Source organism: Leopardus geoffroyi, chromosome X (genome assembly GCF_018350155.1).
Source record: "Leopardus geoffroyi isolate Oge1 chromosome X, O.geoffroyi_Oge1_pat1.0, whole genome shotgun sequence".
NCBI lineage: Eukaryota > Metazoa > Chordata > Mammalia > Carnivora > Felidae > Leopardus > Leopardus geoffroyi.
Window position 1 is genome coordinate 82,529,834 of NC_059343.1, and position 72,089 is coordinate 82,601,922.

Genomic DNA, 72,089 nt, shown 5'->3' on the forward strand with positions numbered 1-72,089 from the left:
TTTGAGACTTAATGGGCTTATATTAACCCACAGACTGTCAGAAGTTTAGTGCAGTCCTCATTATGGTCATTACCAGTTTTGGATCCAGTCCCAATTACAAAAGGATTGTTAAAGCACTACAAAATCTGTAGATTGATAAGACTGTTTTTGAATATATGTCAATGTATTATAAATATTTTACAATAAAATGTGTTTTATAATCAGAAAATAAATAAGTAAAAATGTTTTCTATTTTGCCTAAAGCACCATTGAAAGGCATATGAGAAATAGTAATAAGACATTTACATCATATATTACAGGCAGAGGGTTAATATATTTAATACGTGTCTATTACATTTTACACCAGAGAGATTATCAAAGGAATTAACAAGAGATTTAGAGAAAAAAAAATCAATTTAAAGAGATGTTCTATAATATTAATGATTTAAACATTGCGAATAAAAATGAAATTACTTTTGTGCCTATTGGGATAACAAAGGTGAAAAATGTAAATAACAGCAGAACCATTTAGGATGTAGTAAAACAGGCATTTTAGTACCATGTGGTAGGCATGTAAATTGTTGCATTTTTTTTAGATCATTTGTCACTATCTACTACAGTAAAATGTATCAATATCATTTGGTTCAGAAAGTCCACTTTTAGGATTGTATCTTACAAAAATTCTCTTTTAAATATACAAACATGTATGCCTAAAAGTTAATTATAACAATATTTATAACACCGAAAAATTAGAAGAGTAAAACACCAAAAACAATAGTGGAAAACTGAAAATGACCACATCTCTACCAAAGGAAGAAAGGATAGTTATATTTGAGTAAAGTACTTTCAAACAATAAAATATTCCACAGATCTAAAGAGAAGTAAAGAAGCTTTCTTTGTATTGACAATAATATGTCCAAGATACATAAAATGAGAAAATATCTTGCAACAAAATTGTAATTGGTTTGTAAAAAATATATGTAAGTATATATATATGCATCCTCAAATTAATGAAAATACACATAAAATATTAATAATATTTTTTAACTGAGAAGTAGACGAGAATGACTTTCCCCTTTTTGCTTTTGTTTCTAAATTTTTGTTTCTAAATTGTTTCTAAATTTTCTATGGTGAAATGTACTACTTGTGTAATAAAATGTTAAAGAATGAGAATATATTTCCATCAGAAATTGTTAGGGTCTATTAATGGAAGCCTAGGATATATGATGTCCAACACATTCAATATGTTGTAATTTCTTTTTTGGCGTCATGCAGTATAGATAAGAGTGTAATTTCAGAGGAATTATATGTGTGACATTTTAAAAGGGTGAAGCCATGACGCCTGGATGGCTCGGTTGGATAAGCCTCCAACTTTGGGTCAGGTCATATCTCACAGTGAGTTCCAGACCCGCATGCATGGAGGCATCAAGCCCCACAAGCATGGAGGCGTTGCATTGAGTCCAAAGCTTCCAGGCATTGAGCCCCACACCGGGCTCCATGCTGACAGTGGAGCCTGCTTAAGGATTCTCTCTCTCTGCCCCTCACCCACGCACATGCACACACTCTTTCTTCTGTCTCTCTCTCAATATAAATAAATAAACTTAAAAAAATAAAAGGGTGATGTCACACATTGGTGACGGCGGAAAGTGTACCAAAGCCATTTTTAATAATTGAAATTACTTCAAAAAATAAAAGAAAAAAATAGATAAGAAAGTGTAAATCCATAAAACACCTTGAATAACCAAAGCAATCTTGAGAAAGAACAAAGCTGGATGCATCACTCTGTCTGATTTCAAACTACATTACAAAGCAAGAGTGATTAAAACAGTGTAGTATGGGCATAGAAATGTATACATTGATCAGTGGAACAGAATAGAGGGCTCAGAAATAAACCCACATATATATGTTCAATTAATTTATGAAAAAGAGCTAAGAATATACAATAGGGAACAATTTCTTCAATAAAAGATTGGGAAAACTGCATAGCCACCTACAAAAGAATGAAATTGAACTACTTTCTTACACCATACACAAAAATTAACTCAAAATGCATTAAAAGCTTGAATATAACATCTGAAACCATAAAACTATTAAAAGAAAATATAGGTGATAAGCTCCTTGACATACGTCTTGACAATGATTTTTTAAAATTTGACACCCAAAGCAAAAGCAACAAAAACAAAAATAAAAAGTGGGACTACATAAAACTAAACATCTTCACAAAGCAAAAGAAACCATCAACAAAATAAAATGGCAACCTACTAAATGGGAGAAAATATTTGCAAATCATATATTTGATAAGGGGCCAATATTGAACATACATGAAAAACTCATACAACTCATTAGCAAAAAGCCAAACCATCAGAAAGTGGACAGAAAATCTGAATAGATACTTCTCTAAGGAAACCCACGGTTCATGGGTTTGAGCCCTGCATCAGGCTCGCACTGATGGTGCAGAGCCTGCTTGGGATTCTCTCTCTCTCTCTCTCTCTCTTCCCCTTGCCTGCTTGTGCTCTCTCTCACTCTCTCAAAATAAATAAATAAACTTAAAAAATGTGAACCTAATCACAGATATTATACCTTACACAGAATTAAAGTGTGTTATATACCTAAACGTAAAACCATAAAAATTCTATAAGAAAACATAGGAGAAAAATCCACATGACCTTCAGTTTGGTGATGACCTTTTAGATATAACACCAAAAAGCACAATCCATGAAAGAAAAAGATGATAAATTGGACTTTGTTAAAATTAAAATCTTTCATTCTGTGAAAGACACAGATGAACTTATAGAAGGTTTTGGTTTCTAACACTATTCTCCAAATAAAATGACACAAAGCTCTTTGAAGAAAAGCTTAATTCTAGGACTGGGGTAGGTATATACAAGATAAGTCTGGAGCATATTATAGTACCAGAATGTAGGAGAAACTGAAAACAAAACTAAACAAAATGCCACACACAACTATGGGAGTATGCCAAAAGGCACAGAAGCCAACTGAAAGAACTTCTTATAGCCAAAGCTTGAACAAATTAAGGGGCAAATAAGTGATGCAATATTGGACTATAACAAAGTATAAAATAAATATCCATAAGCCCATACTCATACAAATAAATGATAAATAGAAAACAAACAAACAAACAAACAAAGAAGAATGGGCAACTTTCTTCTGAAGAAGAATTCCAAATAATTTACGTAGATACTCCCTTCTCAAGGTATGGGGAATGGGCATAATTTCCCACTCCTTAAGTGGGACCTGTGTACAGTGACTTCCTCCCAAATAGTATATTACAGAATAGGGGAAAAATAGTAAGTTTATAGCATGAATCTGACAAACACTCCTCTACCAGGTGATCACAGTTTATATTCACAGTGATATCACATTGGTAGCATGAACTCTTGCTATGATGTGATGAGAATAGCATCTTACTTTTGTGGCCCTTTTCCCAAAAATCCATAACTCCAGTTTAATCATAAGAAAAAAAGAAAACCCAATTCAGAGATGTTCTACAAAACTCCTGTCCAGTATTCCTCAAGACCTTCAAAACTATCAAAAACAAGGAAAGTCTGATAAACTGTCACAGTCTAGAGAAGCCTAGAAGGAAGCATATTAATTGAATTTAATGTGGAATCATGGATGGAATCCTGAAACAGCAAAACATTTGGTAAAATTGGGTAAAATCTGAATAAAGTGTGAATTTTAGGTAATAATAATATGTTAAAAAAGGGGGGATATGTAAATCCCCTAAACTATGTAAATCAGGTGCAGGAGAAATGCCAGAGATCTTATTAAATGTGAATGATGGGGAAATATCATGTAAGACACTTTCCAATGAGAAGCTGACTGAATAAAGAGAGTTTGGAAAATTGCCTCAGATCCCACGGAGACTTAGTGACCACAGACGTTGTAAGTGGAAAATAAGAGAAAAGCTGGTGTGTTCTTTGGAAGAAAGGGTCAAGGATAGGGTGAGGGCCAGGGATGGCTGTTGCATACATAGTTTGGCATCAAAAACATTCTTTTGACATTCAGCATTGACATTTTGAAGCAGCCTTGGCATAACAGCTGAATTAAATCAGCCTTGTCAAAATTTCCTGCTTTCCTCTGAGAGAAAGGACCTCTGAAAGGGAAACTAGCATGAAGGATGACAATGAGCATGCTTTCAGAGACTTCGGATTGAACAGAGACCCGTAATAAAAAACTCAACCAGGTAATTAGGGTAATATTTGCCCAAATTCTGCCTCTAGTGACTAGGAAAGTACAACCATTTCCTCAAACAGCTTGTGGAACTGGTCATATGCTTGTCATCAATTATTTATTTTTTAAAGAAGACCAAAAATAAGAATGATATAAATACATGGAAGCTACAGCAGAATGCTTTCCCAAATCCCAAAAATAATTTGGATATAAGCATACAGCCAGAGAATTTAAGAATAATAATCTACTGGCAGTGTTGATTGTTATCCAACTCTGGGACTAAAGATGGAGGTAATCACTACATGTATTTCTGAAGGATCTGTGTTTCATTCTTACAACCAAAGAGAAACAGCAGTAATTCTATGGTGGCAGGGCTGAAATGCATTTGCATTCACTCAGAAAAATCTAAGCTATGTCCAGGGGACACATTAGGAACAGTAATAAAAAATAGATATCAGAAGTCCTACAGAAAATGTAAAAGACATTTTTGGAAGAAAACTAACAAATGGATGGCATAAGTTTGACTCATGAGGTAGAACTTTGGAAATATTCAAGAAGAGGGAAAGTTGAGGTAAAATCACCCAAACATATCTAAGATATGCTGGATCTCTGGCCTTTAAGGATGGATATCTGCAAGGGAAGATAATCATACTGAGGCACCAGACTATATAACACATTTGTGGATAAATGCAGGACTATAGTAAGAAAGCCTAATAGGTAATCAGAAGAAGCCTGGTACAGAGACAGTAGGCATGACTTTGTTGCAAAGGACTATGTGTTCAGCATGATTAATTCCAGTACTCATGAGGCCACTGATTACAAATAGATGGCCAAGCAACTGATGGGATAGAGATGTATCAGCAAATACCTTCTTGGACAGGAGATTCAGAGACTGGAAGGTTCTCCTCAAAAATATTCTCATATTATATAAGACCCCACATTCCAGAATTTAAGCACAGCTCCAGGAAATTAGAATAAAGTGATCTAAGAGAACTCTGTATCCATCTGGCCCAATGTGGGCAATATGATCAGATTGGCAATCCATGGATACTCAAGATGAAAATAAGATCTGCTTAAAAATAAAATAAAGGGAAAGGGTAACATCTCTTTGGGAGACCATGAAAGAAAACCTTCTCCCTATAACTTTGAATTAAAATGAATTTCTGAAAGACAAACAATTAAAAACTATGCTCTCTCTCTCTCTCTCTCTCTCTATATATATATATATATATATATATGGCCAGTCATTTAAAATTTTAAGGTCAGATTTCCTAACTTGAGAGCAAAAATTATAGTAGTTTGATTAGGTAAATGTTGGAATAATGAAGGAACAAAAACTTGTACCCTTATGATAATTATTATCTCTTAATTTTATTGTATTATTCATTTGACATTCAAAATTTGTTCTTTCTAACATTAACATAGTATTAGCCACATTTATTGTTTAAAAGAAGGCAAGAATACTGTCAACTAGAAAATTAATATAATTTTTTTTAATGTTTATTTATTTTTGAGAGAGAGACAGAGATAGACAGAGCATGAGCAGGGGAGAGGCAGAGAGAGGGAGACACAAAATCTGAAACAGGCTCCAGACTGTGAGCTGTCAGCACAGAGCCCGATGTGGGGCTTGAACTCACGAACCATGAGATCATGACCTGAGCTGAAGTCGGATATTTAACTGACTGAGCCACCCAGGTGCCCTGAAAATGAATCTAAAGGTTATTTATATTTGCATTTTACAGTAGCAACAGAAACAGTTAGCTGATCTGGAATATTACTTCTGAGTGTTGTTACTACACTGAAGAGTGGTGGCAAGCATTAAGAAATGGAAATTTCTGTTTTTCCCTGTTAGCCTTTTGTATCCTGAACCCTTTCACTTCACTTGTGAAAAGATAATGATTCAGCTTCCAAGAGATATTGTAGTGATTTACAAGTACCCGTGGAACCTCAGCATCAACTCACTAACCAATGGTAAGGATCCATTTATAACATGAATCAGTTAGATGATAGGCACTGGATTGAGGAATAAGAGCCCCACCTCCTAACTAACTCTTAGAATTTGAGTATTGATTGCTTGGATATGCAGGTACATGTACTTATGGACTTTACCATTTGCCAGATCAGAGTTTGTAAAGTATGGCCTGTGAGCCAAATTCAGCCCACCCTCTGTTTTTATAAATAAAGTTTTATTGGAACACACCCACAATACTTTGGCACTGCAACGGGAGAGCTGAGTAGTTGAGACAGAAATTACATAGCCCAAAAAGGCTAAAATCTTTACTCTATGGCCTTTTACTAAAAAAAATTTGCTACTCCCTGGGCTAGATGGTCAAAGCAGATATATAACAACCACTATAAATCTTTCAGAAGATCCACTCCTTGGTCTGTCTGCCAAATACTTTTTTTAAAGTTTATTTTATTTATTATTTATTTTTGAGAGAGAAAGAGCGAGCACACTCTTGTGGGGAAGGGGCAGAGAGAGAGTGGGAGAGAGAGAGAATCACAAATAGGCTCTGCATGCTGTCAGAGCAGAGCCCAACTCGGGGCTGGAACCCATGAACAATGAGATCATGACCTGAGCTGAAATTGAGAATTGGAGGCTTACCCAACTGAGCCACCCAGGTGCCCCCAGCTTGAGAAATTCTATATCAGGTCTGTTCTTTTTGCCCATCCTCTATTTTTCTGGAATTGTTTACACAAACCTTTGTCCTCAGTGAATTAGAGTCTTCCTATGGACAATAGGTTTAAGAGATTCATACAACCCTTATTTCTTTCTAAAGAATATTTTATTTATTTATTTATTTATTTATTTATTTATTTATTATTTAATTATTTGTTGGCATATGAAAATTTATTATTGTCATGTTTTCACCATCAAAACTTATGATCTTGGTCTTTATTTCTTGTCTTTGCATAAGGCCAAAAGACATTGGCTACTTTGATAACCTTAAAGCAAACTCCAGGAATGTCATTGACAGCATGACCTTTGAGACAAAATCCAGCAACCAGAACTTCATCATTTTCCTCAATAAAATTTGAACAACCGTCATTGTGTACAAAGGCTGTGATTTTTTTTGCCATTCTTGATTAGCTGGACCCTGACACACTTCCTAATGGCAGAATTTGTCTGTTTTCTTTCAACCCCTACTTTTTCCAGCACAATTCCTTTTGCATGAGAAGCACTTCCAAAAGGGTTGGCCTTCAAGGCTGTGCCCAAATGTGCTTTCTTGTATTGTTTATCATGCTACTTCTGATCTCCTTGGTAGCTACCGAGCTTTCTGGCACTTGCTCATTCTGTTGGCACCACAGGCCTGAGCAAAAGAGCTCTAAAAAATATTTTGACAGTAAACAAACAAAAATATATATTATCAAACGTGGATGAGAAGCAATTGAATGTGGCCATTCTGTCATTGTGTCAAGCACAATCTAATTCACAGATATGGATGACTGAGGCCTGAGCACTCTTTAATAGAATACAAATATCTAGGCAAGAGTGAAGAATAACTGCATCTTGATGAGGGTGAGGAAAAGAGGCAGGATATTTGTGGCAGAAGCTTGAAGTGGATGATGGGGATGTCCCTTAGGACTTTATAGGGATGTTGGAGCGATGGTGCTTCAGATTATACTAATACATTTGGAGAAAAACATAAGCTTGTGAAGGCTCTTAAGACTGAAAATTTATGCAAGGCTTTGCTGGACCCTGGCTCACTCCATGAAAGGGCCTCTCATACACAGTGGCCTCTCATAAGGGGAGACACCAGCTGTGAGTTATGTTTTTAACTTCTAGGAAACAGGCTACACAGAGGGTCTATGTTTATATTATGAGTCACGGCAGGGACAGGTGGTGGGACTGAAGTTTGACGTTTGCAAATGATGTCTCTGACTGCCAGGATTGTTCAGAAGAGTTGCTTGTTTGTAGGAGTGAGTTTGGAAAAGAAATGAAGAAATGAAAAGACTTCTTTCTCTCAGTTACCATTTTATAATTAGACTCTTTCCTTGAATTTGTTAAGGAAAAATGATACCAATATACAAGGGCTATTGTAGCAACTTAAATTCATCAACAAAATGTGAGCAGAACTTCAAATGAAAAGAACTGAACACTAGATTCTACCAGCATTGGGAATAATATAAGAATGAATGAATAAATAAACGAATGAATGATGAGGGAAACTCTGGATAAGGAAAAACAAAAATTAAACCCTCCTTTTTTTCTTAAATGGAGAGTCAGAATTCAAATATTGGCTGCCTAGAATTTCCATTATCTTGACCTTAAAGTTCTCCCTTTTATTTCTGGTTTATATCTTTAAAATGTTATATGATGTCTGAGAGATGTTTTAGCTTGTCACCATAATATCTATCAACATTTTGTGGGTCCACTTCTTAGAAAGATTGACATCAAGAACATATTATACAGAACTGCCAAGGAAGTCAATCCAAATCCATTTGCTGTATGTATTTGAATTTCACCTTAACTGCTTTGACAAAGATTTGAATTAGAGAACAAAAGAGGAACTTTGAAAGAATGGCAACAGCAACAAAAGAGAAATACACAACATTGATCTAGGTATAAATGCACATGCACACATACACACATTCACACAAACATAGACATAAATAGCAAAACTTATTCTGGACAACCACTCCCCATACTCTACCACTGATGTGACTTTCACCTCCCAGTTCATTATTAACCTAGGGGCATTTGAAGATGAACAAAAAGGACATATTCCACAATTCTGATGAGAAAATTCAACTTTCAATTTGAGTTAGAAGATAACAGCAAAGAGAAAGCTATTTCTTTCAAATTTTGTGCATCTCTCGTAGGTAGATTTATGAAGACTCAAGGAAGTATCTTACCCAACTTACCTCTGTGTCTACTAAAGTTTGCTTTTAAAATTTGATCTAAGTTATGAGTGTGAATGGATAGTGAAGAACATTAAGCTTCAAATAATATTTACAACTTATTTGGCTTTGCAGTTGTTCTATATTGTTGCCTGAGATATATATTTGCATTTTTGACTGATGGGACCATCCTAGTCCAAAGAACTCCTTTCTGCAGTGTCCAGCCCCAGCAACCCAATTCAAATTCTCAAGCAGACCAAATGTTCTCTTGAATTCCATGGCTTCACTCACATTGCTCCCTTTACATGTCGTGTTATACACCCACAAGTACTGATTCAATGTTTTTTATTTCTTGTTGGTGTTTATAATAGACATGTCATGCTTGTTATTTGGGCTAAAAGGCTAGGGCTGAACACTCTAGGAACTTGAATTAGCCCCATGCCAATGTTTTGGAGAGGAAAGAGTACAGATTGAGGAAATACAGAGACCAGAGGTGAATTCTAGGCTCTGCTGCTTACATACTGTAAATATTTATTTACATACATAAATACTGTAAATATTTATTTACATATGTAAATATTGCCTCATAGGTTTACTTTAAGTATTAAAAGAGCTAGCACATGGAAAGCTTATAACACACTAGCAGGTACAGCTCACATGAGTTTTCTTAGTTCTGTAAAGAGCAGGATTCATGTCCGACTGTCATTTGTGTTTTACAAATGCTTGTTGACATTTCATAAATAATAGCCACTTGAGTGCTTAATGTGTAGTGTTCTATTATTCTTGCAAATTAATTTCTGTTAAAATAATTTCTTGACCTTAACAGATCTTCCCAGCTGAAAACCCAGAGTGCTTGCCCAGCTTGAGTCTCAAGGATCTCCACAGCTCTCCAGGATGGTTGGGTGGGCTCCCCAATTTCATCCTCGTGATCAGTCCAGGCCAAAAGAGGGGAAGTGACTCACCAAATGTCCTGTTATCAGGATACTTCCAGTCTTGGAATCAGGCAGCTCTTCAGGCCCTCTCTCTGGCATCCTGCCTAATGTATTTATCTCTGTAGCTTCATGCTCTCATAGTCTTTCTGGGGCTAAAAGGATAGCAGAAGCACCCATATTATGGACTTTGCAATGTCTTCTTTGAGATACAGAAAGAGAAGAGGGGGAAAAAGTTCAAAGGATAGTCAATATTGCTCTCCTCTTTGAACTCAACACACAAGTCATTCTATTAGATTGAAAGATATGAAATTGTTTTGGTAGTTCAAAAATGACTGAATTTCAGCAATTTCATGTTGTTTTGTCCAATATAACAACTAGTGAGCTGTGTTTCCTACACAAAGTAAATGTCTGTTGGTTTTACTTTCTATTGTAGCCATTCCAAATGTTTTCCATCACATAGTTGTTCAATTGTGTTTATGGCAATGCCACGTCTGCTATAGAATGGAGGGAATGGAATAGGAAGTAAACTTGTGCTGAATGCCAAGGATGGGCCAGAAACTCTGTTAGGCATTTTACCCGCTTTTAGTCTATGTTCAAAAACGTTGTACGGTGGACATCAGGATCTCTTTAATATTCACCTTTTCACTAAGTATGCTCTGTGAAGCTCAGAGAAGTTAATTAAATTTTCCAAGTTTGTAGTCAATAAGAAGCAGAGGAGTTCTAACCCAGTTGTATCTGACTTAAAGGCCCAAGCTCTCTCCACTTTGCCATATGGCCTTCCTTCTATGGTGAACTTTTAGGATGGCAGGACCAAAGTTGGTTTAAACTTGTTTAGTACAGTCCATGTGGGGCCATAGATATTGAGTTGGTTAGTAATATCTGTCTTCTTCAAATAGGCATGTGTAATACAGAGTTTGCTATATGAGTTTGGAATTTAGGAGAAATAAATTATGAGATGAAGCTAGGGAATTACACATAATAATTCCCTATAAATGTTTCTCAAATGAATGAATGATTAGATGAATTACAGATTTTGAGAGTCACCAGTAAGTCACATTGAATGTATATCCTTCTATATTTTTCTATCCATATCCATTATTCAAAGTATTTGAGATTATACTATATAAACTATTTCATCATTTCTTTAGAAACAACTTTTATTGATTTTTAACAGGTATAAATTTCTAGGATTTAAAACTCATCTGGTAAAGAAATTTCTGTTTTTATATAACTAATCTTAGTCTGCATTTGAGCCCCATTCTGCCTACTGCAAAAAACCTAATCTTGCTAATTGAAGGTAAACTCAGCTATATTAGGGTTTTCTTAATTGATTCAGTGTGGGGTAAATCATTTGGGGCTGAAATTTAAGTCCCAGACGTAAGGGGCTTACATTACATCACTGAATCATGAATGGGGGTGGTTAAATAAAAATAATTTGTCTGACAACAATTAGGTGTGGAAGAACAAGTAACCACCCTTAAATGAGGAGGGTAAAAAAATATATCCAGTATCCATCCTTATCCACCTGACAAAAGGGGACCCTGGGGAGGATAATACCTGCCTGCTGATTTGTATATGGGAGTTACTATTGTAGACAAATTTTTACAGCAACTTCATTCTTACCTTCTTTAAGGGGTGATACTTATATTTTCTTTGTGAGGGAAAAGGATTTGCTAGGGGTAGTAAATGTGGCAAGATGAAATATTATCTGGTATATTTCCTGCCCTCTCACATATATTTTTACCTTGTGATATTTCCCTCTTCCTGTTTGGACACCTGAGAAACTATAGCCTCACAGGAATTCTTGGTGTCGCCCTAATGTGGGTATGGTATAATAGAAATGGCTTTCTTTCATATGAAGGTCAGAGAATGTCCAAGGTAGCTCCACTGAGTTTCCCATATCTTTCAGAGGTGTGGAACATAGTCCAGTTTTTCTGTGTTCCCAGCAGGCTCAAAAGTTAGCTGAGCAAGAGTGCCTATGGTGCTGAGCCAGTCTCATGGTCAAGTTGAGAGGCTGCAGCATGGCAACATGAACCATATCTTTGTGGTTTAGATGGGAATTAATTAAAATATCTTAGGGATGTCACCAAGAGTAGTAAAGATCAAAACACTACATAAGCTCTGATAATTTAGATGTCATATAATGAGAAGTGGAGACATATTGATGGGTTGGATTTATCATACATTAACAAAGAAAAATGAGAAGAACTGAATTTACACTAAATTGGAGACAATATACTTCCTACTCACAACAGACTTGGAGCTCAAAATGGAGATTAGATTTAGTTACAATATAGAAAATACACAAAGTGACACTTCTTACATACTGTGTACTTTATTGTGTCTTGAAAATTCACACCTGCCATATTTTTCCCTCCTTGTAAAAATTATATTTATTTATTGGAGGAATTTTACAAAACATAGCAGAATTTCAGCTCTTGATCAGAACCAGAAATGAAACTTAAATATCTCAGACAAAAGAAGGAAACAAAGGTGAGGATCATTACTCCAGACATCTGTCTGGAAGTTTTTTTCAGTAAAGGAAACATTCTTAGAATCCCCATTTTCAGAACTCTTTAAGACATGTGACAGAAATAAATAATTGTAAAAAATTTAAATAATGCAGACATGAATAAGGTGAATCTGTTTATATTACCTCTTTTTTTCCAAAGATATCTTTTGATCTAAAAATCCTTTAATAATTTCTTTGTATTTATTATACTAGCACCTATGTATATATACACACACAAAAGTTGTTCATATCTGGGACACTTGGGTGGCTCAGTTGTTTAATTCCCCTTCAAAATAAATAAATTTAAAAAAAGTGTTCATATCCTTACCCTATTTTTCCGTTGGTGTGTAAGTGCATTTTATATATTAAGATTATTGACCACTTTTATATTATACTTTACAAATATTTTCTCTCAAGATTTTTTATGGCTTTTAATTGTATTCATGATAATTTTTGTCATATAGAATGTGTTTACATTTTGCTTATGCACAAAGTTCATAAATAAATTTGGACCAAATAAGAGTGCATCATTGCTAATTGTATAAACCTCAAAGTCAGCTAAGCAGGAGATCAGAAATCTACAAAATTGAAACCCTAGTAAATGTAGGACTTAGTGTAAGGGGCAGGGCTCTCAGTGTCAGTTCTAGTTTTGTATCTCTGCTCTCACATTTATATGTTTGGTGATTTGGGATAAGCAACTTATCTAAGCCTCCAGAGGTTTCACCATTATTAAAGGATATTTAAAAAGTTATCACTATGATATTCCTCTATTCTAGCTTTTTAGGCTAAGGGGCATAGTTTCACATTGTATGTTGATGTCACGTTTTTCCTCCTTTTTTCCCTTCTCTTTCTCCCTCCTCTTCCTCTTCCCCATCTCCTTCTACTCTTCCTTCTCCTCCTCCTCCTCCTCCTCCTCCTCCTCCTCCTCCTCTTTTCCCCCCTCTTCATCTACCTTGGACAACATGACTAACACGTTTAAAGCAACCACTCCCTGAACCCTGAAAACACATCTAGCAGAAAGGCATATAGGGAGAATGAGAGTTAGAATCATCTTATTGCCATTTCTTATGTGCTCATCCTTAAAAAAGTTACTTTCTATAAACCTAAGGTTAATCATCTGAAAAATGTAAAATATTGCTGCTTTCTTTAAAGAATTTTTTTCCAAAGAGAAAATGAGTCAATCTAAAGAAGTTTTCTGGCATGTGCTAAGGCTTCTGGGATGTTATCTAACCTCATATGGCTTCCTTTAATTATAGTGATGACTGTGATATAAACTAAATAGTATAGTGATTAAGCAATGCCCTTCTTACTTAGATGAGTACCAAATTATCAGTAAAAACTTGAATGAAGGTAAATTGTATCTGAACATTCTATCATTGTGTCAAGTAGTACTTGACACAGGGAGGGATGACTGAGGCCTGAGGACTCAACAGAATACAGAATACAGAATACAGATTTCTATGAAAGATGAAAGCATGACTTCCTCTGGTTGGGGGTGAGAAGAGGTAGGATCTTTGTGGGAGAAGCTTGAAGTGGATTATGGGGCAAAGGACATTGTAAAAGTCTGGGAGAGATGGTGCTTCAAATTGCTGTCTGTGGTAGATCATGTTTCTTAAGATGGTGGCAACAATATCTGTCATTCCACGTGCTCCTTTGGAATGTGACCTTGCGTTTAACCAGTCAAGAATATAAGTTTATTTTCCTTTTCCTTGAATCTTTCCAGAGTCCCTGTATTTATTTTTGACCAATAAAATTCAGCAGAAGTAATGCTGTAGAGTTTCCAAGTCTGTGCGCCAAAAAGTCTTCAGCTTTCACCTTTATCTCTTGGAATTCTCCTTTTTCTGTAACTCAGCTGCCATGCTGTGAGGAGTAATTACAAGCAGTAACGTGGAAGGGTCCACGTGGAGAATTGAGTCTCCTTGCTGCTAGCTCCAACTGAGCTCCAAGTCAGTGGCATGCATCTGAGTCTTTAGTATGTGATACTATTTTTGACCTTTTGACCATCCCAGCACTCCAGCTGAGGCCACCTTAAACAAAAGAACCACCTAACCAAACCATAGAATCATGACAAAGAATAATAATAAAATGTTGATGTTTTAAGCGTCTGTGTTTGGAGTGACTTGTTATGGAGCAGCAGATAATCAAACACTGCCTACATTTGGATTGGTAGAATATGGGAAAGACTATATATATATATATATATATATATATATATATATATATATATATTATTTGTGAAAGCTCTCAAGATCTGATGAACCATGACTCCCTGACCCACCTCGTGAAAGGTCCTCTCCTATATGGGGAACTCTCAGAAAAGAGAGACACAAGTTTAAGATTATATTTAAAAATTCCAAAAGATGGAGAGTTGCTTACAGATGATACTACATAGTTAATGAGTTTTAAAGGCTAATGTCTGCATATGATGCAATATGACTGTATTCTTTTTTTGAAGAGTGGTAAGAATGGTCCCATGGTTTTGAAATATAAAGAAAGGAATGAAATGTCCTCTTTCTCTCTGATTATTTCATATCTTGGACTGACTTCTTTCACTTTGGAAGTAAGAATTTGATCAACATCCAGGGGGTGCTGCAGTATTCCATAATTACCAACGGACTTTTAGTATCAAATACAATTAAAATGACTATACATGAGCTACTGCTACAATTCAATTTGTTACAGAGCAGAAGCAAGGGAGAAGAGAAGGAAAGAAACCTTAGAATAAGAAAAAATATACCATATTTGAAGAGAAAGAAAGGGTTCTGAATATTGGCTGTTTGGACACCTTGTTGTCATGATTACCTCTCTAGAATGGTATGTACAGTTGTTCCAGACAGTCACAATAACATTCATTAGCATTTAGTACATCCATTTCCCTATTAGCAAAGGTGGGAACCCAGTTCAGTTATTATAATAACATAAAATTGAGCTTAAATTGTTCAGTAAAGTCCAAATTTAGAGATAAAAGAATCCCCAACAAAAGGGCAGCAATGAAACTGCAGAAAGGCATTCAGAAAATTGTAGGCAGGAGCAGAGATACAAACAACACATCTATGTGTGTGTGTATGTGTGTGTGTGTGTGCGTATTTATAGAGCACTGCTCTCTCAGAACAATCCTTCTTCCAAGACAATCTTTATATCAGAGACTTGCTGGCATAATTAAATTAATTGACCATGTAAAGAGGTTATCATAGTGAGAGTTCCCTTAGCTTGTTCCCTAATGGATAGGCTTCATGTATTTTTGGGTGGCCTCTGAATTCTATCAGGTACCTAGGGAATTTATAAGATAAAATTAATGGAAAGCATGTATCAGGTGACTACTCTCTAGAGGCCTAATCTTCTTACATATAATTCTTGTCAAATTGATTCTTTGCACATAAGAGAGCTTCTTCTTTCTCTTCTGAGACTCAGAGTGCTTGCAGAAATGGAGATCTCATTGATCTCCACAACATTTCTGAATGCTTGGGAGTGCTTTGTGCTTCCATCAGGTATCACTTAGGAACTGGGACACAGACAGAGTTCCTGACCCTTGTTCTTGTCTCCTTCTTGCAGATTCATCATTATGCATGATGTTTCTACTATATCTTAACATTCTGAAGCTCAAGGAATACTAGACCCTCCCAAGCCATAGGTATTCATCATGTCAGTCTAAAAAGTCCAAAATGGGTTAGGAAAAGCACAATGATTGAACCCTATCAGCCAACTGGTTCCATTATACAGAAATGATTTTGGATCACATTCATGATATAAGCATATGGTTAGTTTTCTTTTTGTTTTACATTTCTGAATGTTCCCTATGACATAGTTATGCTACTGAGTTAATGGCAGAGTTATTTCTGCTAAAAAAGAGAAGAGATGGAGTGGGAAAAAACGTGTTAAATTTTCAGTCAGAATGATTGAGCGCACTACTTTCCATATGCTTTCCTTTGAAACTTGGATAACAATCCCTTTGTACGGATCAGGAAGTTAGGTCTTGGAGATGCTAAGTAAACATTCCAAGTTTACACACTGTAAATGAGTGGCAGAACAGGAATTTTAACCCATGTTTGCCTATTTCCAAACCCTATGCTCTCTCCATGCTAATACCATGTAGCCTTTTATTTAGATGGTAAGCTTTCAGAGTTCAGGTATTGTCTAATTTGAATTAGCTTGATAAAGTGTCCATGCCTGGTCATACATGTAAATATGTATTGGGCTATAGTTGGATAGCAGGGCTTGGAAATCTGAAGAAAAGCTTGTGATGGAGATATGGTTTGATCTGGCAGTGCCTTGCACTTACTGAGGGTAGAGTAAGTATTTGTTGAATGAATAAAAGAACGAGAGAAAGAAAGAAATTTATATTTGTTAGTCATCAGTTAGAAAATAAAACTTGGGGTGCCTGGGTGGCTCAGTCAGTTGAGCGTCCGACTTTGGCTCAGGTCATGATCTCACGTGAGTTCGAGCCCCGCGCCGGGCTCTGTGCTGACAGCTCAGAGCCTGGAGCCTGCTTCTGCTTCTGTGTCTCCCTCTCTCTCTCTGCCCCTAACCCACTTGCATTCTGTCACTCTCTCTCTCAAAAATAAATAAACATTAAAAATTTAGAAAATAAAACTTAAAGAATATCTCCTTTTTCAAATTATGTGATTGAATACAGAATTGGATTAGTTCTGTATTAGCTATTTCATGAAATGCTTTTTTTTAGTAAATAAAGTGTATTTCTTTTATGTTGTGAAAAATGATATTTTTAGTAGATATAGTACATTGTACACTCACAGAGCTAATGCAATGTAAAAATTGCAACACCCTTAGTATTGTCTAGAACACAGTAGGCTTTGAATAAATACTATTCCTGTCTCTCCCATTAAAGATATGATTTTAATATAAATTAAATAGGAAATTTTTATAGAGAATATTTGAAGATGTTGACAGCAACAAATAATATGTAAATACATTCTTAATTATCTGTGAGCTTCAGCATTATTTCTGAATTGTAGGATGGATCACCTGATAAATATGGGAAAAGGTAAAAATAAACATTATTCCGTTTCCTTTAATTTCATGTGCTCTCCTTTCTCTTATATTACCTTCTAGTGGGCCATCAGAGAAAGTTTCCTACTGAATCCAGGAAATAAATAACAGTAAGTCTCTGATGGTTAGAAGACTGGAGATTGAAGATCAGGGATTCAGATGGTACACCCATTACCAGTTATTGTACCATGGACATGTTTCTTCCTCCAGGATGACCTCATTTCTAAAATGAAAAATGCTGTATATTAGATTGGGCAATAAGAAATTGATATTACTTTGGTCAGAAATGGTCCAGTATTGACTATTTCATACAATTCATTTTTATATAACAGTGGTTAGGAGTATGGGCTGAAGACGTCAGTTTGACACTAGGTTCCACATTATAGCAGTTGAATCTTCTGTATTTCACGTTTATTTCCTTTCAGATGGGGATAAGAACAGTATTTACACCACTATGTGTAATAGAGAATTAAGTGTTATAATGTAAGTAAAGTGTTAGGTACATTGCAAATGCTCAATAAATACTACCTTCATTTATTGTTGTGTTGTTACTCTTGACTTTCCAGAGAGCAAATAATGGGGGAAATGTTACTTTTTAGATATTAAAGTGTTCTACGAAATAACAATATTAAAACAGGATAAGACTGGTGGAAAAATCTGATATACAATTTAATACAATAGAATAAAAACTCAGTCTTAAAAAGGTTTTATGGCATTTCTAACCATTAGATAACATGTATTATTCAGGAAGTGGTGTTTGGAGAGTCAGTAAATTCTTCATTAAAATGTAACTTTTGATCATCTTACCATCACAAAATATGAAGTAAAGAAACTCCACCATGGGGCCTCTGGGTGGCTCAGTCAGTTAAGTGACTCTTGACTTGGCTCAGGTCATGATCTCATGGCTGGTGAGTTTGAGTCTCACTTTGGGCTCTGTGTTGACAGTGCAAAGCCTGCTTGGAATTCTCTCTCTCTCTCTCTCTGCTCCTACCCCATTTTCTTTTTCTTTCAAAATAAATAAACTTTAAAAAAACAAAAATAAAAACAAAAAACATACCATGGTATTTGTACAAAAAAACTAATATATAGCTTAGTGGTAAATAATTTTATTTATTTATTTATTTATTTATTTATTTATTTAAATTATAAAAAAAAATTTTTTTTTTACAAAGTTTACTGTAAGCATGGAGCCTGACACAGGGCTCAAACTTCTGACCTGTGAGATTATGACCTGAGCCTAAATCAATAGTTGGACATCCAACCGACTGAGCCACCCAGGTGCCCCAAGGAATTTTTTAAAGCTCAGAAGTTTAACCAAATCACACTGTATATATTTTAAGTATTTAGGACTCAAAGTCATTAGTAGTTTCCAGTTAAACAAAAATGAAATATCACTTATCTCATAAACAATCAAAAATTAGAATGGTGTGTAATGCCAAGTGTTGCTGGAGGTTATGAAGACTGGTCACACTGCTGGTAGGAGTATATACTAGTGAATTCATTCTGGGGATCTATATAGAAGTGCTTAGTTATACCAATGGTACAGCAATTCCATTCCTGGATGTATACCTCAGAGTCATTTTTTATATAGCTAAATAAGGGAATATGTATGAGGATTATTTGTGGTGGTGGGAAATTGAAGGAAAGTTGGAGGTCTATCACAGGGAGAGTGGAAAATACATGTCTGTTTTTCAGAAACATTGCTGATTTCTGTTTCTGATACCTAGCCTTTTCTCATTGATAAATCAGCTCTATCATCAACAAGTCACTGAACCTCTTTTAGCTTCTGTTTCCTCAACCAAAAATAAGGAAACTGGATTGATCAAGGTGTTTTATCCTTCTTACTTTCTTTGATGTGTTATTTCAATGGGCATTCCATATACCTTCACATTTTTGTGCATCTGCCCTTTCAATATTAGAATAATAGACAATAATTTTAAATAGTAGTTTAAACATTAGCAATTTGACTCTCTTTCAGAGGACTCTGTGCTATAAGATCTCTATGTAATAAGAATAGCCAGTTCATAATTCACTTAATCAGAATGACATGAATGAAGATAGCTTAACACGGAGTGTATCTATGGAAAAACATAAAACATGAAAGAGTAGAAAATGGCATTTTGTTGGGAATTGAAATTTTACTTGAAAAAAAAGTGAGCACTGTTGTAAAACTCATATTATCATGGGAATCCTTTTTTTTTCCTTATTTCCCTCTTATTTTATATCTTGACCATTTAAAAACTTGATTTTTAATTCCAAATCACAAAGAGTAATATATGGTAAAGCATGAAAAAAATGTTGATGGCAGGGGCGCCTGGATAGCTCAGTTGGTTAAGTGTCCCACTCTTGATTTCGGCTCAAGTCATGATCTCACAGTTCATGAGAACAAGCCCCTCTTGGGATCCTCTCTCTTCCTCTCTCTTTGTCCTTCCCCCGCTGGTTCTCTCTCTCTCAAAATAAGTAAACTTAAAAAATGTTGATGGTAATTGTAAAAAATGTCAATCATTCTAGGAGTGTCTGAAGTAAAATGTGAAAGTCTAGCCCTCAAAACTAAACAGTATTATGTAATGCCTTTGTCTACCTCTTGCAAATTCTCATGTAATATAATGGAACAAACCTTTTTCAGGCCTCTATTCAGGCCTCTTTCTACAGCATTTGGCTGAGTAGTACTGTTCTCTGTTGTGCCAAACTATATCTGTTGAAAAAGAAAGAAAAGCTTACATGCAAGTAGGAAAAGTAATGACTCTCTGTTTACAGGGTCTAAAGCAGAATGTCTGGAATTGCTTGTTTTCTGCCTCCGTCATATGACCCTTAAGTAAACCTTGTACTTTTCAGAAGTTTCTCTTGGGGACCAACCCAGGCCAATCCAGCATCAAAATCAACAATCTCTGCTCAAGTCATTTATTTGAACCTTTCTATCTCTTAGACATCAAAAATGGGAAAGTACCAACTTTTAGGTTTCAAAAGAGGTGCTAAGCATTAAGAGCAGGCATCTGCAACATCTTGCAAAGTCTAAGCATCTTTCTCTTTATCACGGTATCTTTGGTAATGAGTGCTCAGATAATAAAACAGAGCTGTATCCTTCTTTCAGAAGATCCTTGTGATCAGTGAACAGAACAGTCTCCTTCTGCTGATGAGATAAAGTAGGAGAACATTTGACCCACACATTAGTTCAGTGATAACCTGGATTAACTTTGGCCAAATATGGTTCTGGCCTTGGGGTACAATTTCTCTCATAATAACTATTATACAAGCATTTTAAAAACATTTTTTATATATCCTACATCAAATCGCAACTGTAATCCAAGGTGACTACACTTGCCATTATTTACCCCCATGCTGTTTCATGATGTGCTTGTGTTTAATATCACCATTTACTACTGACCACTCTGAGATGTATTTAATTATTGTGACCTTAAAGATGCTGCTCAGTGCAATCTAAGGCCTGTACTTTCTAACAGGACATCAGTGCAGCCATGCTCCTCACTTCCCTGAGGCTTTTTTTTCACTTAATTCCAGTTTATGGACTTTAAATTGGTACAACTTTTCTGGGTGGCAGGTGGGGAATTAAATTAAGCATGTGTATACACATGTGAGGCAGCAATTATATGTCTTGAAATGTGCCCTAAGGAAATGGTTAAGAATGTGCACAAGAGCATGGAAGCAATAAAATTCGTCAGCCTAAATACTTAATTTTAGTCTTCACTACAGACATAAATTTATTGAAAGATAAAAATAAAACAAAGGATGCCTGTAAATGAAAGGGTATATGGAAACATAGGTAAGTGTTTTAGAAATACACAAACACACAGAAATACTCATGTGTACACACATCAAAGTAGTCATCAAGATCTATTCATAAAAACCTAAAAAGTACCCGTATGAGTTTTGGGGGCACAAGGACAAACTCATAAATGAGCTATTCTAAAGATTAAAAAAATTTTAACATTTATTTATTGTTGAGAAACAGAGAGAGACAGAGTGTGAGCAGGGAAGGGGCAGAGAGAGAGGGAGACAGAGAATCTGAAGCAAGATCCAGGCTCTGGGATGTCAGCACAGAGCCTGATGTGGGGCTCAAACTCAGAAACTGTGGGATCATGACCTGGGTGGAAGTCAGACGCTTACCAACTGAGCCACCCAGGCACCCCCGTATATAAGCTGTTCTAAACACAAATCTGAAATGCCTTCTTTAACAAGGGAACTGACTATGTCATTTATCTCACCATTATTTTTTATAAGAAAAACGCACTAGTTGTGCGGTAGGATTATGAAAGATATGTTCTTTTGATATTCTGTATTAATTTTTCTTTCATGGATAGGTGTTATGAGATAAAACATAAATTAAAGAATGAACTTTCTCATTAATATAAGTATACAAGCTTCTGCAATTTTAATAGTATGTGGAAACTCATTTGGTAAGACCTAAATCAAAGTAAATTATAACAAAATTATAAAAGGGTGAGGATATTCTTTGGTATATAGTAAGTCAGCACTAACAATCCATGTCACTTTTGAACATAAATAAAAATACAGACATGAAGACTTTAGAGGTATAACATATTACAATTGTAAACAAACAAACAAACAAAAACCCTCAGACCTCATCCTCAACCTCCTTGAGCTTGCAGTCTAAAGGGTAAGATAGTGAAGCTAGCAGTATGATCAAGTATTGTAGTTACTATCATAGGGGAAGTCAGTGTGCTGTGAGAGCAGATCAGATAGCACAATTACCTGACTGGGCTAGTGTGTGTTGGGGAAATTTCCCACAGGAAGTGATGTTTAATCTAGGACCTGAGGAATAACAAGGCATTAACTGAGTAAAGAGAGGGCAGGGCTAATATGAGACCCTATCCAGATATAACAGTCAGGAAATACTCTATGACCTGCTTCATCCCTAGGGAAATCCTGTGTGGAAATCCACTCCCAGCATTTGGGCATGTCCGGAAAAGTGCATGAAACTTAACAGCACAATTGAAGAAAGTGCCTGAATTCTGCAGTTCATGCCCATGAGAGAAACCATGAATGAGACTTCCCAAGATTTGTCAAATCTTTAACTATTTTTACCCCATCTTGGCAATGAGCTCAGTCAGGAAGACACAAATCTCAGAAGGCAGCCACAGTTGTGGTGAGCATAGCATAATGCATAACGTTGCTAAATCACTATGTTGTACACCTGAAAGTAATGCAACATTGTGTGTCAGCTATACTCAAATTTAAAAATAAGTGAACGCACAAGTGAGACGGTGGCTGAAATGATCAAAACATCAGGATAATTCTACTCGACTACTTCCCCCTTCCCTTTAGAAGGAGGGATTGGACTACCAGGATTCTTGGACTCTGGTTTATGCTAGTGGGCTATGTATGATGTCTGAGCCTGGTCATGTGTGTACAGATGAACACTAACACTGAGCAGATCTAGTGAAGTGTAGACTATTATACTTCTGGAGCTCAGGAAAGATGAGGTCAGGAAGCAAAGATTTAGGGTGGCACTGGGCGGCACACAAGACACTCAAACACCGCATGATAAATGGATGAATGAATGAATGAATGAATGAATGAAAGATTTTGGAGAAAACAGAAAATGAAACTGTGTGTTTATCTCTTCAGGTATTTTCCATCCATATTTATCTTTTGACATAGATTGGGATCATGCTATATATCTGCTTTCTAATCTGATTTAATTTTTTTTAAGTTTATTCATTTTTTTGAGAGACAGAAGCAGAGTGCAAGTGGAGGAGGAGCAGACAGAGACAGAGACCCAGAATCTGAAGCAGGCTCCAGGCTCTGAGCTGTCAGCACAGAGATTGATGCAGGGCATGAACCCATGAACTGTGAGATCATGACCTAAGTTGAAGTCAGATGTTCAACCAACTGAGCCACCCAGGCACCCCTAATCTGATTTTTTAAATATTGTTCATTTTTATTATTACTAGAAATTCATTGGGGTGCCTGGGTGGCTCAGTCGGTTAAGCGACTCACTCTTGATTTCGGCTCAGGTCATGATCTCATGGTTCATGAGTGCAGAGCCTGCTTGGTATTCTCCCTCTCCCTCTCTCTCTGCCCCTCCCTTGCTTTGTCTCTCTCAAAATAAAATAAAAAAAATATTTTTTTTATTTTCAATAAAATTTAGAAAAATACCCATTGTCATTAATGTGGATATCAATTTGAATATCATAGAGCAGGAATTTGGGGAATGAGGAAGCTGTGTTCCATCAACCAGAGTGAGCTTTCTGGAAGTATCCTAGAGCAAGATATTTCTGAGGAACTCAGGAACTGCCTATAACTTGAGAGAGGGGGAATAGGCAAGCCCAGCCCATCTTAGAAGGAGATGTGAGTGTGGAACATTCTCCAGAATAGATCACATATTAGGCTGCAAAAAAAGCCTCAACAAATTAAAAAAGATAGAAGCCATGCCATGCATCTTTTCTTTTTTTAAAAAAATTTTTTTAACGTTTATTTATTTTTGAGACAGAAAGAGACAGAGCATGAACGGGGGAGGGGCAGAGAGAGAGGGAGACACAGAATAGGAAGCAGACTCCAGGCTCTGAGTCATCAGCCCAGAGCCCGACGCAGGGCTCGAACTCACGGACTGCGAGATCGTGACCTGAGCTGAAGTCGGACGCTTAACCGACTGAGCCACCTGGGCGCCCCATCATGCATCTTTTCTAACCACAATGCTAAGAAACTAGAGAGATCAGCCACTAAAAAAAAAAAATATGGAAAGGCCACAAATACATGGAGGTTAAATAACATGTTACTAGACAATGAATGGGTCAAATAAGAAATTAAAGAAATCAAAAAGTACTTGAAAACAAAGAAAAATGAAAACAAGTGGTACAAAACCTTTGGGGTGTAGCAAAAGTGGTTTTAAGAGGGAACTTTAGAGCAATACAGGCCTACCTCAAGAAGCGAGAAAAAAACTCAAATAAGAAGCTAATCTTACACCTAAAGGAGCCAGAAAAAAAAAAGAACAAACAAAAGTCAAAACCAGAAGAAGAAAATAATAAAGATAAAGGTGGAAATAAATTATGTAGAAATTAAAAAAGCAATAGAACAGATCAAAGAAACCAGGAGCTGGTTCTTTGAGAAGATCAGCAAAATTGATAACGTCTCTAGCAAAACTCATCAAAACAAACAAATAAACAAACAAAAAGGTGAAAGAGGAGAAATAACAACCAACATCACAGAAATACAACCAAATTGTAAGAGAATATTATGAAAAGCTATATGCCAACAAATTAGAAAACCTAGAAGAAATGGACAAATTCCTAAAAACATATAACCTACCAACACTGAAGCAGGAAGAAATAAAAAATTTGAACAGAGCAATTACCAGCAAAGAGAGTGAATCAGTAATCCAAAAAAATCCCAACAAGCAAAAGTCCAAGACCAGTTGGCTTCAAGAATAGTTAATACCTAATCTTCTCAAACTATTCCAAAAATTGGAAGAGGAAGGAAAACTTCCAAATTCATTCTATGAGGCCAGTATCACCCTAATACCAAACCAGATAAAGATACCGCTAAAAAAGAGAACCACAGGCCAATATCTATGATGAACATAGATAAAAAAATCCACAACAAAATATCAGCAAACCAAATCCAACAATACATGAAAAAAATCATTCACCACGATCAAGTGGGATTTTTTCCTCGGATGCAAAGGTGGCTCAATATTCACAAATCAATCAACATGATACATTACACCAATTAGAGTAAGGGTAAAAACAATATGATCATTTCAATAGATGCAGAAAATGCATTTAACAAAGTACAATATCCATTCATGACAAAAACTCTTAACAAAGTAGGTCTGGAGGGAACATACCTCACCATAATAGAGGTTATATATGAAAAACCACAACATTATCGTCAATGGGGAAAAACTGAGATCTTTGTAAGGTCAGGAATGAGACAAGGATCTCCACTCTCACTACTTCTATTCAACATAGTACTGGAAGTCTTAGCCATAACAATCAAACAACACAAAGAAATAAAAAGCATTCAAATTGGTATGGGAGAAGTAAAATTTTCGCTATTTGCAGATGACATGATACTGTATATAAAAAACCTGAAAGACTATACCAAAAAAACTGCTGGAGCTGATAAATGAATTCAGTAAAGTCACAAGATACAAAATCAATATACAGAAATCCACTGCATTTCTATACACTAATAACGAAGCAGCAGAAAGAGAAATTAAAACAATCTCATTTACAATTGTACTAAAAATAATAAGATACCCAGAAATGAACTTAACCAAAGAGGAGAAAGACCTGTACTCTGAAAACTATAAAGAAATTGAAGATGACACAAAGAAATGGAAAGACATTCCGTGGTCATAGATTGAAAGAACAAATATTGTTAAAATGTCTACACTACTCAAGTAATCTACAGATTTAATGCAATCCCTATCAAAAAAACAACATTTTTTTTCAGAGTTGGAACAAAAAAATTCTAAAATTTATATGGAACCACAAAAGACTCCGAATAGCCAAAGCAATTTTGAAAAAGAAAAACAAAGCTAGAGGTATCACAATTCCAGACTTCAAGTTATATTACAAGGCTGTAGTCATCAAACAATATAGTACTGGCACAAACACAAACACATAGATCAATGGAACAGAATATAAAACCCAGCAATATACTCACAATTATATGGTCAAGTAATCTTTGATGAAGCAAGAAAGAAATGATTTGGGAAAAAGATAGTCTCTTAAACAAATTGTGTTGGTAAAACTAGTCAGCTACATGCAAAAGAATGAAACTGGAAGACTTTCTTACACCATACATAAAAATAAACTCCAAATGGATTAAATACTTAAATGTAAGACCTAAAACCATAAAAATCTTAGAAGAGAGCACAGGCAGTAATGTCTCTGACATCAGCCATAGCATCATTTTTCTAGATATGTCTCCTGAGGCAAGGGAAATAAAAGCAAAAATAAATGGTTGGGACTACATCAAAATTAAAAGTTTTTGTGCAGCAAAGGAAGCAATCAACAAAACTAAAAGGCAACCTATTGAATGGGAAAATATATTGCAAGTGACATATTCAATAACAGGCTAGTGTTTAAAAGATATGAAGAACTTTTACAATTCAACACCCAAAAAACAAATAATCCAATTAAAAAATGAGTGGAAGACACAAAGAGACATTTTTTTCCGAAGAAGAAATCCAGATGGCCAATAGACACATGAAAAGATACTCAACATCACTTATCATCAGAGAAATGCAAATCAAAACTACAGTGAGATATCACCTCACACCTGTCAGAATGACTAAAATAAACAACAGAAGAAACAACAGGTGTTGGCGAGGATGAGGAGAAAAAGGAACCCTCTTGCACTATTAGTTGGAATGCAAACTGGTGCACCCACTGGGAAAATAGTATGGAGTTTCCTCAAAATGTTAAAAATAGAAGTACCCCGTGATCCAGTTATCACATTCCTGTGTGTTTACCCCCAAAATTCAAAAATATTAATTCAAGGGGATACATGCACACTGATGCTTATTGAAGTATTATTTACAATAGCCAAATTATGGAAGCAGCCCAAGTATCTATCTATCTATCTATCTATCTATCTATCTATCGTCTATCTATTGGAATATTATTCAGCCATAAAAAAGAATGAAATCTTGCCATTTGCAACAAAATGGATGGAGCTAGAGAGTATAATCATAAGCAAATAAGTAAGTCAGAGAAAGATAAATACCATATGATTTTACTCATATGTGGCATTTAAGAAACAAAACAAACGAGCAAAGAAAAAAAAAAGAGAGGCAAATCAAGAAACAGACTTTTAATTATGGAGAACAAACTGATGGTTACCAGAGAGGAAGTTGGTAAGGAGATGGGTGAAGTAGGTGATGGGGATTAAGCAGTACACTTGTTGTGATGAGCACTGGGAGATGTATGGAATTGTTGAATCACTATATTGTACACGTGAAACTAACATAATACTGTATGTTAACTAACTGGAATTAAAACAAAATAAAGAAGGCAATGTGTATGTGTGTGTGTGTGTGTGTGTGTGTGCATGTATTTGTGTGTAAATATTTGGGGCTATGTATTTTAACATACTTTACACGTATATTGTTTTATTTTGAAATAATAGGATCTTTTTAAAAGTTTATTTACTTATTTTGAGGGGGGAAAGGGCAGAGAGAGAGGAAGAGAGAATCCCAAGCAGGCTCCGCATGCTGTCAGCACAGAGCCCGAAGTAGGGCTTGAACAGATGAACTGTGAGATCATGACCTCAGCCCAAGTCAAGAATCAGATGCTTAACTGACTAAGCCACCCAGGTGTCACTTGAAATAATAAGCTCTTACTGTACAGTTTATAATTAGATTTTTTCCAATTGTAAAGTATATTGTTACTGTATAGTTTATAATTATATTTTTTCCAGTTGTAAAGTATATTGTGAGCACTTTTCAATATCAATACAGATTTTTTTTCATGATCATTTTGTGATTCAGTTTAAAACCAGTTGTTTTTTTTTGTGTGTGTTGGAAGTATCAGTACAATTATTTTTCACATTATGAGATCAATATGTGGTTATTGAAATAAAATGAAACAATTATGGAAATACATTATTTGAAGGCAAAATTTAACCTCTATGTCTCTTATCTCACTCCACAAAGCCACTATTGCTTGTAGGCTATGTGTTCTTCCAGGTGTTTTTCCTTGCTAATTACTTACTAACTTAAATATATCAACAGATTATATAGATACACATATAGTTTAATATTCTTTTGCAGAATATATTCATAATTTTCTGAAATTATATCTATAATATTCTGAAATATTGTCTTATTTTCATTTCTATAATTAATTATAGCTGATTTTTTTTCATATTTTATTGTCAGTAGTATTCCTCTGTGAGATTTCTGCCTCTTAAGTATTTATAAATCTCCGTTATTATTTATAAAAGTTTTGATTTATAAGGCAGTACAGCATGTGTTTGAAAATGCACTGGTGGGCATTCTTCACTGTCCTGATCATCTCTAGGTAAATTCAAGTTCCCTAAATAATTAGATTCAAGGTCTAGGAGGCTTCTGGTTAATTAGGAAAGATCTTGGGCCTAAGTAACCTGGAAACTTGGGACAAGTTACTTAACCTATGAATGTTATAGTCTTCATCTGTTTAATGGCAATAATTCTGGCTACCTTGAATGGTGGTTATTAAGAATAAAAAAGATGAAATATAATGTTTACCCCATAGAGTAGAAATTATATAAATGTTACGTTCACTGTCCTTATTTCACCTTCCCAAATTGCAACACCAATACTTCTGCCTGAACCCTCAGGAACCAGCTAATTCATGTGACTCTTTACTTAGTTGTCTTAGCAAAATGTGCACATTTTAGCCCTACAATTGTCAATACAAAGGATTGATGCATTAGTTACCATATATGTGTGATACAGATGACACACTAAGAAAATAAACCCTTTTGTGTTGTTTCACTTTCCACATTACTTTTAGAGAAGTTTTTCATTGAGTCCTGGAAAGACAAGATGCTACATGAGAACAAAGCATAATAGCTGGTCTGTTTGAGAGATATTTGCATTGAAGATCAGGTGATTGAGTTGTGGTTATTATGTTCATGTCACTTATCTTCTTTCAATTTCATTTTCATAACAAAATAATCCTATCTGTAAATTGTTAATAACCTGGATTTTGAATACACACAGTCCACCACCATAACTTTGCCAATAACTGATTGATCTTGTACAAGAACTTAATTTTCTAAGCCTCTGTTTTTCTCTACACAGGGCATAATAGTGCTACCTATTCTACATGGTGGTAGGGAAGAATTAAATAGGTAACACATGGAACCGTCTTAGCATAGTGACTAGCACATAGTTGAGTGCTCAGTTAATTTTAGCCATTATTGCTATAAGTATTCCTCTCAACCAGGGCCAGGACAAAGGTGAGGGAAATGAGGGAAGTGAGGCACCTAGGGCACACCATTTAAGGGGACAGATTCTCTCAGGATGGTACAAATGCCCATCCCACACCTGGAGAATATGGAGTATCTCTATGAGAGGGAGGGCTTGTTTTAGGCAGGCTGTGCCATAGTCCATGGCAGGATTTCAGGTGGATGCTTTGTTTTTGCCTATTAGGGAATCCAGAGAACTCTGAGCATCTGCAGTGTGCATGGCACTGTGATTTCTCCATTGTATGTTTTACCTAATTTATTCATCACTCATAACTCTGATGTGAGTAATTCTTATCTCCGTTCCACAGATCAGGAGACTAGGGCAGTAAAAAATGAAGTACTTTGTTTTGGGCCACACATTTACTAAGTGGGTAAACAGAGATGACAATAAGTGTCCTTTTGACTGCCAGCTCCACATTTCTTTGAGTATATCACAGAGCCTCAGCTGTAAATCTCACATTTATAAACCAGGGGTTATTTTCTTACTATGTTAATATGTAACAAAATTAAAATGCATATGCATTTTCTGATACATAGGTCCAAGTCCTTTCTCTTTCATTCACTAACTGTCTTATTTTGGGCAAGTCATTGAACTTCTCTGTGCTCTATTTTATCACTTGTAAAAGTAAATGAGTTAGATGTCATTGTCAAGAACTCTCTATTTTATGTCCTATAATTTATTATTTCATTGTGCCTATTATTCACCTTTGTTTCCCTGCCTTCTTTTTCTTTTTATATGGCAGCAGTGTGCAAAGATGCCCTTAAATACTTTGGGGGTGAAACTCTTTCTAAAACGAACCTTTAAAAGTAAGAAAAATATTACAAAATGAAACTACAAATCTTGTGTTTTATATAACAATATCATATGGATATAGAGTAATACAAGGTATATTTATTTGGAAGTGTTCAGGATATAGAAATTATTTTTTGGCTTTGAGTTGGGGTTATACTAGATAAAAAGTTAAGAAATAAATCAAGCAGGGGCGCCTGGGTGGCTCAGTCGGTTGAGTGTCCGACATCAGCCCAGGTCATGATCTCGCGGTCTGTGAGTTGGAGCCCCACGTCGGGCTCTGTGCTGACAGCTCAGAGTCCAGAGCCTGTTTCAGATTCTGTGTCTCCCTCTCTCTCTGACCCTCCCCCATTCATGCTCTGTCTTTTTTTGTCTCAAAAATAAATAAACATTAAAAAAATTAAAAAAATAAATAAACATTAACAAATTAAAAAAAAGAAATAAATCAAACAAAACCTGAGTGTGTTGGCTGTGACTATAAAATAGTAACTCTGATTTTTTTGAGGATTATAAACTGCTTGTGCAGTCAGTTGCCAAAGTCTTGATCAATGATAATCTCATTGCAGAGGTGTATGGCTTTATAGGAATGGAGGTCTATTGTGAAGAACAAACCTGGTCTGCAGTTTAAATTTTGGTGCTGGTGAGAAGTGACAGTGGTGTATCTCATTACTGTGTTATCACTTGAATACAGAAAGGGGGCCTCTAGTTTAGAAGAGGACACCATGGATAAGATAGAGGGGAGCTAGATGATATCTCTTAAAGCAAAGGACATACTTCAGTTTGATTGGGACTTGAGTGAACTATGAATGCTTAACTGGGTTCCATTTTGCAGTAAAATGATAATCAAAAACTTCAATTAATGGAGATTTAAAGTATTTTCACATTCTTCTCCTAAAGCTGGAATGGCACTCATGGTAATGAGTCTAAGGCCTGTGTCTTTGACAGCAATTAGCTCTAACCTACAATATATTGGTTCCCTACATTTGGGAAATTTGAGTATAAGATACATCTCATTTTTAACCTTCACAATCCTGGATGACTGAAAAGCAGTGGAATTCAAATAAATAAGGTCAAAAGAGTTTGAAGGAATTTACCCAAAGTTTTCACAGAGATACTGGGTTAGGTCTGTTAGGAACCAGAAAGATCTCCCAACTTAATTGGACTCTCCAGAAGCCAAGCCAAAAAATTTTTTCCCCCTCTGAGTGTCTTGCCTTTTAAGGTATTCTCTGATGTTAACATTTAGAAAGTAAAGTAAGAAGACAGGAAAGCACATGGAACATAAGAAGTGCATGTATAATGTTATTTGGTTTCACCTTCCTCCACTCCCCTCTAGAATTTCCTGTGCCCTTGGGAAGGGAACTCTGACTTGAAATAGAAAACACAGTTCTCTTTTAGGAGAGGACATTGGGCATAAAGAACAACAGGAATTCTAAATTGCATAGGTCACCGTTCCAGGGGTGAGGTAAGCCCAAATCTCTCCCAGAAATCTGCCACTGTGTTGTGTCAGAAAGAGAGGCATAGAAACCTTCTCTTTAATGATAATTGACTATGCTCTAGACCATGATTAGATCTCAATAAATATTTTGTCCAATCTAGTTGCATTGAACTGACTCTTAAGTAAGGTTTTGTAGGTCTTAGCTATATTCAATGGAAACCCTTCTAATAAAGGTGACCACAAAGTTCCACAAAACCATGGATCAAAAACCCAGTTTGGCAAGATGGGGCAAGTAGATAGACAACAAGCAGAGGAAGAAGCTAAATATGAAATTTATCCGGATAATCCACAAAGGCACTCCTGTATCTGTGAGGAAATTTTGTATAGAAATGTATCACAGCTAAGATAAAAGGATGTTTCTCTGAATAAATATTTCCTGATTGAACAAATTAACGAGAGGTGCAGATTTGGGAGTTGCCATCAGGAAAACAAAGAATGCACTATTTCAATTTTTTTATATCCATAAAAAATTTTCAAATGTTTTGTACCATAGTGTACATACTGTTTCATAATCTGTTATTAAAAAGTACAACAATTATTGTTTCTTCTTACAGAAATCAATGCTTTTCAGTTGCCACAAAGATAATCGCCGCCTGCTGGTCAGGGTCAGAATTACATCTTTCAACATCTGGGAGGAGGCTCTGCAACGATTTGGGGAGGGGAGGGGCCTCTGGTCTGACCCACCAAACAGGGCTTGCTGGAGGCTTGAATGGCACAGGTAGGCCTTCCTGCAGCGTCAGATACTGTTTAGTTCTCTGAGCTCTTGACAGGAAGTTCTATCCCTGTCTCACGGAAGAGACAGCCACCAGTGTGAGTGTCTCTGAGGGAGTGTGTAACCTAGTGTGTTTATCTGTGTGTGTGTGTGTGTGTGTGTGTGTGGTGTATACGTATGTGTATATTTTGTATCACATTTGCTTTGTACTATGTACTTATACACATAGGTGTATTACCAACAATAAATGGGATCACATTGTACATAGTGTATAATCTGCTTTTTATGCTTAAAGGTGAATGCCGTTCTAAGTGAATAGTTCTATAACATTATTTGTATGAGCTAAATCATAACAATGTTTCTTGTGCTTTGAAAATTGTATATCAATTACTTTTCTGGATGACAAAATTGGTATATATGTACATTAAGGACATCAAATCATAGAGAAATGTATAGAGATGAAACTGTTGTTTGCCTTCCTAAGGTAAACATTCTTAATAGAGTGTTAATATATTCCAGAAATATTTTTATCCCAATATAATGGTACTAGCATACGTAAGTACTTTTGTGCAAATACATGCACTATATATATATATATATATATATATATATATGCACAATATAAATATACAGGTACACATATCTATTATTCAGCAAAAAGAAAAGGGTCAACATTCTAATCTGTACCTTTTCTTTTTTCTTATGAAATATTAAGATTTTTGTTTGTATTTCTTTCATTATTGAGTTTGGGTTATCTTTTCATTGATTTGTTGTGTCCTTATATTGCTTTTTATGAAAATTACAAGTTACCCCTTATTCATCTATAACTGATCAAAAAGTTAGACCAAAAAGTTAGTTATTTGTATTGAGGATGACCATATAATTTATTGTTTGAACGAGACATTTTTGAGAATGAAAGTTGCACTGTTAAACAACAGACATAAGTTGGGAACATATCAAGCCATATGGTCACCTTCAGTTGTATCATGAATATTAACTCAATGTCTGTAGTATATGGGAATGATTTTCCTTCCCATTTTATATTTTATTTTATTTTCTTGTAATGCTAGTGTTTTAAAATCTTATTGATTTTGTTATTAAAAACAATATGGTTAATTGTATTTATTTTTTTAATTTTATTTTTTTAATTTACATCCAAATTAGTTAGCATATAGTGCAACAATGATTTCAGGAGTAGATTCCTTAATGTCCCTTACCCATTTATCCCATCCCCCCTCCCACAACCCCTCCAGTAACCCTGTTTGTTCTCCATATTTATGAGTCTCTTCTGTTTTGTCCCCCTCCCTGTTTTATATTATTTTTGTTTCCCTTCCCTTATGTTCATTTGTTTTTTCTCTTAAAGTCCTCATATGAGTGAAGCCATATGATTTTTGTCTTTCTCTGACTAATTTCACTTAGCATAATACCCTCCAGTTCCATCCATGTAGTTGCAAATGGCAAGATTTCATTCTTTTTGATTGCCGAGTAATACTCCATTATATACATATACCACATTTTCTTTATCCATTCATCCATCGATGCACATTTGGGCTCTTTCCATACTTTGGCTATTGTTGATAGTGCTGCTTTCAAAGAAACAGTTTTCCCTAAGCCTTGGAAAGAGGATACAGTACAGGCAAACCAAGTATGATAATGAACTTCAGGACCTTGGATGAGTCATTTCCCCAGTGCTGGCCTCACCTGTAATATGGAGTCACACACAATATGACCATGGTCAGGGGTTTGGCTCGTGGGTGTTACCATTTTGTGGTTGAATTACCTTTGGCAAATTACTTAACTTCTTTGAGCCCCATTAAAAAACATCTTTCAAATGGCTGTTATAACAGCAACAACCTACATATTAAGTTGTAATGAAAATTAAATGAAAAAACACATGTAAAGCATTTAGTGAAATGTCTGGCACTAAGTGCTCAGTAAATGTTATCTTTATGTTCCTTTATTATTAGCTTTCTCAAGCCAATCAGAAGAAGGATAAAGGGCTTGTGGCTGGGAAGGGATGTAAAGTATTAACTTGGAAGGCAAATTTCTACAAAGATACAATATTAAAACAGTTCAATCCTGGTGCAAGAATTGACATGTATATAAGGGTGTTTGGGTGGCTCAGTTGATTAATTGTCCAACTTTGGCTCAGGTCATGATCTCGCTGTTCATGGGTTTGAACATTAGACTCTGTGATGACAGCTCAGAGCCTGGAGCCTGCTTCGGATTCTATGTCTCCTTCTTTCTCTGCCCGCTCCCCACTCTCTCTCTCTCTCTCTCTCTCAAAAATAAATAAACATTAAAAAAAGAATTTACATATATATTAATGAGTCAGAATAGAAAAATAATCAGTAGAACCAAGTTCACAGAAACATTGAGTATTTGATAAATGTGGCGTTTCCAATTGCTTGAGAATTTATAGTCAATAAGAATTGGTGCTGGATCATTGGTAAATTACTACAAAGGAAATGGGGACCTTATCCTCACACCATATGATATAATGTAAAGGTCAAAAATTAGTACACAATACCATGTATCAATCCGATGTGACTCCAGTAACGTAAAATGTATGTACAGCTGATATGCATGTGCATACATGTGGATGTTTCTGGCTGCAAGTGGATGCAACAAACCATGAACAGTATTTATCAATGAGAGTGAGATTGGAGGTTATTTATATCTTTAAATATTTGCCTGTGCTTTTGGTAATATCCTAAATGAACATGAATTACTTTTTTTTATGTTTTATTTTTGAGAGAGCACAAGTGGGGAAGGGGCAGAGAGAGGGGGACATAGGATATGAAGCAGGCTCTGCACTGACAGCAGCGAGCCCGATGTGGGGTTTGAACTCATGAACTACAACATTATGACCTGAGCCGAAGTGGGAGGCTCAACCGACTAAGCCACCCAGGTGCCCCAACACTAATTACTTTTATAGTCAGAACCAAAGCTTGTGAATCCTTTTATAGTTAAAGAACAAGGCAGTGTGATGAGTTGAAAAGAGAAAAGGCTTTGTGGTCACACACACTGTGTTCTTATCAGAGTTCTGTGCATTATTAAAAAGTGACCCCCTATCAGCTTCAGTTTCTCATTCTGAAAAGGAGTAAAGTAATTCTTTCTTCACAGGGTTACTGAAGTAATTTGATGGAATATCAAATATAGATTAATGTGCTATATTTTATTCTGTAATGCAGTTGGGATTTCATTGTAGCTTTGCTACTTACTCCTGCAAGTTCCTTCAACCCCTCTGAAACTCAGTTACCTCATCTTTAAATGTACTGATAATAATCTTGAAAAATTATGTATGTTATCTGTCAAGCAGTGTCAGAGTAGGCACTCCCCCTTGGTAATTATTTCCATAAATATTATACATACTAGTAATAGAAAATAAAGAGATAGTTATTTCTGACTAGTGGCAGAACAATTAATGGTGATTATTATTTTTTCAAGTAATTCTTACTTTCTTCTTTGTAATTAAATATTATTATATATCCTGAGAAGCCTTGATCCAGCCATTTTGCTCTGTGGAATTTATCTTACAGCAAAACTTGTTTCAAGAATTTCAACAATGATACAATCATGGTGATTGTGCATATATTTTTAGAAATTGTGTAAGATTCTCCATAGGATAAATTCTTGAGAGCAAAAATTTTCATCCAAGGCATATGGCATTACCAAATGCAGATTTAAAACGTTCACTACTTACTGATTTCCATTCCCATAGACAATGAGTGAGACATCTTTCCTCACAGTCACCCAATAAGTTAAAAAGGGGTTTATGCACATTGACCCATTTTGCAGGGAATTTTTTTCTTACAGGACAATCTTCACAGAGTTATATATTGCAGGGGTTTACCCTATGGTTGAGGAAGAAGGACCAAGGGACTATGTTCTTGGCATAATACAAAACCTTAGTGGTAAATAAGACTGGTATAAATCAGGTATTGTTTTCTCCTCTTGTTGTCTTATTGTGTGGTACGGTAGAAATATTTGTATTCCTTTCTGATAGCTAGGTACTAGTCCTTTCCCTCCTGCATATTAGTTCTATAACCTTGGGTAAGTTACTGCACATCTGTGTGCCATATTTTTCTCAGCTGTAGGTATTAAAAAGATGGATTCAGTCATCAGGATCACTTTAACCCATTCACGTTTTATTATCTAAAATTTGGTTGGGATTTAAAATTCTAGTTGAAAAAAAGAAAGCTGAAAGAAGATGCAAGCAAGGACATTCAAAAGTTTAAACTTTAATAAAATTTTCACTTTCATTTCCTCTTAATACCATCATTTTAATAATAAAAATATTATCCTGTTAAACATTATCAATATACACATGTGTAAAGTAAAATTACAGATTATTGTTTCCTGTTTCTGTATCTCCTGATTACTCTGGACCGCTAAGTACCACCCTACATAAATGACATATAAGATTAATTATTATTGTTTGTAAATAAAATTTAAAATTCCCAATGTGCATAGACATGGGACACCATGTTTTTCTTCTCTTAAAAATGTGTTAAAGTGAGACATGTCATGAAATATACTCTCAGAAAGGAGTAGGGAGCAGACTATTCCAGGAGAAAGACAAATGGGAGAGCTTCAAAATTCAAAATAAGGATATTTTTAATGTTTATATTGTGTGGATTGTAAAATAATATTGTTCACCATATGTGCCTTTAACAATTCAAAAAATAAATGAGCATATAAAGTAAAATCTGAAAGTATCCATTACTTACCAAGACTTTGTTATATAATGCTTGTACCTGCTTCAGGCCCTTCAGACAAAAGCATTTGGCTGATTCTGTTTTTACAATAACTCTGGAAAACTATTTTTTTCTTACAAGAGAAAAGTGAGGCATCGTGTTGCCTCTGACCCATATGAAGGCATTTCTATCACTCATAGCAACCATACAGAAAAAGCAGTTTCACACTGCTTCACATTACATCCCTCTTCAGTCTAAGGGGCTTCTAGAAGTCCATCCCTGACCAGACCTACAGGATGAATAGCAGAGGCCACCAAAACCTGGAAGCAGTCAAGATATTTGCATCTTCTAGAACCTTTCATAGACTGTGTGGCATCTTTTTCTTACTGATTCATATAATACATTACATATTCTTCATGAATTCTAGATACTAATCCTTTGTTCATTATATTTGTTGAAAATATATTTTTATAGTATGAGGTCTGCCTTTTCATGTGTTTTAAAATGCATTTTTTGAGGGGCACCTGGGTGGCTCAGTCGGTTAAGTGTCCGACTCTTGATTTTGCCTCAGGTTCGTGGGTCCAAGCACCACATTGGACTCTATGCTGGCAGTATGGAGCCTGCTTGGGATTCTCTCTCTCCCTGCCCCTTCCTTGCTTGTGCTCTCTCTCTCTCTCAAAATATATAAATGAACTTAAAAAAATAAAATACATGTTTTGAAAAAATATAAAATGCATGTTTTGATACACAAGAGTTTTATATTTCATTGTAATTTAATTATCTGTAATTTGCTTTATGGTTTGTTCTTCTTGTGTCTTGCTTTAGAAAGTTTTCCTACTCAAATGTCAAAAAGTTAATTCCTATATTTATCTCTCTGTGTTTCAAGACTTTTTTTTTTTTTACATTTAATCTTTAATCCACCTGGGACTGAATTTTTATTGGTGTGAGATACAGAAGCAATTTTATTGTATTTTTTTTTACATATAAATAAACAATTGTCCCAATACCATATAGTGAATAGCATCTCTTCCCACTGACCTCATCTGCTACCTCTGTAATAGGGTGAAGTCCCATATGTGTATGGTTCTACTTCTAGGCTCTCTCTGAGTCTCCAATGGTTTATTTATAGGGTTGCCATAATTAGCATATAAAATACACATTCAGGATCCCTTCGGAAGATGGCGGCGTAGGAGGACGCTGGGCTCACTGCGCGTCCTGCTGATCACTTAGATTCTACCTACACCTGCCTAAATAACCCAGAAAACCGCCAGAGGATTAGCAGAACGGAGTTGCCGGAGCCAAGCGCAGACGAGAGGCCCACGGAAGAGGGTAGGAAGGGCCGCGAGGCGGTGCGCGCTCCACGGACTGGCGGGAGGGAGCGGGGGCGGAGGAGCGGCTCCCCAGCCAAGCAGAGCCCCGGAGTCTGGCTTGCAAAAGCGGAGGGGCCTGACGGACTGTGTTCCAACAGCAAGCGCGACTTAGCGTCTGGGAGGTCATAAGTTAACAGCTCTGCTCGGTAAGCGGGAAGGCTGGAGGACAAAGGGAGGGAGAGCTGCTGAGCCCCTGGACGACAGAGCTCAGTTTGGCGGGGAACAAAGGCGCTCGCCAGCGCCATCTCCCCCGCCCATCCCCCAGCCAAAATCCCAAAGAGAACCAGTTCCTGCCAGGGAACTTCCTCGCTCCGTGCAAACACCCAACTCTGTGCTTCTGCAGAGGAGCCAAACCTCCGGCAGCGGATTTGACTCCCTCCCGCTGCCACAGGGCCCCTCCTGAAGTGGATCACCTAAGGAGAAGCGAGCTAAGCCTGCCCCTCCTGCCCCCGTGCACCTTGCCTACCCACCCCAGCTAATACACCAGATCCCCAGCATCACAAGCCTGGCAGTGTGCAAGTAGCCCAGACGGGCCACGCCAACCCACAGGGAATCCCGCCTCTAGGAGAGGGGAAGAGAAGGCACACACCAGTCTGACTGTGGCCCCAGCGGTGGGCCGGGGACAGACATCAGGTCTGACTGCGACTCCGCCCACCAACTCCAGTTATACACCACAGCACAGGAGAAGTGCCCTGCAGGTCCTCACCACGCCAGGGACTATCCAAAATGACCAAGCGGAAGAATTCCCCTCAGAAGAATCTCCAGGAAATAACAACAGCTAATGAGCTGATCAAAAAGGATTTAAATAATATAACAGAAAGTGAATTTAGAATAATAGTCATAAAATTAATCGCTGGGCTTGAAAACAGTATAGAGGACAGCAGAGAATCTCTTGCTACAGAGATCAAGGGACTAAGGAACAGACATGAGGAGCTGAAAAACGCTTTAAATGAAATGCAAAACAAAATGGAAACGACCATGGCTCGGATTGAAGAGGCAGAGGAGAGAATAGGTGAACTAGAAGATAAAGTTATGGAAAAAGAAGAAGCTGAGAAAAAGAGAGATAAAAAAATCCAGGAGTATGAGGGGAAAATTAGAGAACTAAGTGATACACTAAAAATAAATAATATATGCATAATTGGTATCCCAGAGGAGGAAGAGAGAGGGAAAGGTGCTGAAGGGGTACTTGAAGAAATAATAGCTGAGAACTTCCCTGAACTGGGGAAGGAAAAAGGCATTGAAATCCAAGAGGCACAGAGAACTCCCTTCAGACGTAACTTGAATCGATCTTCTGCACGACATATCATAGTGAAACTGGCAAAATACGAGGATAAAGAGAAAATTCTGAAAGCAGCAAGGGGTAAACGTGCCCTCACATATAAAGGGAGACCTATAAGACTCGTGACTGATCTCTCTTTTGAAACTTGGCAGGCCAGAAAGAATTGGCACGAGATTTTCAGTGTGCTAGACAGAAAAAATATGCAGCCGAGAATCCTTTCTCCAGCAAGTCTGTCATTTAGAATAGAAGGAGAGATAAAGGTCTTCCCAAACAAACAAAAACTGAAGGAATTTGTCACCACTAAACCAGCCCTACAAGAGATCCTAAGGGGGACCCTGTGAGACAAAGTACCAGAGACAACACTACAAGCATAAAACATACAGACATCACAATGACTCTAAACCCGTATCTTTCTATAATAACACTGAATGTAAATGGATTAAATGCGCCAACCAAAAGACATAGGGTATGAGAATGGATAAAAAAACAAGACCCATCTATTGCTGTCTACAAGAGACTCATTTTAGACCTGAGGACACCTTTAGATTGAGAGTGAGGGGATGGAGAACTATCTATCATGCTACTGGAAGCCAAAAGAAAGCTGGAGTAGCCATACTTATATCAGACAAACTAGACTTTAAATTAAAGGCTGTAACAAGAGATGAAGAAGGACATTATATAATAGTTACAGGGTCTATCCATCAGGAAGAGCTAACAATTATAAATGTCTATGCGCCGAATACCGGAGCCCCCAAATATATAAAACAACTACTCATAAACATAAGCAACCTTATTGATAAGAATGTGGTAATTGCAGGGGACTTTAACACCCCACTTACAGAAATGGATAGATCATCTAGACACACGGTCAATAAAGAAACAAGGGCCCTGAATGAGACATTGGATCAGATGGACTTGACAGATATATTTAGAACTCTGCATCCCAAAGCAACAGAATATACTTTCTTCTCGAGTGCACATGGAACATTCTCCAAAATAGATCATATACTGGGTCACAAAACAGCCCTTCATAAGTTTACCAGAATTGAAATTATACCATGCATACTTTCAGACCACAATGCTATGAAGCTTGAAATCAACCACAGAAAAAAGTCTGGAAAACCTCCAAAAGCATGGAGGTTAAAGAACACCCTACTAACGAATGAGTGGGTCAACCAGGCAATTAGAGAAGAATTTCAAAAATATATGGAAACAAACGAAAATGAAAATACAACAATCCAAACGCTTTGGGATGCAGCGAAGGCAGTCCTGAGAGGAAAATACATTGCAATCCAGGCCTATCTCAAGAAACAAGAAAAATCCCAAATACAAAATCTAACAGCACACCTAAAGGAAATAGAAGCAGAACAGCAAAGACACCCCAAACCCAGCAGAAGAAGAGAAATAATAAAGATCAGAGCAGAAATAAACAATATAGAGTCTAAAAAAACTGTAGAGCAGATCAACGAAACCAAGAGTTGGTTTTTTGAAAAAAATAAACAAAATTGACAAACCTCTAGCCAGGCTTCTCAAAAAGAAAATGGAGATGACCCAAATATATAAAATCATGAATGAAAATGGAATTATTACAACCAATCCCTCAGAGATACAAACAATTATCAGGGAATACTATGAAAAATTATATGCCAACAAATTGGACAACCTGGAAGAAATGGACAAATTCCTGAACACCCACACACTTCCAAAACTCAATCAGGAGGAAATAGAAAGCTTGAACAGACCCATAACCAGTGAAGAAATTGAATCGGTTATCAAAAATCTCCCAACAAATAAGAGTCCAGGACCAGATGGCTTCCCAGGGGAGTTCTACCAGACGTTTAAAGCAGAGATAATACCTATCCTTCTCAAGCTATTCCAAGAAATAGAAAGGGAAGGAAAACTTCCAGACTCATTCTATGAAGCCAGTATGACTTTGATTCCTAAACCAGACAGAGACCCAGTAAAAAAAGAGAACTACCGGCCAATATCCCTGATGAACATGGATGCAAAAATTCTCAATAAGATACTAGCAAATCGAATTCAACGGCATATAAAAAGAATTATTCACCATGATCAAGTGGGATTCATTCCTGGGATGCAGGGCTGGTTCAACATTCGCAAATCAATCAACGTGATACATCACATTAACAAAAAAAAAGAGAAGAACCATATGATCCTGTCAATCGATGCAGAAAAGGCCTTTGACAAAATCCGGCACCCTTTCTTAATAAAAACCCGTGAGAAAGTCGGGATAGAAGGAACATACTTAAAGACCATAAAAGCCATTTATGAAAAGCCCACAGCTAACATCATCCTCAACGGGGAAAAACTGAGAGCTTTTTCCCTGAGATCAGGAACCCGACAGGGATGCCCACTCTCACCGCTGTTGTTTAACATAGTGCTGGAAGTTCTAGCATCAGCAATCAGACAACAAAAGGAAATCAAAGGCATCCAAATTGGCAAAGATGAAATCAAGCTTTCGCTTTTTGCAGATGGCATGATAGTATACATGGAAAATCCGATAGACTCCACCAAAAGTCTGCTAGAATTGATACATGAATTCAGCAAAGTCGCAGGATACAAAATCAATGTACAGAAATCAGTTGCATTCTTATACACTAACAATGAAGCAACAGAAAGACAAATAAAGAAACTGATCCCTTTCACAATTGCACCAAGAAGCATAAAATACCTAGGAATAAATCTAACCAAAGATGTAAAGGATCTGTATGCTGAAAACTATAGAAAGCTTACGAAGGTAATTGAAGAAGATTTAAAGAAATGGAAAGACATTCCCTGCTCATGGATTGGAAAAATAAATATTGTCAAAATGTCAATACTACCCAAAGCTATCTACACATTCAATGCAATCCCAATCAAAATTGCACCAGCATTCTTCTCGAAACTAGAACAAGCAATCCTAAAATTCATATGGAACCACAAAAGGCCCCGAATAGCCAAAGGAATTTTGAAGAAGAAGACCAAAGCAGGAGGCATCCCAATCCCAGACTTTAGCCTCTACTACAAAGCTGTCATCATCAAGACAGCATGGTATTGGCACAAAAACAGACACATAGACCAATGGAATAGAATAGAAACCCCAGAACTAGGCCCACAAACGTATGGCCAACTCATCTTTGACAAAGCAGGAAAGAACATCCAATGGAAAAAAGACAGCCTCTTTAACAAATGCTGCTGGGAGAACTGGACAGCAACATGCAGAAGGTTGAAACTAGACCACTTTCTCACACCATTCACAAAAATAAACTCAAAATGGATAAAGGACCTGAATGTGAGACAGGAAACCATCAAAACCTTAGAGGAGAAAGCAGGAAAAGACCTCTCTGACCTCAGCCGTAGCAATCTCTTACTCGACACATCCCCAAAGGCAAGGGAATTAAAAGCAAAAGTGAATTACTGGGACCTTATGAAGACAAAAAGCTTCTGCACAGCAAAGGAAACAACCAACAAAACTAAAAGGCAACCAACGGAATGGGAAACGATATTTGCAAATGACATATCGGACAAAGGGCTAGTATCCAAAATCTATAAAGAGCTCACCAAACTCCACACCCGAAAAACAAATAACCCAGTGAAGAAATGGGCAGAAAACATGAATAGACCCTTGTCTAAAGAAGACATCCGGATGGCCAACAGGCACATGAAAAGATGTTCAGCGTCGCTCCTTATCAGGGAAATACAAATCAAAACCACACTCAGGTATCACCTCACGCCAGTCAGAGTGGCCAAAATGAACAAATCAGGAGACTATAGATGCTGGAGAGGATGTGGAGAAACGGGAACCCTCTTGCACTGTTGGTGGGAATGCAAATTGGTGCAGCCGCTCTGGAAAGCAGTGTGGAGGTTCCTCAGAAAATTAAAAATAGACCTACCCTATGACCCAGCAATAGCACTGCTAGGAATTTACCCAAGGGATACAGGAGTACTGATGCATAGGGGCACTTGTACCCCAATGTTCATAGCAGCACTCTCAACAATAGCTAAATTATGGAAAGAGCCTAAATGTCCATCAATTGATGAATGGATAAAGAAATTGTGGTTTATATACACAATGGAATACTACGTGGCAATGAGAAAAAATGAAATATGGCCTTTTGTAGCAACGTGGATGGAACTGGAGAGTGTGATGCTAAGTGAAATAAGCCATACAGAGAAAGACAGATACCATATGGTTTCACTCTTATGTGGATCCTGAGAAACTTAACAGGAACCCATGGGGGAGGGGGAGGGAAAAAAAAAAAAGAGGTTAGAGTGGGAGAGAGCCAAAGCATAAGAGACTGTTAAAAACTGAGAACAAACTAAGGGTTGATGGGGGGTGGGAGGGAGGAGAGGGTGGGTGATGGGTATTGAGGAGGGCACCTTTTGGGATGAGCACTGGGTGTTGTATGGAAACCAATTTGACAATAAATTTCATATAATAAAAAAAAATACACATTCACTATTTATCTGAAATTCCAATTTATCTGGGCTTTCTTTATTTTATCTGACAAATCTATTTGTCCCTGTGCTTATATCACATGTCATTTTTTTTTTAATAATGTTTGTTTATTTTTGGAGAGACCAGAACACAAGCAGGAGATAGGCAGAGAGGGAGACACAGAATCCAAAGCAGGCTCCAAGCTCCCAGCTGACAGCACACAGCCCAACGCAGGACTTGAACTCACAACGGTGAAGTAGGCAAGATCATGACCTGAGCCGAAGTCGTATGTTTAACCTACTGAGCCACCCAGCCTCCCCCACACTATCTTAATTAGTATAGATTTCTAATGTGTCATGGTGTCTGGTAGGGTAAGTTTCCTATCTTTCTGGCTTCAGAATTATGTTGGCTATTCCTGGCACTTTTGTTCTTCCTAATGTACTTTAGAATCAGCTTATACATTTTTTGAGACTTATTTTATGGACTAGTATAATGTCAATTTTTATAAATGTTTCATTTACAAAATGCTTGAGAAGAATTTGATTTCTCTAATTGTGGTGCAGAATCCTATGTCCATCAGATCAAATGTTAATTTTATTTTTCAAGTCTTCTATGTTTTTACTGATTTTTGTCTGCTTGATATATCAATTAGAGAGGAATGTTCAGAACTCTCACTATAATGGTAGATTTGTCAATTTCTCTTTGTAATTCATCAATTTTTGCTTTGTAGGTTTTGTAGCTGTGTTATCAGGAAGCATAAAAACATATAACTGTGATACCGTCTGGGAGAATTATACCTTTCATCATTCTGTACTGACCCTCATTATCCTTAATAATGCTTTGTCTTACAGACTATTTTTTTCTGGCAATAATATAGCTACATCAGGTTTCTTTGTTCAGTATTTGCCTGACATATCTTTTCTGTCCTTTTACTTTCAACATTTTGATGCTGTTATTTAGTAGTAAATCTTGTTAACTCCTTATATCTGGAATTATTTTTTCCTTTCTGTGTCATTATATTTTAGGTGTCTTTTGCAAATCAACCAAGTACTGTATTTAATGGCTGGGTTTGTTTATTTATATTTAGGATGATTTCTTGTATATTTGGATTTCTTTTTATTTTGTCCTTTCTATTCTCCTGCTTTTTCTATGCTTTTCTTCTTTTCTACTTTCTTGCAATCTTATGGATTCTTTTAGGCTTTTCTTCCTCTAAAATCCTTGGTTTAATTCTACTCCTCTGGAAATTATACATTAACTTACTATTATTTTAGCTATTATCATTAAATTTTTAAAATAATTTGCTCATGGGGCGCCTGGGTGGCTCAGTCGGTTGAGCGTCAGGACTTCGGCTCAGGTCATGATCTCGCAGTTCGTGAGTTCGAGCCCCGCGTCGGGCTCTGTGCTGACAGCTCAGAGCCTGGAGCCTGCTTCTGATTCTGTGTCCCCCTCTCTCTCTGCCCACCTCTGCTTGTGCTCTGTCTCTCTCTGTCTTTCAAAAATGAATAAACATAAAAAATAAAATAAAATAATTTGCTTATTTTATTTTAAAACCAGAAATTTTGCATAGAGGGGAACAAAAATAACCAAATGTTAAAAATCGCTGTCTTAATTGTTTTTAAATGTTTCCTGTGGTTTCTACAAGAGTTCTTCTCTAAGTGTTCTACCAGCCTCTTTAACTCAGAAGTGGTCTTAAATGTGGTTTACTTTTTTCAACTTAAGTTATTGAGGTAAACTTTACATATAGGCCCTCTGACTCTTTTTAGGTGTTTAGGTGTGTAACTTTGACAAATGCATACAGTTGGTTGGCATCCATCAACCAAAATGGAGATATAAACATTCCTATCATCTGATAGAGTTCAATCTCCTCTTCCCTTCCACCAATTCTCTGACAATCTATGATCGGATTTTTGTGTCCATAGTTTAATATTTTCCAGAATGTCATAGAAATGGAATCATATAGTAAATATTCTTTTTTGGACAGGGGTCTGGCTTATTTCACTAAGCTATATTAATTTTAGATTCATCCATGTTGTAGAGTATAATAGTATTTCATTTAAAAAAGGTTTTTTTTTATATTTATTCATTTTTTTGAGAGATAGAGACAGAGCGTGAGTGGGAGAGGGGCAGAGAGAGAGGGGGAGATACAGAATCTGAAACAGGCTCCAGGCTCTGAGCTTTCAGCACAGAGCCCTATGTGGGGCTTGAACCCACGAACCACAAGATCATTACCTGAGCCGAAGTCCAATGCTTAACCGACTGAGTCACCCAGGCGCCCCAATAGTACTTCATGTTTAATTGCCAAATAATATCCTATTGAATGAATATACTACATTTTGCTATCCATTTGTTTTTTTCCCACTTTTCTTCTATTATAAACAATGCAGCTATTTACATTTGTGTTCAAGTTTTTGTGTGGACTTATGCTTTTATATCTTTTGGGATTGTGTCAAATCTGAAGACTGCTTCCAAGAATATTACTATCTTAACAATATTATGTTCTCTAACCATGAACATATCTTTCCATTTATTTAGGGCTTCTTTAATTTTCTCAACAATATTTTGTAGTTTTCATGGTACATATATTTCACCTCCTTGGTTAAATTTGTTTCTATTTATTCCTTTGAAATCTACTACAAATGAAATTGTTTTCTTAATTTACTCTTCAAATTGTTCATTGCTCATGTATAGAAATACAACTGATTTTTGTGTGTTGATCTTATACCCTGCAAATTTGTTGAATATGTTTGTTAGTTATGGTAGATTTTTGTGGATTCTTAGGGATTTTCTGTATATAGGATCATGTCAACTGTCAGTAGAAATAGTTTTAAGTTTTCCTTTCCAATTTAGATATCTTTTATTTCTCTGTTTGCCTAATCGCTCTGACTAGAATTTTCAGTACTATGTTGAATAGTAGTGAAAAAAGGGGATCCTTGTCATGTTACTGATCTTAGGGCAAGAGTTTTATGTTGCTGACCATTGATTATAATGTTAGCTTTGAGTTTGTTTTTTTTTTTTTTTTTCAAAATAAATGTCCTTTATCATGTTGGGGAAGTGCCCTTCTATTCTGAGTTTTCTGAGTGCTTTTATCTTAAATGGGTGTTCCATTTGTCAAATGCTTTTTCTGACTCAGTTGAGATGATTGTGTTTTTTTTCCCTTTTTTCTATTAATGTGGTATAGTACATTTATTGATTTTCTTGTGTTGAACTATGTTTCACTCATGGGATAGATCTTACTTGATAATGGTGTGTAATCCATTTACCATGTTGTTGGATTCAGTTTGTTACTGTTTCATTCAGGGTTTCTGCATTTTTATTAATAAGGGATATTGGCCTATATTTTTCTTGTGGTGTCAGAGGAAAACTGACTTTATAGAAAAAGTTAGGAAGTATTTCCTTTTATTCTATTTTATGGAAAAGTTTGAGAAGGATTGGTGTTGATTCCTTAAATGTTTGGTAATAACTATTCATGAAATTATCTGATCCTGGGCTTTTCTTTGTTGGGAAGTTTTTGATTACTGATTCAATTTATTTACTTCTTATAGGTCTGCTGAGATTTTCTTTTCTTTTTGAGTCATTTATGGTCATTTGTGTTTTTCTAGGGCTTTGTCCATTTAACTTAGATTATATAACTTGTTTGTTTATCATTGTTCATAGTATTGTCTTATAATACTTTTTTATTTTTGGAAGGTCAGTAGTAATGCCCCCATTTTCATTATTGATTTCAGTTATTCAAAGCTTCTATTTTTGCCATTATAACAAAAGCTTTGTCAATTTATTGATTTTTTAAAGGAACTAATTTTTGGTTTTGTCAATTCTATTGTTTTTTTATTCTCTATTCACTTATTTCTGTTCTAATATTTACTATTTCTTTCCTCTAACATGTTTTGGTTTAGTTTTCTCTTTTTTATGTTTCCTTAAGGTGTAAATGTAGGTTACTGATTTGAAATCTTTTTCTTTTTTAATGTAAACATTTGTAGCTATAAATTTCCTTCTGGGCACTTTTTTCACTTCATCTCATAAGTTATTGTGGTACGTTGTGTTTTAATTTTCATTTGTTTCAAAGTATTTTCTAATTTATCTTGCAATTTTTTTTATCCATTGGTATTTTAAAAGGACATTGTTTAATTTCCACCTATTTATGAACTTTCTAGTTTTCATCATGTTATTGATTTCTTGTTTCATGTCTTTGTGATCATAGAAGATACTTGGTATGCTTTTGGTCTTTTTAAAGTTTTTGAGGTTTTGTTGTGACCTAACATATGGTCTATTCTGGAGGATGTTCTATGTGTACTTTGAGATGAATGATAAAAGCACAGCATACCAAAACGTATGGAATGCAGCTAAGGCACTTTAAGAGGGAAATTTGTACTCTAATTACATTGGAATACCATTGTCTACTCTTCTCTGATTGTACTTTCCCTTCCTCAGAGGTAAACACTCTATTAAAATTGGGTTTTATGATTTTCCTAGTTTTCTTAATATTCTCATTACCAATGACTGCACCCTTTGAATCAGAATGGATCTCATAATGTAAGTGTCCTTGTATTCCCTACTATTGTCACACCACTTTATGTTTTTGAGATGCTCTATGTGCTGATTCCAGTAGTTATATTTTATTGATGTTCACATCTATATATGATTCCAATGAATATACTATTTTTTTGGTGTCGTATTAATGGGCATTTCCCCCCTAAAGATTTATTATGACAGTGTTGCAAAGAATATTCTTGTTATTTGTTTCCTGGTGTTCACATGTCAACTACTTTTTCACATTGTGTATGAAGGTTGTGCAATTGTTGGATTATTATGTAGGATCACACTCAGCTTTACTACATACCTCCTAGGTGTTGCCATATTGCTCTCCAGAGTGGCTGTACATTCACCAGTGGCACCTGTCATTTCTATTTGCCTATATCATGCATCTAAGGGGGAAATTGCATTTCTGGTTACAAACATGGGCCCTGGAGTTAGGCAAACAAGGGAGATGATAATAGTTTTATTTGTTATCAGCTGAGTGAGGCTGGAGAATCTACTTAACTTTTTTCAGCCTCTCCTTCTTGATGTTTGAAAAGAAATTCTAACCTCTACCTCAAGGGAGTGTTGTGAAGAGTTCAAGAAGAAATCTTTGTAAAGACCTCAACATGGTATTTGGTGCATCACCCACAATACCAATGTTTGCTTCCTTCCCATCCCAACTACTCTGATCTTTAAAAAGGATGTTCTCTCTCAATCTAAATAGCATTATCATGTTTTAGTAAATATTTGCAACTGTAAGAGGAAGGGAACCGCACATACCCATCCATTTGACATAGGTATTTCAGTGCCATCTCTGTGACATGCAGTGTAATGGAGATGTGCCGGCACAAAGTACTTTTTCTCTCATTGTTTCTTTTTCTCAATTGTTTCTCATGGAACAATTATGTTTTTCCTATCCTCAGTTGTTACTCTCTATGTCCGCATCAGGACTGCACATGACCTGGGTGTCTGTGAACATCTTGACGCCCAGGAAGAGGTGACTGGGGATCAGCTGGGAAGGACACTGGAATGCGGGTCAGCAGCTCTTCCTGGGTCTCAGTGCCTGAGCCATCCCAGGGTAAGTTCCTTCCCCTGCATGTCCTACACTATCACATGGGTGTTCACTGAGCATATGTCACTCCTCACACCTCCAGTGCCCAGGGGTTGCAGAGGTCATGGTAATGGTTCCACATGGTCCAGGTCTTTGTGGAGGTAACCTCTGTAGAACCTCCTTAATGTATAAAGAGGAGGAAGAGCTCACTGGAATCGTCAGAGATTCCCCAAAGACGAGCTGGGCCTGGCACAGTGGGCAGGACTAATGGGGGCTGGTTGGAAGGGAGGGGCGGGGAGTCCAATCTGACTGGTGAAGACTGGGGGCTCCCAGGTGAGCAGACATGGCTCAGAAATAACTGAATGGACACTCCAGGGGGCTGAGACCATCCCGGTTTAGGAGCAATTGTACGATTATTATGTATTTGCTTCTTTTTGATAATACATGATCTTCCAGAAAGTTCGGGTGAGATCAAAGCCTTGCCTGACCTAGGAGATACTTGGTTAGAGGTGTGTCCTCCTACCTTTACCTCACCACCTTTTCAGATGCAGGCTAGGATGCTAAGAACAGCCAGGCATCACTTGTTCCCACTTTATTTTATTTTAAAGGAGTGGGGACAGTGTCTAACCTTGTCTGCTCTAGGTGTGAGGTTTCTGCTTTTGTATATGGCCACTGAGAGGGTGAAGGGTTAACATCTAACCACTGTTTTTCCAGCACAGGGGTTACAAGACAGTGAGATGACAAGGAACCATAAATAGAGGGGAATTCTGGGATCATTAAGGGCGTGATGCCATTAAGGATTTATGGGCAGTCAAATAAGATCAATAGAATCCAAATTTAGGAAGATCAGCAGTCATGCAGTACTTTGGGGTTAGAGACCACAGGCAGGGATCCCAGGGTTAAGGGTATCTGATCAGTCAGAGATGAGTTCTGGGACAAAGTATTGGGAGCAAAGAGTAACACGGGATCTAGAGGTATTTGGAGTGAAGACACACAAACTGGCTGGAGATGAGGGATGGAAAAGGGCATAATCATGGCTTCTCCTTTTGGACACTTGCAGATGCTTCTGGGGCTCCTTCCCCACAGAGGTTCCTAGGCCCTGAAAGGGGACAGGAAGGGGGGCCCACCCCCCACTCCACCAGGAACCCTTGTAAGAAGTGCACCTTGTTGGAAGTGTCCATCAACTTGATACCTTTATGCATAATGGGAAGGAAAGAAGCAATGCACAGGAAATGCCTTTTCACAGACCTAAACCCACACTAATTCCATAGCCCCAGCTATCCCTAAACAGAGTGTTCCAGGGCATAGGGAAATGAACAGAGCAGCTGCCTCTGGACGCTTCTGGCTGGGTCTCCTATTTGCTTTCTGTCTTCCCACATCACATTCCATATCATACCACAATCTACCTGTTCCTGGATATAGGCATCCACCATGGGCTCTGTTCTGTAAAGATCTTTGATTAACATGGAGACCAGATACTGTGGAAATAAGGAGTACCAAGCTTAGGAAACTGCATTGCCACTCTGAGATGACCAACCAATTCAGGACCATTTTTCGGTCAATGTTCTTTAGCCAAAAGATTATCAGTAATATACCTTTAACCAAATTTAGGCATTTCTGTCATTATAATTAGGGAGAATGCACACCATGGAGACCCATGGAGTATCTCAATAAGAGGGCATTAGGAAAGTCTTATGGGATTTGGGCTTATGTCAGGTGATTTTGGAGAGCGTTCCAGGAAATGGAAAGATGGCAGGATAGGGCATTAAGCTCCCCAAACCTCAGGCCCCCCATCCAGGGACTGAGCAGAAGACCCTCCCTCACAGAGTCCTTGTGGGCATTTGATGAAATCACAAAAGCAGCATAGGTAACTCAGGTGTTTTGGTCTCAGCCATGCCTGGGATGTGAGGCTCAGCTTCCTCATCTGTAAAGAGAGAAACACCATCTGGAACCTGAAGTTATGTCAAGAGATTCAATATTATTATGTAGATTAAAAGATAATTCAGTGTCATATTATACACACAGTTAATAAGAATATAGAGGATTATATGTAACCAGAATGTAATAGAGAATTTTGCTTGCTTCTTTAATTTTTCCTCTTTTCCAGGGGCGCCTGGGTGGCTCAGTCAGTTGAGCGTCCGACTTCGGCTCAGGTCATGATCTCACCGTCTGTGAGTTTGAGCCCCACGTCGGGCTCTGTGCTGACATCTCAGAACCTGGAGCCTGCTTTTGATTCTGTGTCTCCCTCTCTCTCTGCCCCTCCCCTGCTCATGCTTTGTCTCTCTCTCTGTCAAAAATAAATAAACATTAAAAAATGTCCTTTTTAGGGGTGCCTGGGTGGCGCAGTCGGTTAAGCCTCCGACTTCAGCCAGGTCACGATCTCGCGGTCCGTGAGTTCGAGCCCCGCGTCGGGCTCTCGGCTGATGGCTCAGAGCCTGGAGCCTGTTTCCAATTCTGTGTCTCCCTCTCTCTCTGCCCCTCCCCCGTTCATGCTCTGTCTCTCTCTGTCCCAAAAATAAATAAACGTTGAAAAAAAATTAAAAAAAAATATCCTTTTTAATTTTTCCTCTTTTCCAAATTCATTTATACACTTTGGAAATATATTTTCAACAGTATTCCACAAAATAAATCGTTTAAAACTTGCAACTCTACCTCTAGAATATTCACGTGGTCTTTGCCATGGAAAACCGTGTGTGGTAAAAAGAAGAGTCACATCAGAGCTCTCATTGGATCTTTTAGAGGAGGAAGCATCAATCCGCAGCCTCCACAGGTTCTCTACAGTACGTGCCCCAGTTGTTCTCTATGGAACAGCTCTGCAGTTCCATTACTCAAATGGCCCGTGTCCTGGGCATCCTTCTCAAAAGTGGAAGAGGTGAATCCTGGGGCAAAGCTCCAAATAAGCCATTTGAAAGCTCTAGGGTTCTCAGCGCATTGTGTGAAGCCACAGCCCATGAGAAATTTTGAACTCACTCCCATTGGATCCTTTGCAAATGAAAAAGTGTATCTGGCAATGGTGAGCTAGTGGAGTTACCAGATGGCTAAGGATAATCAAACCACTAGGCTGAGGACACTTCCCACAGGAAGCAAGGCTTAAACTGAGACCTGAGGGTAAGGGGGCACTAACCAGGGAAAGAGGGGAGCATGGAGCTAATCTGAGACCCTAACTGGGTATCACAGTCAGGAAATACTCTATGACTTGGTTTGTCCCTGAGGGAATCCCGTGTGGAGATCCACTACCCGGCTGTTGGGCATCTCTGGAAAACTGTGTGTACCTTCACAGCTCAGTAGTAGTGGTACCTGAACCCCTTCTTCCTTTGCTCTGACCCCAGCCTGGTAATATGATTTTCATCTGTGGAACCATAGAAAAGAAGAAAACTGCTGAGTAAATGGGTTTAATCATGATTTTGTTTTACATACACTTTCACAATAATAACTTTTAATAGATATTTAATTTTTCCAAATAATATTTTTTCATTGGATAAAATTAAAAATTGGAGATTAGTATCATCTAGTGATAAAGCCCAGAATGGCGGTTTGTACATCATTTAGTCAGGAAAGGGTTCTTTTGGAAATTTACTTGGCAAATGAAATAATTTAGACAGAGTCCCCAGACATTGAATCACATTAAGTCATGTGATGAGAACTTTTCTTCATCTTCCTCCAGGATATAAAAAGCTGTGTGTGTGTGTGTGTGTGTGTGTATGTTTGTATGTGTATGTGTGTGTGTGTGTGTTTGTGTGTGTATGTGTGTGTGTGTGTGTGTGTTTGTATGTGTATGTGTGTGTGTGTATGACTGAGAGAGAGAGGGAGAGATAATAAAAATGTATAGATATATATAGTGAGGCACATACATAAATGCCTGCATACAAGTATATACTTTGTAAAACTTTCTGTGATCTCTCTTTTAAAATTATGTGTGTATGTATGTGTATGAAATGTGTGTGTATATATAATATAAAATATGGTATTATATTTTTACAACATTAATTTATGACCAAATTCCCAATCAGATATGAACTACAATGTTATAAAACGTTATATGTATTTGTTTCAAAATTTTATGCAATAGAAAAATGTGTGCTGCTTGTGAAAAAGTTTTTGTTACATTTCTTTGATCCTATTACATAGCAAGATGTCCATCCTTGGTAATTTAGTTTATATTCTCCAGATATATGTCTGTGTATATAATACTGTATAGGTAGGTTCACATGAACATATATATTGTTCTTTTAAATTTTAATCACTACATATATAAAAATGTGTACATATACATTCTATTTATAATATACCTTTTGTTTAATATGTTATAATTATTTATTCTTTAAACTTATATGTTTGTGATGCAGAGGTTTCATATAAACTCACTATATCATGAGCTCCATTATGATTTTGAATAACACCTTTTTAGGTATTCAGACTTATTTTTATATTAAGCTTATTTAATATCTGTCTGTGAAATATGCTGGAAACCTTGCCCACAAATCACATTTCCTTAAAGTTACTTCTTTTTGTTTATGGATAGACAAAATCTTTTTAACTTTTCATTATTTTTTCTAAATAAATTAATAATATAGTTCGCTGTAAAAAATTGGAATCAATATCCATTTACTACTTAATGATGATTGTTAAAAAGAAAATTTGTGATTCTACTGGTACTGTGGAAGGACTTTGTCAGGAGTGTGTGAGAAATGGTGATTTTGGAATTAAGTTTGGAAGGTAAAGAAGATGTTTATGAAAGTGATGACAATGAGGAAGGTAAGATGTTAATTTGAGGAAGAACATTGGTAATAAGAATGAAATGCCAAAAATCTCTGAGGAACAGAATTCATACTTGAAACTTTTTTTTTTTCAATCTGTGTGCTTTTCTTTGTTATCTCACATTTTAGTTGAATAATAAAAAACAATTTCCCATTAAGTTTGATAAAAGTGATAGTCATGATGAACAGAAGACTGGAATCAAGATACATAGGCTTCATATACCAGACCCATCACTGATCATCAGACTTTTAGTGAGTCACTTGCCCCCTGTGCTGGCCTCTGCTCTAACACATTATAATCCTCTATATAGAAATATGTCTAACACACAATAATCCTCTATATAGAAATATGTCTTGGGGAACCTGGGTATCTCAGTTGATATCTCATCTGACTCTTGGTTTCGGCTTTGGTTATGATTTCACAATCCTGAGACTGAGTTCCTCATTGGGCTCTGTGCTGGGCGTGGAGCCTGCTTGGGATTCTCTCTCTTCCTCTGTCTCTGCCCCTTGCTTGTGCTCTTTCACTCTCTCCCTCGGAAAAAAAAAGAAATAATTATTTACTCAAATGCCACCTTCTTCAGGGAACTTTTATGACTACACTACTTAAAAATATTCAAACCCCCATCCTAGGCATTCCCTCTCCCCTTTCCCTGCATTAAATTTTACAAAATAAAAATGATAGGGAAAACTTAGGTAGTGCTCACCTAAGTGTTCATATGTACTAACACATTTATTTTCTCACATAAAGGGAGGTATTATTATTATTACTTTATCTCCATCTATAAGATGAGGAAAGGTAGACACTGAGAAGTTTAAGTACCTTACCTAAGGCCACACAACTGTTATGTGTGCAGAGCTGTGACTGAAACTCATCATATTGGTTCCAGAGTCTCTGCTCTTGTTACCTTCTTGCTCCTCTCCAAAGCACTTATACCATCTCACATACTCTATATATTACTTCTTGTTTATTGTCTATTATCCACTTCACTATATCACGAGCTCCAAAAAGGCAAGGACTTTGTTCATTTTGTTCATGGTTATATCCTGAAGCAGAGGCACAGAGTTCTGTAGCCACCACAACAAAAATCTGATATTAATATGGCCACTACAGTTTTCTTATGCTTACTATTTGCATCGTGTATCTTTTCCTCTCCTTTTACTTTCATCACATTTGGCCTTTATGTAAAACCTTTATTTAAAATGTATGTCCTGTAGAAATTCTATATTTAGATCTTGCATTTTAAATCCATTCCCATATATTTAACTGAGGTGTTTAGTCTATTTACATTTAAAATAAATATCAATAAAATTAGATTTAATTGTAATATTTTGTTATTTTTTAATATATTTCCTTTAAAAATTCTCTGTTCTTCTTTTAGATTAAATCAATAGATTTTAGTATTCCATTCTATTTTATTTATTTTTTTAACTATACCTCTTTGCATTTCTAAGCAGTTGCTTTAGGGATTGCAATATAGATCACTAACCTTTTACAGTGTTTTTAGAGTCCATCTTGTACCACTTCACATAAAATGAAAGAAACATGTGGTCATACATTTCGTTTCACCACACCTCTTTTTTATGCTTATAGTTGTCATATGTATTACATCCACATACATTATAATTCTATAACACATGTTATAATTGTTACTTTAAATAGTCATATGTATGTATGTATGTATGTATGTATGTATGCATGTATGTATTTGTAAGTAGGCTTCATGCCCAGTGCAGATACCAACGTGGGACTTGAGCTCATGGCCATGAGGTCCAGACCTGAACTGAGATCAAGAGTCTGAATACTTAACCAACTAAGCCACCCAAGTGCCCCCAATCATTTGTATTTTAAAGAAATTAAGAGGGAACTAAAAGATAGTTTTTTATATTTACCCACATATTTACTTCTTCTGTTTTTTATTCATTCCTATAGGTTAGAGTTTATATCTGGTATTATTTATCTTGTATTCCAGGTACACTTACGATAACTTTTCTTAGTTTTTATTTACATGACACTGTCTTTGTTTTGCTTTGACTAGTGTCATATATTTTTGCTGGATAGAAATATATAGATTGACAGGTTCTGGCCTCCATTGTTTTTGAAGAGAAGTCAGTTATCATTTGTATTGTTGCTCTTCTGTATGTAATGGGCTATCTTGACCCTAAACTTCTTTTAAGATTTTTCTCTTTGTCTTTGGCTTTCAGTTTGACCATGATGTGCTTAGGGGTGGTATTCTTTGTCTTTGTCTTGCTTGGGGTTTTCTCAGCTTCTTGTATCTGTAAACGTATGACTTTCACCAAATTGAGGAAATTTCCATCATTATGTCTTCAAATACTTTTTATTCCCCATTGCCTCCCTTGTCTTCTGCCACTCCCAGGTACACATATGTTAGACCTCTGGAATTGTCTCCAGGTCACTGTGACTCAAATTTTTTCAAACATTTTCTCCTGTTATTCAAATTGTATAATTTCTATTGATTTAGCTTTAAGTTTACAGACTCTTTCCTCCATCACCTCCAATATTCTGTGAAGCTCATCCAGGAATTTTTTTCTCTTAAATATATTTTCCAAATCTCACATTTCCATTTATAAATATTTCCATCTCTCAGTTGAAATTTGTTGTGTTTTCATGTATTATGGGAATATTTTTCTTTATGTTTTTGAGTACTGCTGTAATAGATTATCTGCTGTTTCCAACATCTAGCTGATCCTGGGTTAATTCTGTTTATTACCTTTCCACTCTAATATGGGTTACACTCTTTTATTTTTTTCAAATGTCAAATAATTTTGGACTGTATCATGGATATTGTGAATGATACCCTGTAGATTCTGAATTTTGTTTATTTAAAGACCATTTGTTTTAGAAAGCAAGTTAACTTGGCTCAATTTTGAATTCAATCTAGTTCCTGAAATCATCACCAGCTGAAATATTTTTAGCTCAAGCTAAAAGAACAGAATATTAGCATTTTCCTCTCCATGTGTATGCAGTACAGGGGCCAACCAGAGGTTTGGGCCAAGAATTTATACAGAATTTGTGGTACCTTCTTTTGGCTTTTGTGTTTTAGTGAATTCCTTCTTTATTTTCCAGCTGCTGTGGTTGTCCCAAAATCTGTCCACCGAGTCCAAAACAAGTAAGACTATAGATGTCCATCTTAAATTTAGACACTCCACAGGTAACCAAGCAAAATGTCATAAAAAAAGGCAGTCATATTCTATTCCCTCTTCCAAAAGTCAACCTCCCTCCAATCTCTGCTTGTTTTCAGTCTTTTTCAAGTGCTTTCAGATAGTTATGTTATTTTTTTCCAGAGTTGTTAATTGTGATCTATGGGAGGATTGGTCCAAAATGAGTTACTCTGTCATTACTGAATTTGAAATATATACTATGCCTTTACTTATGGAAAAAGTGAGCCATTGGATTTCTTGCCTGAAGAGTTTGGGATCAGTTGTGAAAGTGAGGGCTTCATACTTCAGTGGAGACAGAGAACACAAATAGAGATGAGTCTTCAGTTAGTATAAAAATATATAGGTTTCATATACAAACCTCTATATTTAGAAAAGTGAATCATTAATTAAAATGAATTATTTTTATAAGAATTCCTTGAATTAGAAGTATGTGAGGTTTTGCTGATTGTTTCCTTTGCTGTGCAGAAGCTTTTTATTTTGATGAGGTCCCAGTAGTTCATTTTTGCTTTTGTTTCCCTTGCCTCTGGAGACGTGTTGTGTAAGAAGTTGCTGTGGCCAAGATCAAAGAGGTTTTTGCCTGCTTTTTCCTCGAGGCTTTTGATGGTTTCCTGTCTTACATTTAGGTCTTTCATCCATTTTGAGTTATTTTTGTGTATGGTGTAAGAAAGTGGTCCAGGTTCATCTTTCGGCATGACACTGTCCAGATTTCCCAGCCCCACTTGCTGAAGAGACTGTCTTCAAAAATAATATAAAATAGACTGTCAACATTATAAGATATAAAATAGACTGTCAACAAAAATAATATAAAAACAGGGAGGGGGACAAAACAGAAGAGACTCATAAATATGGAGAACAAACAGGGTTACTGGAGGGGTTGTTTGGGGGGGATGAGCTAAATGGGTAAGGGGCATTAAGGAATCTACTTCTGAAATCATTGTTGCACTATATGCTAACTAATTTGGATGTAAATTTTAAAAAATAAAAAAAATAAAATAAAATATTCCATTGGATATTCTTTCCTGCTTTGTCAAAGATTAGTTGGCCATACGTTTGTGGGTCCATTTCTGGGTTCTCTATTCTGTTCCATTGATCTGACTGTCTGTTCTTGTGCAAGTACCATACTGTCTTGATGATTACAGCTTTGTAGTATAGCTTGAAGTCTGGGATTGTGATGCCTCCTGCTTTGGTTTTCTTTTTCAGGATTGCTTTGGCTATTCGTGTTTTTTTTTCTGGTTTCATACAAATTTTAGGATTATTTTCTCTCTGTGAAGAATGCTGCTGTTATTTTGATAGGGATTGCATTGAATATGTAGATTGCTTTGGGTAGTATCGACATTTTAACAGTATTTGTTCTTCCTATCCAGGAACATGGAATCTTCTTCCATTTTTTTTGTGTCTTCTTCAATTTCTTTCATAAGATTTCTATAGTTTTCAGCGTATTGACTTTTCACCTCTTTGGTTAGATTTATTCCTAGGTATTTTATGGTTTTTGGTGCAATTGTAAATGGGATCGATTCCTTGATTTCTCTTTCTGTCACTTCATTGTTGATATATAGGAATACAACCGATTTCTGTGCATTGATTTTATATCCTGACACTTTGCTGAATTCATGGATCAGTTCTCACAGTTTTTTGGTGGAATCTTTTGGGTTTTCCGTATAGAGTATCATGTCATTTGCGAAGAGTGAAAGTTTGACCTCCTCCTGGCAAAACTAAAAGGCAACCAACAGAATGGGAAAAGATATTTGCAAATGACATATCAGATAAAGGGTTAGTATCCAAAATCTATAAAGAACTTATCAAACTCAACACCCCAAAAACAAATAATCCAGTGAAGAAATGGGCAAAAGACATGAGTAGGCACTTCTCCAAAGAAGACATCCAGATGGCCAACCGACACATGAAAAAATGCTCAACATCATTCATCATCAGGCAAATATAAATCAAAACCTCAATAAGATACCACCTTACACCTGTCAAAATGGCTCACATTAACAACTCAGGCAGCAACAGATATTGGCGAGGATGCGGAGAAAGAGGATCTCTTTTGCATTGTTGGTGGGAATGCAAGGTGGTGCAGCCACTCTGGAAAACAGTATGGAGTTTCCTCAAAAAACTAAAAATAGAACTACCCTACACCCAGCAATTGCACTACTTCGCATTTATCCACGGGATACAGGTATGCTGTTTCGAAGGGACACATGCACCCCCATGTTTATAGCAGCACTATCAACAATAGCCAAAGTATGGAAAGACCCCAAATGTCCATTGATGGATAAATGGATAAAGAAGATGTGGTATATATACACAATGGAATACTACTTGGCAATCAAAAAGAATGAAATCTTGCCATTTGCAACAACGTGGATGGAACTGGAGGGTATTATGCTAAGTGAAATTAGTCAGTCAGAGAAAGACAAAAATCATATGACTTCATTCACATGAGGACTTTAAGAGATAAAACAGATGAACATAAGGGAAGGAAAACAAAAATAATATAAAAACAGGGAGGGGGACAAAACAGAAAAGACTCATAAATATGGAGAACAAACAGGGTTACTGGAGGGGTAGTGGGAGGGGGGATGGGCTAAATGGGTAAGGGGCATTAAGGAATCTACTCCTGAAATCATTGTTGCACTATATGCTAACTAATTTGGATGTAAATTTTAAAAAATAAAAAATAAAATAAAAAAGAAGTATGTGAGGTTTTATAATAAATTATTGGAATTGACTTTCCTCCACAATGTACACAATCTTAAACCACAGCAAGTGATAGCAAGTTCCCTTCAACTACACTCACCTAAAGAGGACTCTGCATATCTGTGTGCATACACATACATGTTTGAGATATTAATATATATATAATAAAAATATAAAGACAAATATATTTTCAAAGGAAAATTCAATCTTACCATAACTCATGTTTGCAACATGTCTTTTTCATATAACATATTTTCCAAGTAATTGAATACATTTCTAAAATAATTTTTGTGGTTTAATTCACAAGTTTCTCCTCTATTTAAAAGATATTATATTGTTTACTTTCACTGATTAAAAAATTGATATATTTGCTCAAAACAAGTTATTATCATATTTTCTTTTCCTTCCATCTATGTTAGATATTAATCTGGTTATATAAATTATAAATCTGTCTATCTATGTATCTATCTGTCTATCTAAAGAAACTGTATCCAAATACTAACTTTGCTTTTCAGTTGGTGTTTGGATTACTGGTTATTTTCACCACTATACTTGATTGTACTTTCCATCAATTTACTTCTATTACTATTGTTATTTAAATATCCACTGGTATATGGTTCCATTGCAGATGGATTCCCTGGTTCCTGCCCTGTAAGGAACTCCAATAATTCTGAACATTTGTCCCACATATGTTATTTTATTTATTCCTGCGAGGAAGATGATTATCTCCATTTTCTAGATAAGGAAACTGAGTTTTGAAAACAAGACAGATATTATCTAGTGTCTCACAATCACTGGAGAAAAAGACAGAGATGGTAACTAATGCCTTTCTGACTGCCAACCCTATATTCCCTCCAGGATACCACCAAGTTCAGCTATAACATAATCCCTCAGCTGTAAATTACATGCTTACAAAATTCAAAGTTATTTTCATATTAGAAAAGCATCAGGATGATGTGAAAGGAACGTTTGTTTTAGGCTTGGTTCAGCTTTCAAGAATCTTACCCTCTTTGTCCTTACTTTGCTTTCTTCACTTGTATAGTGGGAATTGCAGATCTGGTTTCCATTGGTTGTAGTTAGAAATCAAGGGTTCAAAAAATGCTGGCATGAGATGAAACTCTAAAATAGTTAGTTTATCACCATTCTCCCAGGGTTTCTTTCCCCATTGTAAAGCCTGTGCTTTTATAAAACTACCTTAGTAACTTGAGGACTGGGCTGAATCATGAAGCCACCATGCTAAGCCACTTACCTCTTGTCTTCAGGATACAACCTATGAAGGCAACCCTGCAAGTTCAGACACCTAATCCTTGAGACTAGAAGACCACAAGGTTTCCAGAAGGGAGGTTTCTGGGTGTCATTGGTCAAGATGCAGAACTCCTCTTCTGTCTCTTACAGGGTGGATGTCATTGTGTGCCTCAGTTGGGTTATATGTAAAATAAGACTAACAGTATATTTCTCACAGGATTGTGGTGAGCAGAAGCTGAGAAAACCCATATGAAGTGACTTGTATGTAGCAAAAAAAATGTTATTCCAGGCATTAGCCTACCTCTTCTATCCTCCCACATCTTCTATCCTCCCATAAAAGAGATGCTTAACACCGTAATTCTTCTAGAGTGTGTCTGGAAATGTAACCGTGAGAAGGAATGTGACCCCATCATATTAAAAATGAGAATCAAAGCTATTTCTAAGTAGCAAGTTAACTTATCCCAAATGTGTTGAGAAATGAGAGGAAACCATCTATATTTCTGCCATCCTCCACCTTGGAGTCTGTGCCTCTGATCATTAGTATGGGATGCCATAGTTTCCACACACTGTTCTAGCCTCTTGATTCTGACCCCAGAACTCTTACATCTGCCAAATATTTCAGCACAGGGTCAGAGAAGGTACCCAAATGCATGCCAGTGACATTTATACACATGCATTATATACATTTATACAGGTACACACATATGTAGAAATTCTCACAATAATATGAACAAGAAAAGAGAAGTTATTGCTAGTAGGGGAAGTCATCTTGATTTTTCTTCTTTTTGATAATTGTTTCTATTTTACACAATTTAAAATTTGAGTATACTTTCCAAACATAATGTAAATATGTTTGAAGAATGACCTATCATTTAAAAACTTAAAATATGCAGAACCTCTAAGGTTTTATGGTTTCTGGCCTCACATTTAGGTCTGTCATCCATTTTGAGTTTACTTTTGTGTGTGGTTTAAGAAAGTGGTATAATTCATTCTTTTGCATGTTGCTGTCCAGTTTTCCCAACACCATTTGTTGAAGAGACTTTTTCCTGCTAGATATTCTTTTCTGATTTGTTGAAGATTAATTGACCATATAATTGTGGGTTGATTTCTGCATTTTCTATTATGTTCCAGTGACCTATGTGTCTATTTTTTTGTGCCAGTACCATACTGTTTTGATCATTACAGCTTTGTAATATAACTTGAAGTTCAGAATTGTGGTGCCTCCAGCCTTGCTTTTCTTTTTCAAAATTGTTTTGGCTATTTGGGGTCTTTTGTGGTTCCATATACATTTTAGGATTTCTTATTCTAGTTCTGTGAAAAATGCTTTTGGTATTTTCATAAAGACTGCATTGAATGTGTAGATTGATTTGTGTAGTATAGACATTTTAACAATATTTGTTCTTCCAATCCATGAGCATGGAATGTCTTTCCATTTCTTTATGTTGTTTTCAATTTCTTTCGTCAGTTTTTTACAGTTTTCAGAGTACAGGTCTTTACCCTCTTTAGTTAGGCTTATTAGTAGGTATCTTATTGGTTTGGGTGCAATTATAAATGGGACAAATTCCTTAGTTTCTCTTTCTGATGCTTCATTATTGGAGTATAGAAATGCAACACATTTCTGTATATTGATTTTGTATCCTGCAACTTCACTGAATCTGTTTATCAGTTCTAGCAAGTTTTTGGGGGAGTCTTTCGGGTTTTCTATATATAGTATCATGTCATCTGCAAATACTGAAAGCTTGACTTCATCCTTAACGATTTGGATGCTTTTTATTTCTTTGTTGTTTGATTATTGTGGTCAGAACTTCCAGTATTATGTTAAATAAAAGTGAGAGTGGACATCCCTGTCTTATTCCTGACCATAGAGGAAAAAAATCTCAGTTTTTCCCCATTAAGGATGTAATTAGTTGTGGGTTTTTTATATATGGCCTTTTTAATGTTGAGGTATGTTCCTACTACACCTATTTTGTTGAGGGTTTCTTTTTTATCATGAATGGATGTTGTACTTTGTCAAATGCTTTTTCTGCATCTATTGAAATGATCATATAGTTCTTATCTTTTTTAAAAATTATTGTGATGTATCACATTGATTGATTTGTGAATATTGTCAGAATAGCTAAAATCAACAACACAAGAAACAACAGGTGTTGAGGATGTGGAAAAGGGGAACCCTCTTGCACTGCTGTTTGGAATGCAAACTTGTCTAGCAATTGTGGAAAACAGTAAGGACATTTCTCAAAAAGTTAAAAATAGAAATACTCTGTGATCCTGAAATTGCACTACTGAGTATTTGCCCAAAGAATACAGAAGTACTAATTTAAAGGGATACATGCACCTGTATGTTTATAGCAGCATTGCCTACAATAGCCAAATTATAGAAACTGCCCAAATGTCCATTGGTCCATTGACTGATGAATGGATAAAGTGATATATATATCTCCATATATACATGATCGATTTGTGAATATTGTGAATATATACACACACATACATATATATATGTGTATATATATATATATATATATATATATATATATATATATAGGAATATTATTCAGCCATAAAAAAGAAGGAAATCTTGCCATTTGCAATGACATGGATTGAGCTAGAGACTATTATGCTAAGTGAAATAAGTCAGTCAGAGAAAGACAAATACCATATGATTTCACTCATATGTGGAATTTAAGAAACAAACAAACCAAATGAGCAAATGAGAAAAAGAGAGAGAGAGAGAGAGAGAGAGAAACCAAGAAACAGACTCTTAACTATAGAGAACCAACTGACGGTTACCAGAGGGGAGGTCGGTTGGGGGATGGGCTAAAGAGGTGATAGGCATTAAGGAGGGCGCTTGTTGTGATGAGCACCGGATGTTGTATGGAGTTGTTGAATCACTATATTGTACACCTGAAACTCATATTAAATTTTATGTTAACTAAGTGGAATTTAAATAAAAACTTAAAAAAATAAATAAAATGTGCAGAACTTCTGACCTTATAATAACATTTCTGGGAATTTATCCTTGTCTTGTTTACAGGATTTTGCTTGATAAATAAAGCCACTCTATGCTTCATAGCGGGTGGTTTTTTAATTTTTTTTTAATGTTTACTTTTGAGAGAGAGAGAGAGAGAGAGATGGAACACAAGTGGGGGAGGGGCAGAAAGAGAGAGAGACACAGAATCTGAAGGAGGCTCCAGGCTCTGAGCTGTCAGCACAGAGCCTGATACAGGGCTCGAACTCATGAATGTAAGATCATGACCTGAGCTGAAGTCAGATGCTTAACTGACTGAGCCACCAAAGCACTCCTCATAGTGTGTGGTTTTTTAAAGTAGTGGTTGGGATAAAAGGATGTTGGGGTGAGAGAACTGAGGAAACTGACAGGAGACTTGTTGAAGCAATGGTGTGTTGTGGCATTAAGGCTGCCTAGCAAAGGCAGAAGGCTGATATTCATTGAGACTGTGGGAGTTGAACAGAGGGAGTTGGCTGATCAGGAGGTTTATGTTCAGGTCAGCAAGAGCATTAGCAATAGAATTCAGGAGTCAAATTCATACTTCCACTAGTTTTCCCCTGGGAGTGTCCCTCCTGGAGGATATCATTGCCCTTTCTGCATTTAATCACTGTGCTGGGAAAGGCAGTTACAATCACAGACGCCTGAGGTGTAGAGAAGAAGAAGAGTTAAGACATAAGACATATGGCTTCTGCCTGCTTTTGGAGCTGAGAGATACCCTAGTGACTATTGTATGCTAGGCACTGTGGCTGCTACCTTGTCTGGCCTGTCAGTTTTATCCTCTACATTCTTGTGGTGTGGGGAGATATCGCCTCCATTTCCACGATGAAGAGACTAGGACACAAATCAGTGAATTATCTTGTCTGGGATCGCACATTCACTAAGTGGATAGAAATGAGAACCAAGTCCTTCTAACTGCCAAACTTATGTTCCTTTCAGGATGCCATGGAGCCTCAACTGTAAATCCAATAGTTATAAATCAGGTGACATAAACATACTGACTTACTGTGTAGAGTAGTGAATACACTTTATTTTTGATTATCAGATCCCAGACTTTTCTCTCTGATTAACTGTATCATCTTGGGCAGGTCACTGGACTACTCATTCCCCGATTGAATTACATACAAAAGCAGTGGATTTAGGATGGCTCCTCAAGTTCTCTTTGACTTCTTTTTTTTTAACATCAGTTTAATGTTTCACTCTCTCCTCCTTTTGACAATGAAGGTAACAATGTACAGGCACTCACTCAATAACATCAGGTGCAGACCTTTGCTAAATGAAATTTTACTTGAACACATGTAAGATGAGAGGTTCTGGGTGAAGTGGATTTCAAAGATCTGGATCTGACTCATTCCACAGCAGACACATAAGCGCACACACACACACACACACACACACACACACACACACACACCCATATCCCAATGGGAGTGTCCAGTGTAAGGAGAAGATGAGACCTAGATGTGTAATATGTGTGACTACCAGGTCCCACCATCAGGACAGTTAGCTGTCTGAACCAACCTTAATGCACTTCCACTTTTACCAAGCCCAAAGTCTTTTATCTCTCCAGCGGTTGTGTGTCTATTTGGGAGGTATACAACATATCTTAGTGCAGTGGTGACAGAAGCCTTAGTGTTAGCAAGTGCAAAGTACAGGATAAGTCTGCACTTTGCTTTCTTTTAATACCCTCAAGTTTTAGGAGGTTTGAAAAACTTTTCACATATTTGATTGCCATTTCTTCTGTGAATGATCTGTTTTTATTCATTACCAATTCATTTTCTTTCATGTGGGTTCCTCTCCCACCATTTTATTTTCTGGTTGGATTTTAGACATAGTTTCCCATTGAGCTGGGGACAGAAGGAGCAGTACACTCATTTTACAAATATTTGTTGAGTGCCCACTTTGTGCCAGGCATTGTTCAAGGTCAGGAGAATCAGAGCAGTGAAGAAAACAGATACAAATTCATGCCATCTTGAAGCTTATATTCTTGTGGATAATGATTTTAAATATTGGAAAATTACCCATGGTGTTCAAAAGGGAATTTATCGGCACTATTCTGGATGCAGCAGATATAGTGGTTAACAAAACAAGCAAAAATTTCTTCCTTGATACAGTTTCACTGTGAGTCAATCTGAAAACTGGAACTAAAAGTTTAGTGCGCAAAACCAGTGGGCTCATGTGTTTATTTTTAAAATTTATATATATTTTCGGGGCGCCTGGGTGGCTCAGTAGATTAAGCATCCAATTTTTGAGTCTGGCTTAGGTCATGATCTCACAGTTCGTGGGTTAGAACCCCACATTGGGCTCTGTACTGACAGCATGGAGACTGCTTGAGATTCACTCTCTCATTCTCTCTCTGTCCCTCCCCTGTTCATGTTCTCTCTCTCTAAATAAATAAGCAAAAAAATAAATAAATTATATTTTTGTGACAGTTTATTGAGATAGCATTCACATACCATGCAATTTCTCAAAGTGTAAAAATTCAATGGTTTTTAGTACATTTACAGATATATGACACCAATCACTGTCAATTTTAGAATATTTTCATCATAATAAATAGAAATTCCATATCACTTAGCTATCACTCTCTTATCCTCTCATTCTTCCTCTAGTCCTTTTTTTTTATTTTAAATGAAATTTTTATTTTGAAGTAATTATAGATTTACATGTTTTGTGAAAAATAATGCAGAGAGAATCCTATACCCTTCACCCAGTTTCTACCCAGTGGGTAATATCCTGAAACCTTTAGCACAATACCACAACTAGGGTACTGTTAGTAATACAGCAAAATTACAGAATATATTCACCACCACAAAGATCCCTCGTATTTTACTTTCATAGACAACCGCCACCTCCTTCTTACCCATTCTCCTTCCTTAACCTCTGATGATTACTAATCTGTTCTCCATTTCTATGATTTTTTTCTCTTTAATATCTATTATGAATGAAATCACACATTATTTATTTTTGGCGATTGGTATTTTTCACTCAGCATAATTTTTTTTTTATAATATATGAAATTTATTGTCCAAATTGGTTTCCATAAAACACCCAGTGCTCATCCCAAAAGGTGCCCTCCTCAATACCCATCACCCATCCTCTCCTCCTTCCCACCCCCCATCAACCCTCAGTTTGTTCTCAGTTTTTAACAGTCTCTTATGCTTTGGCTCTCTCCCACTCTAACCTCTTTTTTTTTTTTTTCTTTTTTCTTTTTTCCTCCCCCTCCCCCATGGGTTCCTGTTAAGTTTCTCAGGATCTACATAAGAGTGAAACCATATGGTATCTGTCTTTCTCTGTATGGCTTATTTCACTTAGCATCACACTCTCCAGTTCCATCCACGTTGCTACAAAAGGCCATATTTCATTTTTTCTCATTGCCACGTAGTATTCCATTGTGTATATAAACCACAATTTCTTTATCCATTCATCAATTGATGGACATTTAGGCTCTTTCCATAATTTGGCTATTGTTGAGAGTGCTGCTATGAACATTGGGGTACAAGTGCCCCTATGCATCAGTACTCCTGTATCCCTTGGATAAATTCCTAGCAGTGCTATTGCTGGGTCATAGGGTAGGTCTATTTTTAATTTTCTGAGGAACCTCCACACTGCTTTCCAGAGCGGCTGCACCAATTTGCATTCCCACCAACAGTGCAAGAGGGTTCCCGTTTCTCCACATCCTCTCCAGCATCTATAGTCTCCTGATTTGTTCATTTTGGCCACTCTGACTGGCGTGAGGTGATACCTGAGTGTGGTTTTGATTTGTATTTCCCTGATAAGGAGCGATGCTGAACATCTTTTCATGTGCCTGTTGGCCATCCGGATGTCTTCTTTAGAGAAGTGTCTATTCATGTTTTCTGCCCATTTCTTCACTGGGTTATTTGTTTTTCGGGTGTGGAGTTTGGTGAGCTCTTTATAGATTTTGGATACTAGCCCTTTGTCCGATATGTCATTTGCAAATATCTTTTCCCATTCCCTGGGTTGCCTTTTAGTTTTGTTGGTTGTTTCCTTTGCTGTGCAGAAGCTTTTTATCTTCATAAGGTCCCAGTAATTCACTTTTGCTTTTAATTCCCTTGCCTTTGGGGATGTGTCGAGTAAGAGATTGCTACGGCTGAGGTCAGAGAGGTCTTTTCCTGGTTTCTCCTCTAAGGTTTTGATGGTTTCCTGTCTCACATTCAGGTCCTTTATCCATTTTGAGTTTATTTTTGTGAATGGTGTGAGAAAGTGGTCTAGTTTCAACCTTCTGCATGTTGCTGTCCAGTTCTCCCAGCAGCATTTGTTAAAGAGGCTGTCTTTTTTCCATTGGATGTTCTTTCCTGCTTTGTCAAAGATGAGTTGGCCATACGTTTGTGGGTCTAGTTCTGGGGTTTCTATTCTATTCCATTGGTCTATGTGTCTGTTTTTGTGCCAATACCATGCTGTCTTGATGATGACAGCTTTGTAGTAGAGGCTAAAGTCTGGGATTGTGATGCCTCCTGCTTTGGTCTTCTTCTTCAAAATTCCTTTGGCTATTCGGGGCCTTTTGTGGTTCCATATGAATTTTAGGATTGCTTGTTCTAGTTTCGAGAAGAATGCTGGTGCAATTTTGATTGGGATTGCATTGAATGTGTAGATAGCTTTGGGTAGTATTGACATTTTGACAATATTTATTTTTCCAATCCATGAGCAGGGAATGTCTTTCCATTTCTTTAAATCTTCTTCAATTTCCTTCATAAGCTTTCTATAGTTTTCAGCCTACAGATCCTTTACATCTTTGGTTAGATTTATTCCTAGGTATTTTATGCTTCTTGGTACAATTGTGAATGGGATCAGTTTCTTTATTTGTCTTTCTGTTGCTTCATTGTTAGTGTATAAGAATGCAACTGGGGCGCCTGGGTGGCGCAGTCGGTTAAGCGTCCGACTTCAGCCAGGTCACGATCTCGCGGTCCGTGAGTTCGAGCCCCGCGTCAGGCTCTGGGCTGATGGCTCAGAGCCTGGAGCCTGTTTCCGATTCTGTGTCTCCCTCTCTCTCTGCCCCTCCCCCGTTCATTCTCTGTCTCTCTCTGTCCCCCAAAAAATAAATAAACGTTGAAAAAAAAATTAAAAAAAAAAAAAGAATGCAACTGATTTCTGTACATTGATTTTGTATCCTGCGACTTTGCTGAATTCATGTATCAATTCTAGCAGACTTTTGGTGGAGTCTATCGGATTTTCCATGTATAATATCATGTCATCTGCAAAAAGCGAAAGCTTGACTTCATCTTTGCCAATTTTGATGCCTTTGATTTCCTTTTGTTGTCTGATTGCTGATGCTAGAACTTCCAGCACTATGTTAAACAACAGCGGTGAGAGTGGGCATCCCTGTCGTGTTCCTGATCTCAGGGAAAAAGCTCTCAGTTTTTCCCCATTGAGGATGATGTTAGCTGTGGGCTTTTCATAAATGGCTTTTATGATCTTTAAGTATGTTCCTTCTATCCCGACTTTCTCACAGGTTTTTATTAAGAAAGGGTGCTGGATTTTGTCACAGGCCTTTTCTGCATCGATTGACAGGATCATATGGTTCTTCTCTTTTTTTTTGTTAATGTGATGTATCACGTTGATTGATTTGCGAATGTTGAACCAGCCCTGCATCCCAGGAATGAATCCCACTTGATCATGGTGAATAATTCTTTTTATATGCCGTTGAATTCGATTTGCTAGTATCTTATTGAGAATTTTTGCATCCATGTTCATCAGGGATATTGGCCGGTAGTTCTCTTTTTTTACTGGGTCTCTGTCTGGTTTAGGAATCAAAGTCATACTGGCTTCATAGAATGAGTCTGGAAGTTTTCCTTCCCTTTCTATTTCTTGGAATAGCTTGAGAAGGATAGGTATTATCTCTGCTTTAAACGTCTGGTAGAACTCCCCTGGGAAGCCATCTGGTCCTGGACTGTTATTTGTTGGGAGATTTTTGATAACCGATTCAATTTCTTCGCTGGTTATGGGTCTGTTCAAGCTTTCTATTTCCTCCTGATTGAGTTTTGGAAGTGTGTGGGTGTTCAGGAATTTGTCCATTTCTTCCAGGTTGTCCAATTTGTTGGCATATAATTTTTCATAGTATTCCCTGATAATTGTTTGTATCTCTGAGGGATTGGTTGTAATAATTCCATTTTCATTCATGATTTTATCTATTTGGGTCATCTCCATTTTCTTTTTGAGAAGCCTGGCTAGAGGTTTGTCAATTTTGTTTATTTTTTCAAAAAACCAACTCTTGGTTTCGTTGATCTGCTCTACAGTTTTTTTAGACTCTATATTGTTTATTTCTGCTCTGATATTTATTATTTCTCTTCTTCTGCTGGGTTTAGGCTGCCTTTGCTGTTCTGCTTCTATTTCTTTTAGGTGTGCTGTTAGATTTTGTATTTGGGATTTTTCTTGTTTCTTGAGATAGGCCTGGATTGCAATGTATTTTCCTCTCAGGACTGCCTTCGCTGCGTCCCAAAGCGTTTGGATGGTTGTATTTTCATTTTCGTTTGTTTCCATATATTTTTGAAATTCTTCTCTAATTGCCTGGTTGACCCACTCATTCGTTAGTAGGGTGTTCTTTAACCTCCATGCTTTTGGAGGTTTTCCAGACTTTTTTCTGTGGTTGATTTCAAGCTTCATAGCATTGTGGTCTGAAAGTATGCATGGTATAATTTCAATTCTGGTAAACTTATGAAGGGCTGTTTTGTGACCCAGTATATGATCTATCTTGGAGAATGTTCCATGTGCACTCGAGAAGAAAGTATATTCTGTTGCTTTGGGAGGCAGAGTTCTAAATATATCTGTCAAGTCCATCTGATCCAATGTCTCATTCAGGGCCCTTGTTTCTTTATTGACCGTGTGTCTAGATGATCTATCCATTTCTGTAAGTGGGGTGTTAAAGTCCCCTGCAATTACCACATTCTTATCAATAAGGTTGCTTATGTTTATGAGTAGTTGTTTTATATATTTGGGGGCTCCGGTATTCGGCGCATAGACATTTATAATTGTTAGCTCTTCCTGATGGATAGACCCTGTAATAATTATATAATGTCCTTCTTCATCTCTTGTTACAGCCTTTAATTTAAAGTCTAGTTTGTCTGATATAAGTATGGCTACTCCAGCTTTCTTTTGGCTTCCAGTAGCATGATACATAGTTCTCCATCCCCTCACTCTCAATCTAAAGGTGTCCTCAGGTCTAAAATGAGTCTCTTGTAGACAGCAAATAGATGGGTCTTGTTTTTTTATCCATTCTGATACCCTATGTCTTTTGGTTGGCGCATTTAATCCATTTACATTCAGTGTTATTATAGAAAGATACGGGTTTAGAGTCATTGTGATGTCTGTATGTTTTATGCTTGTAGTGATGTCTCTGGTATTTTGTCTCACAGGGTCCCCCTTAGGATCTCTTGTAGAGCTGGTTTAGTGGTGACAAATTCCTTCAGTTTTTGTTTGTTTGGGAAGACCT

At 36.7% G+C, this 72,089-nt stretch overlaps 1 pseudogene; it reads right to left on the reverse strand.

Annotated features, from left to right (window-relative positions):
• Positions 1–7,054: 7,054 nt before the first annotated feature.
• LOC123594401 lies at positions 7,055–49,089 on the reverse strand (annotated as a pseudogene).
• Between the last annotated feature and the right edge of the window lie 23,000 nt (positions 49,090–72,089).